This window comes from Mirounga leonina, unplaced genomic scaffold (genome assembly GCF_011800145.1).
Source record: "Mirounga leonina isolate KUSES-001 unplaced genomic scaffold, KU_Mleo_1.0 Mir_151, whole genome shotgun sequence".
Classification (NCBI taxonomy): Eukaryota; Metazoa; Chordata; class Mammalia; order Carnivora; family Phocidae; genus Mirounga; species Mirounga leonina.
The window spans coordinates 73,099,966-73,172,054 of NW_023270377.1; the positions used below are offsets into that span (position 1 = coordinate 73,099,966).

The 72,089-nt window shown below is 39.9% G+C and overlaps 1 protein-coding gene across 8 annotated transcripts; it reads left to right on the forward strand.

Moving 5' to 3' along the window:
• Positions 1 to 16,758: 16,758 nt before the first annotated feature.
• NR4A2 (nuclear receptor subfamily 4 group A member 2) lies at positions 16,759 to 25,295 on the forward strand. 8 transcript variants are annotated; one of them, XM_035008005.1, is made up of 9 exons: positions 16,759 to 17,185; positions 18,922 to 19,045; positions 19,529 to 20,394; positions 21,201 to 21,330; positions 21,741 to 21,904; positions 22,787 to 22,989; positions 23,382 to 23,398; positions 23,503 to 23,560; positions 23,707 to 24,071. In XM_035008005.1, the coding sequence occupies exons 3-9, from the start codon at positions 19,531 to 19,533 to the stop codon at positions 23,792 to 23,794; spliced, it is 1,524 nt and encodes a 507-aa protein (XP_034863896.1). In that variant the 5' UTR covers positions 16,759 to 17,185; positions 18,922 to 19,045; positions 19,529 to 19,530; the 3' UTR covers positions 23,795 to 24,071. The 8 variants fall into 8 exon arrangements, 7 of the variants coding, with proteins under 7 accessions (XP_034863896.1, XP_034863891.1, XP_034863890.1 ...); XR_004679705.1 differs by lacking the exon at positions 23,382 to 23,398 and having other exon boundaries at positions 23,707 to 23,740; XM_035008000.1 differs by having other exon boundaries at positions 16,759 to 17,193; positions 23,382 to 23,560; positions 23,707 to 25,295.
• Positions 25,296 to 72,089: the final 46,794 nt, after the last annotated feature.

Genomic DNA, 72,089 nt, shown 5'->3' on the forward strand with positions numbered 1-72,089 from the left:
ATCCCTCTTTCCCAACCAGTGCAACCCACAGGATATTATTTGCAGCAATACTTTTCCCAAAGGCTGAGTCAAGTAACACAGGTCTCTAATAGCATTGCCTCTGGAGCGTTTGCATTTCAATTTCTGCCTATCTGTAGCAGTGAAGATTTGCCACCTCATTCTTCTTGATCATCTATTGGATTCTACACAAACATATCCCCCAAGGGCAAATAATAATTATCAAAGACAATTCACATTAAAAAAAGAAACATTTCCCCAAATATAATGTGTACTGAGTCTACCCTAAATGGAGATAACTGGCTATATTTTTATGCAGAGTTATGTCAATTCCCACTTCGTTCATCCTCCTGCTTCTAACCATGCCCAGATTCCTATAGGTCTATAAGAAACAGGATGCATTACTGTAACCTTTTCAAGTGACAGCAACTCCCTTCCTACACAAAGATGTTGAAATCATGATATTATTAAAGAGTATGGATATGAATGTGTGTGCATGTGTGTGTGTGTGTGCGTGTATTTGTATAAAGTGGGTGGAGGGTCTTTTTCCAACCATAATTAGCTTGGCTCTGTTAAGTATCTGATTTCATGTGCTATTTGAACTGATGTTTTCATTCTTGGCTATAATAAAATATTATCTAATCACAAATATTGTGTAGGTCTGAGGAGCAAACAGATATGCATAGGAAGTAAAACACTTAAAGAGAATGGAAAAATCTTAAATTTAAAAGAGAGAAGAAAGGTAGCCAAATTTAAAGAACAAGAATTCTCAAACTTTGCAATATATTGCTATATTTATGCAAAAATAAAATAAAGAATGCTATCATATAATGAGTCCAAATGAAATTTAACATTCCATCCTCTTAGAATTTATAACTTTGCAATTCCCATTATTGTGACAAATATTTTGATCACAAGGATTAAGTGAACTCTAAGGTCCCAGCTATAAAAATGTACAACTCTTTCTACATTCATTCATTTCATGTAGTCAATTATTTCCACTATTCACAAAAGAACTGTTGATAGTTTAATGATCAGGTCCCTAAAAATTCCAAGAAGAATTAGAGAGAATGCCTGCCCTCATGGAACTCAATCCAGTAGGGGAGAGAGAGAAATAAGCAACTGCGTACAAGTCACAATAGAAGGATGTACAGAATGTGACACAGTAAGTGATCAATTTCAGAGTGTGGGGGCAGAAAGTGTGAGGAGCAGGGCAGTGTTGGTATCAAGTAAAATTTCACAGAGGCTAGGGCATACAAGCTGAATCTTGAAGGGTAGATAGTATGAGAAGTCCCTTCCAGCCTGAGGAAAGAATTTGTGCAAAGTTACTAATACATGAAGGAGCATGGACAATTTGGGGAACTATTTTTAGTTGGCTAGGACTAGATGCTAGAGGTAGGGTATAGCAATAAAGAGATGGGAGATATACAGGGACCAAAGGCTGTTATGTTTCATGTCTCCTGCTTTGACCATTGAATTCTATGTTGTGCTGATGGAAAGGTTTAACATCTCTGGGGCAAGAAGAGTTTCATCCTCCCTGGAAGTTTAATCAACAATGGGCACTCTCACTTGATTTTGACATGCCACTTCCTATGTGATAATACTAAGTTCCCCCTTGTTCTGCCCAGTAGCAGTAGCAGAATAAATTGGTATCATATGGTATGCATCTACTCTTAGTCATCGGGTAAGTTCTGTACTTATTATGTCCCAGCACTAAGGCCTTAAAAAGGTATTAGGGACAAGTGTATCAGTTAGGACTCTTTCCAATGCAATTGACAGAAAATTCAATCCTAACTGACTTTGGCTAAAAGAGAACTGATTTACTCACATAACTTGAGAATCTGATGATAGGTTTAGCTCCAAGAATAGCTTGATCCAGGCTCAAATGTCTTCAGCACCCAATTTTTCCTTCTTCATCTCTTGGATCCACTTTGTCTGTGTTGGCTCTATCCTCCAGCAGACTCTTGATGTGTGGTGGCAGTTTACATCTCTCCATGTTGAAGTGCGGAGAACAAAAAAAAAAGAGAGAGATGCTTCCTGGTGGCTCCCACACAAGTCCTGACCATTCACTGTGGCTACCTGGGTGTTAATGGTCAATGGAAAGAAGAACTAGTATAATTCCTGGTACAGATGAGTGAGTCTAGTGGCATTTGTGCAATGATTCCTCTTCCATGATGCACCTGGATGCTAGAAGCATGACCTTATAGACTTCTCTGCCAACTCCTGGTTCTCTTCTTGGGCGACTCCTCCAGTATCAGCTCCCAGTTCCGTGTTTCTCCTCAGGAAATGCTGATCATTCTCTGTTTCTCTCTCCCCTTGTATGTGCCCAGGAAAATCCTTCTTCCAGTTTCAAGGAAATCCTTTCCCTTTTGAAGCTTTTTCAAGATACTTAGGCAGTGTCCTGGAATTTTTTCCCCTTGAAATTTCAGGATTTTATAAAACAAAGCCAAAAATACTTATAGATCACTTTTGTTTGCCCTTCCTTTGGCCTCTTCCTAGCTATGAACAATGAACAGCCAGAAGGAGACCTGCTTACAGGGGTGGGGAGGGAGAAGAGCAGCAGTAGTGGAAAATACAGGGAGGAAAAAAAATGTAGAGTTAATTTAGATCTTGAAATATTATCTCTCCAAGGATCCACATATATGATATTTCAAATTAATAATACAGAAAGCTTTTTTCTTTCTTTCTTTCTTCTCTCTCTTTCATATTCTCTCTCTCTCTCTCTAAAATACAAGGGGACGGAGATACCACTGAAAAGCTGGTGAATGAGTGGGCCTTATAGAAGATATGTGACGTAAATTAAACCTTAATAGGTATTATACGCTACCCTTCTTCTTAGCATGGAATTTATGTATCAGGCTCAGCTAAGTATTAGCCCTGTTCTGACTAATGAACAGTAAAAAATTTTAAAACAAAATTTTAAGAAATTTTAAAAAATTTTTCTGAGGACTGAATCCTTTATTAGCACTTCTAAATAACACAATAAAAAAATAATTCCTAGGGGTGCCTGGGTGGCTCAGTTGGTTAAGCGTTTGCCTTCAGCTCAGGTCATGATCTCAGGACCCTGGGATCCAGCCCCACATTAGACTCCCTGATCAGTGAGGAGTCCAATTCTCCCTCTCCCTCTGCCCCTCCCCACTCCCATTTGTGCTCTCTCTCAAAAAAAAAAAAAAAAAAAAAACAAAACAAAAACATTTAAAAAATAATAATTTCTAGCAAAATAAAATCAAGGAATAATAGATTTTCCATGTATGTCAGCCAATAGTGCCTTTCAAGAGGATGTATGTAGTCAGGCTCCAACCTGGAAAACAGAAACTGCTCTGAGTACTCAACACAGGGAGAATTTAATTGAAGTAATTTGTAAAACAGGTGACAGAAGGGCTGAGAAAAAGAGGAGAGTGATTTTTCAACAGGATAAAGCCACTACAACCCAAATGCTGGGGGAATAAAAGGAAAAGGAAAAGGAAAAGGCAGTATTACTGGAGCCTAGGGTCAGAGGTCCTGGGGCACTTGGCAGGAATTAGAGCTTGGGGGGCAGGGTGGGACATCCTCCTGCTCTGGCTTTCCACTGGTCACACCCAGCTGGCAGGCAGCTCCTAAGAAAGGGAGGGAAACCACAGCTGGCTGGATCAGCCCCCCTGTGCTAAAGACCAGAGAAAGGTTTGAAAAAACCAGGAATGGATCCAAGGGCAATAAAGCCTAGGACCCTGAACCCTCACAAGGAATTTGTTAAAACTCACTGTTCACAAATCCTGGTTTGATGTTGTAATTTATACTGAAAGAAAAAAGTTGTTTGCAATGGATCCCCATCAGCGAGTTACCAAAGTCTGTGCACTTGGGGGTGAACCATTAAAATCAGGACAACCTGGGGTGCCTGGGTGGCTCAGTCGGTTAAGCCTCTGACTCTTGATTTTTGTCTCAGGTTGTGATCTCAGGGTTGTGAGATAGAGCCCTGCATCAGGCTCCGCACTCCCTCTCTCTGCCCCTTCCCCCCTGCTCAGTCTAAAAAATAAAAGATAAAATCAGGACAACCTTGTCAGAAGGGCTGGCTATGTATGTGTGTGCATATTTTAAATTATGTTGGGATTCCTATTGATTTTGCTCAAGTTTTTTAAAAAAAGTTTTTTATAAGAACACAGCCTGCCTTATTTTTTGGTCTTTTAAATGCAGAAAACTCCTAGGTCTATAACCTTCGTTGTTCCTTTCCTTTCATTTGGAATGCTGAGAATCCCTCATCACTTTTCTTGCTAACCTTCTATTTATCCATTTGAAAGTTGCTGAGATTTGCTTATACTATAACTTCAATGATATTTTCTGAAATGAATTCTATCACCAAAACTATACTGCATAGGATATGGCAAATATTTGTGCTCATTCTTTTGAAGCCTCAACCTGGCTGGCACCGCTCTCTAAATAGAGAGCAGGATTAACTGAGTAATAGGCAAGAGTCACAGAAGTTTCTTTAATAAATTCTTCAATACTGTTACTGTGAGGAGTCTTTTAAAAGGATTTAACCTCAGGTAGAGAGAAACGTCAGAAATATTGAGAAATGTCCATATTCTAAAATATCCGCTATGTTTAAAAAATTGTAACAAGCTTTATGCTATCAAGGAGATCCAGTGAAAGATATTCCATATTTCCAGTCTCCTATTTCACAAATTTCAATGTGGTTGTTTTGGGGTTTTTGTTTTTGTTTTTGTTTTTGTTTTTCCTTTTGTTTTACGGAAACTGGTTGTTTCACTGTATTTCTCCTGGGTTCCAGAGCTAAGCTCCTGCACCTCTCCACCTCATACAATTTGGACATGTTTCAGTTTTAGCCTAATTCTCATCCTGTTAAATTTTTAAGGGTAAGGATAATGGAGAATGGAACTTATCACATTAAAAAAGGATAAGAAAGAAGCAAAAGAGCTTTAATTTAAAACTATGTGAGAAGCTGGAAGTTTTAGGAAAGTCGTAGTGAAAGAAAAATACCTCTTTGTAAGCTGCAGGAGAAAGAATTTCAAGACAAAATTAAATTAGAGATATGAAACATTTTACGGGAAGGAGAGACAGATGTGCTTTTGGAACCGGGAAAATACTGGTTAACTTTTAGTTGTGATCACACTTTGATGGTGTCTACGTGAAGCAAATGTTTTGGCTCTAAACTTGTTTCTGCCTTTTTTATGTTTCCTGTCTTCACCAACATGGAGACAGAAGATTAAGGCAGATTCTGACAATGATGAGGGTCAATCAGGAGTCCTTGCCTGTCTCATAAACACCATCCACTGATAATTCCATGTCTTTCAACTGAAAACCTCCTCCTGAAAACTATATAAGCTAGATTTGGGGGCAAAGTTGGAGAAAAGTGATCCTAGTACATTTTGCTACTCATAATTCATTCACTCGGGTGAGAGATCATGGTGTTGGAAAGGCCCTAAGACATCATCAGACTGTAATTATGTCTGCTGTCATGTAAATGAAGCATATAGTGACAACTATTTTTTCCTTTTAAGATAGTTTAAATGATATAGTTGAATTCATTCTTTTTCTGAAGTGGCCCTAATATGTTTTCTTTTTGAAAAATGTACAAAGTAAAAAATTGTCAGAAGACCAAATTATTGTATATTTGGTTATTCTTTTCCCATGAGACACAGGTACTCATATTACTGACTTTATGTACCTGAACACAATTATGCCCTTTAGCATCCTAGAATGTTAGTGTTGAAACGATCTTAGAAGCCATAATTTCTCCATTTGGAAGATAAGGAAACTGAGGCAGGGGGCGAGGCTGTAATTTCCGCAAGGTGGCACAAACAGGACCTAATTAAAACCCAAATGTCCTAGTCTTCCAACTCCCAGCAGAGTGAACCCCTTCACTACCTCATTTTGTCTTGATTGTGAATCAACAACCATTTCCTTAGCCCTTTTAATGCTCTACCCATGCCAGGGCACTTAAAAACTTTATTTCCGTCTGTAAATTATGTATCAGCATCCCAGAAAATTTGTTCATTTTTCTGAGACATTTTGCTAAGGAAGAGATACTGTCTTACTAGTTCATTAACTGATAGTTACAAGAAAACAGACTACCTTCTGTTGTATAGGAACACCTTAATGGGTAGGAGGAGTGTTGGGGTGTGGGAAAGCCTGGCCTAAGTATGAAAGCTTGAACAGGAAGTCCCTACAAAAAATTGTACCTATCAAGAAAGCCCCTTTTAAGTGTAAGCCTTGCTGAAACTCCAAAACGTTGAACTATGGTAGAGTTTTGGAAAATTCAAATGTGCCACGTTCAAGACCTGTGCGGGGTTCAAGGCCAAAAAGGTATGCAAAATGCTCTGAGACTGAGAGCATGAGTCCTGAAAGCCAGGGCCACTGCTGTTTCTTACTGGGCACCCTTTATACAACTTCCCAAATTCAAACAGTAATACAGCCCTGGCTCCACAAAAAACCTAAACAAATAATCCTGGTGGAGTCTGAAGAAAGGAAGGACATGATGATCCATATATGGAGAAGGATGTAGGCGGAACTCTAGGAGATGCGAACACACGCGTATACTTTAAAATATGCTACATCAGAACACTTAAGATGGAAGGTTTTTGTTTGGTCTTGAACCGAGGATTTGCCACCACAAACATCCCACCTGTACTCGAACGGGTGTGGGAGAGCGGAGAAAGCCTCCAGAGGTAGAAACCGGGCCGGGAGTAAGTAACACAGCGACCCCTTCACTAAACTCGGGGGCCGGGCTCGCCTCGGCCCTTCCCACCCGCGAGCGGCGCTCGGAACAGGGCGGGCCGGGGCGGGGAAAGCCGAGCGCGGCGGGAAGGGCCCGCGGCGGCCGGGGGAGGGCGGAGGGAGGCCGGGGGGGCGGGCGGGCGGCTTTATTGTTTCCGCGCGCCCTCCTCCTCCCGCGCCCTGCCCGGCGTCACTGGAAAGCCGCCCGAGCCGCCCGGCGGCGGCGGGTTATTTATAGAGCTGGCTGCGCGCGCGTCACGGAGCCCGGCCCGGCTGACGGGGCCGCTGACGCGCTTGGCCGCGGGGCCGAGTCCGCGGGGCTGCGCGCCGGGCGCCGGCGACAATGGGCTTCTGTGTGTGCAGCTGCCGCCGCCGCTGGGGGTCGGGGGAGGGGGGCAGGCGGCCGCTCCCTGACCCCCTCCCTCCGGCCCTCGACCCTCCGAAAGGTAACCGGCCTCTTCTGCCCTTGGCCGGGACAGCACCCCCCCTCCCAAACCAGCAGCTTCTACCTTTTTTTTTTTTTTAATTTTACCAGTAAGTTTCGCTGGGCCCAGCCTCCCCGCTTCCACTGCCCCCGTTCCCCCCTCTCCCCCCAACATGACGAGAGAGGGGGATTTAGCCGGCCCGGGGCGGCCACTGTGTGCGTCCCGGGGAGCGGGACCCGCACAAGGCGCGCCAGCGGGGGATGCGGTCACCGAGGGGCCGGGAGCGCCGGGCAGGTAACGTATCCTGGACCTGGAGCGGGGCTTTGTGTGGGTGGGGGGAGGGGAGCAGGGGTGGGTGCGAGCGCCGGGCGGCCCCGCCGGGACTGTGGTCTCCCGGCTCCTCCGCCCCGCTGGCCGAGCGCACGAAGCCGATCTGGGGTGTAACGCCAAGAGCGAAAAGAGAAACTTCGGCGTGACTGACTAGCTGAGGCTCCTCCCGAGAGAACAAGATGAGAGAGGACTCCCCCCGCCCCTCCCTGCGGGTTCTGGCCTGGTACGCCCCACCCTGCGGAAGGAGGGGCTGGCGGGGCTTTTAGGGACTTCCTGGGATGCGGAGACCGGCTCTGAACCAGCCCCTCTCAGCTGCCCGGAGCTGGGAAAGCTTGCTCTGGAGCCTCTCGCACGTGGCAGGCAGGCAGAAAACTTGCTGTGCCTTCTAGGAAATTGCAATCGATTTGTAATGCAGTTTCGCTAATTGGGAGTTCAAAATTAAACTTTAATAAAGCATTTGTGTCGTCTCGTGTAATTGTGAAAGCTTCCATCCGTCCTGGTAGATAGACTCTAAGTCTCAAGTTAATGGCGCTAAGCTAGATTCCCCCCGCCCCAGTACAATTCCGTCAGCCCTCGTCGGCGCAGCTGGATTTCCGTAAGGTACAGATGTTGCTAATGGCAGCTTAAGCACGGATGGGCAGATAGCATACGGAATGCAACATGTTGCCATATGGTTCCTTTAGCCTTTCACCTTCAGGGATATCAATCACATATATTCTGGGAGGAACTTAATGACTCTCCGAACGGCAAAATGAATTACCTGGTACAATTTATATCCCTTGACCTGATACGTTATAACAACAGGGAGATAGCATCTCAGTTTCTGTGGTATAAATTGAGCTACAGAGCTACATTTCAAATTCTGTAACATCTATTTGTGGTTTGAGGGGCCCTGTCAAATCATTCTGGCTGTAAAATCTGGTTTCTGTATTGCTTTCCTCCTCCCCCCCCCCCTTCTGAACGATACAAAGTTTTTAAAGTTTAGCAAAACTGTTGTCTTAGAAATTGCCAGTCAGCCAACCAAATACTAATTAATGAAACTATGGAGAAATGGAAAATATGATTTCCAATGCTAGTTACTTAAGAATTAGTAATATTTAGGAACACCATACTTTGGGATCCAGAAAATTAAAGTACTCCTATAAGAAATATGTGTTCTGTGAGTTGTTTCTATATAACTCCTAAGCCCATTAACTATTTGAAATTCTTTTTTTAAAATAAACTTTATTCTTAAATGTAAGAAAGTAACTTATAGGAAACAGTCCTCAGAAATATGAAATATAAGAAATATAAGGAGCCAAACAATTCTATACACAACACTCCCCCCCCACACACACACACACCATGTGTGTACTTGGATCATCCATGTGGTGGTACTGGTCATTTGTTTTTCTCCCCCCAATATGTTAATGACAGCATACTGAAGTCACTGTTTAGATCCCAGTGGAATGTTTCTGTAATATTTCACAGGTCTTACTTTAAATATCGGTGACTAATAAAATGGTTGATTGCCTCTAATTTCAGGTTATACACATGGTTGTCCCTTAGTGTATCCCTCCTTTTTCTTCCACTAATGCGGAGAGGCAACACTGGTAAACAAAAAATAAGGGTAAAAAAAAAGTAAATAACTTATGAAAAAAAATTTTTTATTGTTACCTATTAAGTGATATCTGAAAGCTATGGATGTACTATCGTTTAAAAGATTTTGCTTCCAACAATGTGTAAACCACATTAATTCATGTGAACTGATAGGACTAACAAAATATACAAAACAGACCTAAACAATCTAAACAAGTACATATTTTCAGTCATGTCAAGTTTCAGAAAGTTAACATTCTGGAAGTTTGTCTATAGATCATGTCCTTTCAGAATTATTTTGAAATCACAGGATAATATTTCTCTTTTTTTTCCCCCCTCCTCTTGAAATGGGTGATGATGTGTTACCTAGTGCTTGGGTTAGTGTGATCATGTTGGTAATTATTATCAAATAATATAAGACCTTTTGTGTATTTATATAGCAGAAAATCTTATACAGAACACATTAAGCTATATATCTGAGTTACGGCAACCGTTGCTGGGGGCTGTTTTTGGTAATCTTTTAACGGCTAAGGTTTTCTCTCTCACCAGTACTCAATGTGTTTTAACCCTGATCAGAAGTGAGCTTGTCAATAATGACTCCATCTCCATGACTTTTGAATAGGCAGTGAGTGTGTCCTTTAATCAGCCACACAGAACTCGCCTTATAAAGCTGTTATTGTCATGAGCAGATATTGCAGCCTTTTGTTAGGCCCCATGATTATTAACGTGTTCCTCCTTCAAAAGCCAGGCTGAAAGTCCTGCTGTGCTTCATTTCAGAATTCAAGTCCATTAGTAAATAAAATCCTAAGCAGCACTATTTGCTTTTTCTCAAGTTATAACATTACATATAGTTCATGAATAATTTCGGGCCCTTTTGTAGACATAAACTATGTATATTTTTGGTGTACATATACAGTAATAAAAACGATATGTATCTTGCATCATGACTTTTATTTTAAACGAAGATTTGATGAATGTCCATTGTTACTCTAAATGAAGTGGCTGGCTGCCAAGTCGATCCCTATAGCTGGAAAGTACTAGCATTGTTATTGTCTACCAGGGAATCACTTTCTATTTTTTGAGCTCTCAACTTCACCTCCCTCTTTCAATATTGCCCTTCCATATTGCTAATCTGAGATTTAGTTTGGAAATGAAAACTTTTGAAAATGTATTTGTATTGCCAAGAAGATTTTCACCACTGTTTCTGGTTGCCTGCTGGTTTACAGCCTTTATCTTGAGCTGGCATGTTTATTTTAACTGAAAATGAAGAAATACTCTTAGGACAGGGTATATTCCCCATGCTCTATGTAATTTTAATTGTGATGTAATCCTAGCTGCTTTCTTATTTTTTACTCATGAATGCATTTTAGAATATGTAAGATAGGGAAGATTGATGTGTTTCTCATGGTAACATGGGACAAGTTATGGATAGGCATTAGGCCTCTAATAGAACTCTGCATTCAAGTGACTGGGGATGGGGAGGAGAGCCATCAGGAAAGAGTATATAGTCCCACTGCACTGGCCCTGTTTGGTTTTCAAATTTAGAATCTACATTGCTGCATTGGAAACTTGTTTCCCTCTTTTATAGCATTTCATTTTTAAAGAATTCTTTAAAAACTGTCAATCTGTAAATATTTAACCAGCCAAACAGGAAACAGTCTTTTATTCTCAGCTATATGCAGCTTTGTTTTTATCTGGGTGAGTGTGAGTGCCATGTAAATACCACATAAAAATTTGACTTGGTTTTCCTTACTTTGACTGAAGATTGACAGGGGCTTCTTTAATTAATCTTGTTCTCTTTCATGTTCTGTATTCAGATATTGAAATACAGTATTTTTATACATTTATAAGATTGTGTTTGCATTTATTTAATTTATGTTTCTTTTTTTAAAGCATGTAGCCTTGAATGTTTGTTCTACTTTTTTTTTTTTTTTCCTTCACATCATTACTCTGGTACTGCTTGATGTAACTTGATTAGCTCCCTCCCCAGTCATGATTGGTAATTAAAATAGGCATTAAAATTAGTCACTTAGCAATTTTGCTGTTCAATTGGCAATTAAATTACTTAATTGCAATTAAAGTCCTAATTTTAATTGGCAAAATGATAGATGTAGATTTAAGATAATATGTATAAATACTTTAATAAGTGTCTATATAAGGATTACTTAATTACTCAACTTCAAGTTTATGCTGTTAACTTTAGAACTTTTAAGTGAGCAATGAAATTTATATTACATCTATTCAAAGGATATGGTAATTAGATTTATTACTTATCACTATAAGGGTCCTTGCTATAAGTTACTTTTGTAGTGTTAAAATTGTAGACTTGATAATTGCAGAATTATGATGAGGAAAAGGGCATATATGTCTTTGTCATAATATATCAGTGCAGGATCTTCATTTTTTATTAAATCGAGAGGTTCCTATCCACCAGTTAGTCTGAGGAAAAAATCAAAAAGTGGTTATTTTATCATTAAAAGTAGAACAAAAACTAGCCAGCTATGATATAAATACAAAAACTATTGCCAAGTGTATGTATTTTATCTACTTAAAATGCTATATAATACTGTGATAGTTACTAAGGTTATTAGCTACTTTTAGAATTCCAAGTGTCCTTGATATTTTCTTTGCATATAGCAACTTATTTTCAGAATCTTTAAAAGGTCTCTAGGACTTTGTACAATTTAATGACCAACATGTTTACTGAAATTAGCAACGAAATCTAAAACCAAAGTCCCTTACTCGCTTGATCAAAAAGAATTCTTACATAGAAAATATTGGTGGTTGCTAGAGGCTGGGAGAAGGGGAGAATGGACAGTTATTGTTTAATGGGTATAGAGTTTCAGTTTTATAAGATGAAGAGTTATGGAGATGGATAGTGGTGGTGGGTACACAACAATGTTAATGTATTTACTATCACTGAACAGTATACTTAAAAATGGTTAAGATGGTAAATTTTATGTTATGTGTATTTTACCACACACACAAGAAGAAAATAATTAAGTGGTTAGTTTAAAAGCTAATGTTTAGGAGATGGTTACTGAGAGTCAAGCATTAGAGAGAAGATGAAGGATTTTTATTATGCAAAATACTTTTTGAGTGGCATGAGGCTTTACCATATGTTCGGTTTTATAATTTTAATTTGCAAGTAGATGCTTCTAGAAAAAAAAGAGTGCTGTTTTCTGCACATCTTTACACATTTCTAGAACTGAGTTCTGAATTGAAGTAAGAAATAATTTTGCATTTAGTGTTTTTTGGTTAAAAAAATGGGCTGAATAAAACTGCGTAAAAGCCACAGCTACCCAAAATGTGAATATCAGGTAAGCAATGGACTTGTTTTGTAAGCATCTTATAGTAAAGGAACAAATGGTTGGTCAATTAATATTCTATTAATGCAAATGAAATGGCAAAAGGAAAAAAAACCCAAAACCTTCAACATTAAGAGCTGATTTTGTAGTTCCATAACTGAGTTTTTTTTTTTCAAAGTGAAAATTTCTCTCTATCACTAATGTAAAATTTCCTGCTGGTGGCAACAAATGCCATGAATGTAAATTTATCCAAATATAACTTAAATATGTATCTCATTTTAATGTTTAAGATAGTTTCCATTAAGTAAAATTTTGTTAGGAAGTATCTTAAAGTTACCTCAACTCTTGCAGTAAAACAGTTATGTCTATTCACTATATCTGAATTGGTGGGCTACTCTGAGTTCATTTTGGGAGAATCGTGAAAGAAATCCCTAAAGACCCCTTTCCCATGCATTAAGATAGAAAATCCTATGGGATTACGTCCATGTTTGCTTTCTAAATTATACCAAAAGCTCAATTTTATTAAGTATAATCTGTCTAGCCATGCATAAAATAAAATACTTCGGTTTAGAGGTGAGCGTATTATTTATATTGATTTTTTATAAAAATGTTTTACATATGTGTCAATGCATTCTGCTTAATATTGGTTAACATCATAAAAGACAATGTAGTAACACGACTTTTCTAAATGCTTTTCTGAGGTCATCTAATAGCATATATTGATAGAATTAATAATTTTGTCACTTAATTTAGTTGGTTTCAAAAGAAGGAGCTCTTTATGCATAAGACCAATTTTTACTCCTATTTATTTTAACTTCTTAAGAAAAGAGAACTTCATTGGGAATAACTTTACACATTTATACATGGCAATAATTTAAAGTTGTATCCAGAATCTGGACCCTGAAAAAAACTAGTGTTGTCATTCTAATTGAGTTACAAAGTAGTTTGTATTCTAGAACCTATGTTTAAAAAAGAATCTTGAAGGGTTGTAGTCATATAAATGCAAAATTTCAGTTTCTTTTAGCCTAAAGCATCCTTTTAACATTTTCTAAAAGGTTGTTCAGTTCTACATTTTGATTCCATTATATGTGTAATTAAACCTCTGTGCACAAAAGCATTCTCTTATGTACTAGCAAATACACCCACAGGAATCCTCTTCTAAACTATAATTTATTTAAACATGTAATCATAGGATTTTAAAACATGCTTTCATTTTTCCAAACTATATGCCAATTTGAGCTACTTGGTGACAAAATGAGAGATTTTATTACTATTTTGATTTTTTTCCCCCTGTGACCTAACAGTGAGTTAAACATGGGCAGGAGGAAAAAAAGAAAATCTATTGTGAACCTAATTCCAAGTGTTAGACTGTTTCCCCTTTTAAGAAAAATAGAAAAGAATAAAAGACTTGTAGTTATTTATGAATTCCAGCACAGTATGAATATTTGGGCCTGCAGCTTGCTCTCCTAGGGTTTGGCCTAAGTAGTGAATAGCTAGCTGGTGAGTGAGGGGTGTGTGTGTGTGTGTGTGTGTGTGTGTGTGTGTGTGTGTGTGATCGTCCTGAACGTTGTGGAGTCAGGCCCCCTACTGACAGCATCAGTCAATTACAGACATCGGCGGTTCTACTGAGACTTCGTTCCATCACAATCTGGTGGGGGCGGGGGGACACAGGAGTCTGGAGTTCTGAGCAGGGTCCTTTTTTTACACTTTATGATGCCTGCGTTGTATGCTTCCCACCCCGAGCACATCTGAGCCCTACCAAAAATGCTAACCCTGGAAGTAACTTATCCAGTAATTGGTTTAAATGAGTTTGTCAGTCTTGCGTCCAGTGTGTCTTCCTAAGAAGTAACACTTCCCAGGAACTAGAATAGGAATTTGAAGAAGAGAGAGAACTCATACAAGTTGTAGGATGCAAGGGGAAAAGTCCACCTTTTCCCTCTTTTTAATGTTCTATCTAACCCCTCCATTTCCAGTTACTACTAATAATTATAATAGCTGCTGTGAAAACTGCCTCTCAGTCTTGGGTGCATTAAGACTTGGGCAAGGGCTCTATCAAGCCCGACTCTACAGGTTGCTGTTGTAGAATGACGCACCACGCTACAATGTTTGTCTTCTTCAGAGCTCACTGTAAGAACTCCAGAACACTTTCCACTCTCTGAGAGAGAGAATTCTCAGGTTGTCCGCAGACTCAACCCAGGCTAAAGCCAAGTGTTTTTAAGGGCCATAAAGGAGGAGGAACTTGTGCAGGGAATGTATCTACGTAGATGGGCGTTATTTGTGTGTGGAGGGTGATAGTTACAACCTTAAAGTTCTCCTGGCCCCCGCTTTCCGAGGAGTGTATTAAAAAATAATAACCGCCACCCCAGCGTGGCTGCGCTTGAGTTTCCGTCTGCCTGAAAATAGCTGCCGGGAGCCTGGCCCACCGCTGGGATCAAGGAAAGCTCCTCCTGGCAGCGCCCTGCTCCCTCGCGGAAGAGGAAGGGAACCCGGGAGGGCGCCACCGAGCTAGAGCCGCTGCTATTTTGGGCCCAGCCCCGCGGGTGCGTCAATGCCTGCGCCCCTGCGTCACCGCCACCCCCACCCCTTTCCTTCTCCCCTGCTCTCCAAACTCTCACTTTTTCCCTTTCGTTCGCATGGAATCGCTCCTGCCCACGGGGCGCTGACGCTACCGAGCTCATGCTAATAGGCTATTCTTCGCCCTCCTCCCCTCTTCCCCCTACTCACACATCCTCACTCGCCACAACAGCCCCCCCTACACACACACACACACACACACACACACACACACACCCTCTCTCTCTCACACACACACACACACACACTTCCTGGTTTTATTTGTACTCCGGCCCGCTGGGGCACCGCTGAGCCGCGGAGGCGGCGGCGGCAGCAGCGGCAGTCGCAACATCTGGGGGAAACTTAAGGTGGTCACGCAGGTTTTCCAGAGGCTGCGGCGCAGAAGAGCCCCCGGCTTCCCCAGGCAGTCGCAGGACACCTGATGGCTACGCCTCTCCAGCCGCTGGGGAGCGAGCAAAGGCTGGGGTGCAGATTAGAGCTGAGCAGCTCCAGAACGCGGATAGTTCCCCGGCGCTTCTGGCCCATCCAGGGAACACCAGGATTGGGGGCGGGGGGAGTCGCCAAGGGGCTCCCGCAGCCTGGAAGCGAGCCACGCCGAGGGAGGTGGGGCGGCTGGAACTCTTCGCGGCCAGAGAGGGGGACGCTTCGGAACCCTCTCTCCCCTCGTCCCAGCCTCTTCCAGCGTCCCCGGGAGAAGCCCTGAGAGGCCCGCCCTGCTCCGGCCCGAGGAAAGCGAAGGGGGCTCGCTCTCGGGAGAAGCGGCGTCTCCTTTGCTAGAAAGCGCCTCGCGCCCTCAGCCTGGTGGGTGGACTGGCTTGCAAAGTGGAGTCGGCGGTGACTGGGGCGGCCGCGGGGGTGCGGCGAGCTACCACAGTGCACCGGGTCCCTCTCCTGGAAGGGCTGGGCGCACAACTTTACGCTAGCGGAGATACCCCACCCCGCCCTCTCCCCATGTTTTGTCTTTCCCTCTTGGCTCTGAGACGAGGCTTCGAGAGCCCTTGTGCTTCAGAGGAGGGTTGATTTATTTCTCTACAACTTGTGTTAGGGTACGAGTTGGTGGGCATTGAGGAGTGTCGAAAGTATCAGTGTTGGCCAAAGGTGAGGTTCGAGCACCTTTCTGCTGAAGGCGCACCTGTTGCCCGCTGCTCGGCTGTATTGTCTGCGAAAGGGAAGTGGGCGATGCCTCACTCTGACTTTCGGGATCCCTAAAGGGCTGGGTCACTGTCTCCCTGTTGCCCTCTCTTCCCCTTTCCACGCACCACGTCCTCGCTTGCACGTGGGCACTGCAAGGGAAGAAGGGAACATAGAGAACAGGCCCTACCCAGTCCCTTCCACCTTGGACTGTGTGTGTCTGTGTGAGGGAGGGGGGCGGGGAGACAGAGAGAGAGAGAGAGAATGCTAACGCCAAAGGAGAAGGCCTTGGACAGGAAAAGGGAGAATAGGGATATGCATCGGGCTAGGGAAATCCCACCTTAATTGCCTGAACCCTTTGAGCTTCTCGGGTCATGGGACATCTGTCCGCGCTTCAGCTAAGGGGGGTGACAATTGTAAGTGCATGAGGTTAGGGCACTGCCAGGCACACCCCATCCCTCACCAGTCCAGGTGCTGGCTACCTGGCCCACGCCAGCGTTCCCTTCCGCCAGGGGCTTTTGTTGCACCCTCCCCCATATGTGAGCCGCCGGGCGGCAGCGGTGGCCCGGGGTTTAGGGGAAGGCGAGGTGAGATGTCGCGGTGCTGCGGGCTGCGCGGACCTGAGTGGAGAGGTCACACCTCTTTCGGAAAAAAAAAAAAGAAAGAAAGAAAGAAAAAGAAAGAAAGAAAAAAAAACCAAGCTGGCGACCAAGGTGAACCCAGAACGGTTCCCACCTTAAAATCGGCCCTGCTCGTGACGTCAGGTCGGAAATATACCAAAGCGAGAGCCGGCCAGGAGTCCGGGGAGCGCGGCGGCGCGGCGATTGGGCGGCGGGCCGCTGACGCGCGCTGACGCGCGGAGACTTTAGGTGCATGTTGGCAGCGGCAGCGCGAGCCACATAAACAAAGGCACATTGGCGGCCAGGGCCAGTCCGCCCGGCGGCTCGCGCTAGGCTCCGCGGTCCTGCTCTCTTGCCCAGCCGGCCGCCTTCTCCTGCTCCCTCCCGGCTCCTGGCGACTAGGTTACCTTCGCCCCTCTCGCCCACCCCTCCCAGACCCTGCTACCAGGACTCCCGGAGGGAGCTACACTTCGGCGGAGTTGAATGAATGAAGAGAGACGCGGAGAACTCCTAAGTGAGTAGGTACAGCCCGTGCAGCTCGAGTTCCTTTATCCTTCTTTCTTCTTTTGCACGTCTCTTCTTTCCACATGGGTGGTACGGGTTTTCTCGAAGTGGGCGCCAGAGGGTCGGAGCGCGAGTGGGGCCGGAGGATGGGGAATAAGTGCGCGCGGCTACGGCGGTCATTTGTCCGAACTCCAGCTTTGGCACTAGGGGGGAGTTGGCTCCCAGGAGGCTTCTAGGCTCCTCATTGGTGGACGTGGATGGGAGACTTGCATAGTTTGGGGAGCTGTGGACTTGCCCGGGGATATGTGCCCAAAGTTTGCTCTTAGAGTGGAATTGATTGTGACCATCGGACAAGGAGACTCCCAAGTCCTGTATATACGAGGGGCCTGGACGCTACCCACAAAGTGACAGGGAGAAAGTTCTCCAGTTTATGTGTTGCTTGGGAACTGTGTCACCGCGGCTGGCTGGCGTGCCAGTGTTTCCTGAGTATTATTGAACGAGGGGTGGTGTTGGTGTTCGTAGAGTGTCCTATTACTAAGTTGCCTGAAATTTCTGCTTTTGACACATGCCGTGCTTGTGTATGTGAATACGTCAGAGAGAGAGAGACAGACAGCGGAGAAACAGAGAAGAAAGAGTACAGTTATGAAGCTGCGAAGTTACCAGGAGGTTAATATCCAGCACAGGCATATAGCTCTCAAAGGCTGTGTGTGTCATGGGTCTCCTTTCTTTTTACTTTTTCTGATTAACCTTCCTCCCCAGGAAGCAAGGTAATGGGGGAGGGGGGAGGAGAATAGAAGGAGAGGATGTTTGGCTTTTTTCATTAGTAATAAGATTGTCTATGCTCTAGAATGTCTTCCAAGTGGCAACATCTGAAAATTACTAGGATACAAGATTGCCTTGTTCCACCGGCAGGTAGGCAGATTGTGGAAGGCTGTATAGGCAAGGTGTTCGGCTTCCTATGTTGGGAAGCGCTTCTAACCTTGGTGCCAATACCAGATAAGCAGTGTTTCCCTCCCTCTGCAATTGACCTAAGATGCTCCTGGAAAAAATAGGGTCTCCCCTTCCCACCCCTTGGCCATTAAAGATGTTGAAAAACAAGTTTCCTGGAGAAGTGAATGGCAATTCACCTGTATCCTCAGTCCCAGTGTTCTGTCAAAAACACTTAGGAAATCCAGATGCTTCCATGCAGATTGCCTTCAGGGCTGCCCAGGCCTTGAGGGCATTCTGTAATGCATAGGGATGGAGGGAGAGATTATTTTCTCATATTATATTTATGACTTCTACTTCCTTTACCCCCTCCCAAAAGAAAAGCTAGTTTCACCACAGAAAAATTTAGGAGAAATCCAATGCTGTATTTTATTAAGCTCTAGTTTCTTCTTATTTGGGTCTGAATGAAACTAAAATGGAAATGACACTACCCTCCCATCCCCACTTCCACTCCCACCTCCACCCCACCCCCACATTTTAGGGTCCAATTTATTACATCACAAGTATTAAGTAAGTACATGAAGTACCTTTTCTCCTTCAGAACCCTCTCTCTGCAAGGATTTACACAGTGCAATGGGTGGCATTTTGTGTTGTTTACAATCATCTCTTCTACACATTCATTTTAACTGCTAAGTTTGGTAAAGGCAACACAATGAAACAATCAAGGAGGGCATAGAAGGGCTTGCCTGGTGACCCTACAGATGGCCAGCTGAATCTGTCGGGAAAGTCACCCTGAAGCTTCCTGTGTCTGTATTTCAGGGAGGAGATCCGACAGGCTGGACTCCCCATTGCTTTTCTAAAAATCTTGGAAACTTTGTCCTTCGTTGAATTACGACACTGTCCACCTTTAATTTCCTCGAAAACGCCTGTAATTCGGCTGAAGGTTAGTGCAACTTCATTTCTTTCTTTCCTTCCTCCGAGTTCCCTGAACATCAAGAAACAGGGCAATACGATCTTCCTCAGCAAACTCTGTAACTTAATATTTTCCCGGCCCATCATCATCAGGAACAACATTCTCATTGTGCAATTCAACCTCATTTCTAGAATAAGCTTGCTGAACCCTAGCTTCAGAGAAAAGGCTCATATTAGCGGGACTGTTTTTGTGAGGGGGTGAAGAGGGAGGCGTTTGAAATATACGGGAATAGAGACCCTCAAAAGCTTTCTAGCTCTGGGTCTTCCTTGGACCAGCCTTTCCATGCCCTGCACTGTTTTGCCCCACAGCATTCGCGCTCTCCGCCCTTCCTCTCGCGTCCCTACATGCTCTCTGACCGCCGCGGGCTGCCGGTGTAGCTCCAGGTGTACCCGAGCCTGGGAGAAAGTGTTCAGTTGACCAGGCTGAGTGTATATTACCCTGTTTCATTTCCAGCCATGCCTTGTGTTCAGGCGCAGTATGGGTCCTCGCCTCAAGGAGCCAGCCCCGCTTCTCAGAGCTACAGTTACCACTCTTCGGGAGAATACAGCTCCGATTTCTTAACTCCAGAGTTTGTCAAGTTTAGCATGGACCTCACCAACACTGAAATCACTGCCACCACTTCTCTCCCCAGCTTCAGTACCTTTATGGACAACTACAGCACAGGCTACGACGTCAAGCCACCTTGCTTGTACCAAATGCCCCTCTCCGGACAGCAGTCCTCCATTAAGGTAGAAGACATTCAGATGCACAACTACCAGCAACACAGCCACCTGCCCCCCCAGTCCGAGGAGATGATGCCGCACTCCGGGTCGGTTTACTACAAGCCCTCCTCGCCCCCGACGCCCACCACCCCGGGCTTCCAAGTGCAGCACAGCCCCATGTGGGACGACCCAGGCTCTCTCCACAACTTCCATCAGAACTACGTGGCCACCACGCACATGATCGAGCAGAGGAAAACGCCCGTCTCCCGCCTCTCCCTCTTCTCATTTAAGCAATCGCCTCCCGGCACCCCTGTGTCTAGCTGCCAGATGCGCTTCGACGGGCCCCTGCACGTCCCCATGAACCCGGAGCAGGCGGGCAGCCACCACGTGGTGGACGGGCAGACCTTCGCTGTGCCCAACCCCATCCGAAAGCCCGCGTCCATGGGCTTCCCAGGCCTGCAGATCGGCCACGCGTCGCAGCTGCTGGACACGCAGGTGCCCTCGCCGCCGTCGCGGGGCTCCCCCTCCAACGAGGGGCTGTGCGCCGTGTGCGGCGACAACGCGGCCTGCCAACACTATGGCGTGCGCACCTGTGAGGGCTGCAAAGGTTTCTTTAAGGTGAGCGAGGACGGGGGCGGAGAAGACAGGTAGGGGCCCCCTAGTGCCGGGAGCCTCGGAGTGCGCGCTCGGCGGTGGTGCAGACAGCCCAGTCCTAGTTCGTGCAACTCCCGGGGTCCGCGGAGGCTGCCCTGCAGCCGCCCACGGCCTATGGCCGAGGCCTCTGGGTGCTTGAGAAAGGGAAGTAGCTAGACCGGGAGACCTGGGGTCGCATCCCACCCCCCCCCCCCCCCCCCCGCACGCAGCTGACCCCGGCAGGCCCCAGCCCGAAGTTGCAGAAGCCTGAGTTGGAAGAGGGTCATTTGCATGTGCTAGGAGCTGTCTTCTCTGTTCAGATTGAAATTGGTTAGGACAGAGAACCGTGTCTGAGCTAACCAAGTGGAACAGAATTCCCTGTGGTCAAATTAAGTGATCTCTTTATTTCGCCATCCTGATTGAATAATCTTATCATTTTAAATAGAGAAGGTCTCCAAGGAATGTAAATAATATGAATGCCCACGGATTTGTATTTACTGAGCGTCTCCTTCTCCTTCTCTTGGCATATAAAACACAGCAAGGAGCGGCAAGGTTAGCTCAAATGTTAACGCTATCAATTTTCTCCTGTTAAATGCCCTGGGGGAGGAAAACGAAAAGAAAGAGAAAGAAAAGGAAAAGGAAAAAAAATTAAAAGGAGTTGTGTGTATGTGTTTGTTTGTGGGGAGGAGTGTAGATCCCAGCCATTCAGAAATTGTTCCTGGATTCCCTCGGTCGCTGGATTTTCAAAAGAAAAAAAAAAGAAAATCGGTCTATATTGTCTTCTTTTGCAGCGCACGGTACAAAAAAACGCAAAATACGTGTGTTTAGCAAATAAAAACTGCCCAGTGGACAAGCGGCGCCGGAATCGCTGTCAGTACTGCCGATTTCAGAAGTGCCTGGCTGTTGGGATGGTCAAAGAAGGTAGGTCGGGACAAGCAGCCCACTCCCCCGTCTGCGCCCGCGGGAAACTGCCGCTCCTATTCCAGTCCTATTTTCCACTTCCCAGCGCTGGGGGGTTGTTGGGGGGGTGTCTCCGGGTTCCCCCTCATCCGCGTCGGGCCTCGCTGACCCCGCAGCTGCCTGCTTGCCCATCCTGCCCTGGAGAAAGCAGCCAGGCCCTTCTCGCCCATTTGGAAGAAGACATAAAACAACCCCACATTTTTTTTTTTTTTTTTTTTTTAATGCTTCACGTCAGTGAAGGCTTTACAAGCGGTGGGACCCTGCGCAGCCCTGCTGGGCGCCCCGTGGCTGTGGCCTTCCCCCGGGAGGGGCCGAGGCGGCAGCTGGGTCCCGCTAGGGGGAGCGACGCTAACCCATTTATTCCTTTGCAGTGGTTCGCACGGACAGTTTAAAAGGCCGGAGAGGTCGTTTGCCCTCGAAACCGAAGAGCCCACAGGAGCCCTCTCCCCCCTCGCCCCCGGTGAGTCTGATCAGTGCCCTCGTCAGGGCCCATGTCGACTCCAACCCGGCTATGACCAGCCTGGACTATTCCAGGGTAAGAAGCTGGCGGGGGTAGCATGTGGACAAACCGACAGATGGGCAGGACCCCTTCCCACACCCATCACTAAGCCCCAGACTCAAGCAAGGCTGTGGCTTTGCAGCCCTAAGCAGAGCCACAGGAGACAGGCGACAGACAAACCATGTTGCTGGGAGTGTAGACACGAAGACAGACAGAGAAGAGAGGACAGACCACAGTGATCACATCTCTGGGAGCCCTCCTTTTCACTGCCATCGTACACACATATACTCACACACTAATGCCTCTAATGCCCAAACCAGAGGATGTGCAAAATGCCCCCCACTTGGATTTTATCCCCAATCTTCCATAGAGATGCTTTAATCCTCATCCTCTGTGGCACCCTCCGGGTAGGGGATGCCTGCTTGGGGGTTGGGGAAGGGAAGGAGAAAGGTATAAGGAGTGGCAATGGGGTGGGGAATCAAGTGGTCAGATTCCTTTTTTACCCCAGCCGTGAGAAATGTGTGGGCTTTAATTGGAGGAAGTATGTCGGGCAAACCTAGAAGCCACTGCAATTTTATTAAGATTTGCAAAGGGCGTCTCTGCTCGAGACCCACTCTGGGACTGGCATGAATACTAACGTGTCAATTGTTTTGTGGAGATAAGAGTGAACATTTCCCAGGGCTGGATGGCACTGTATTTAGTCCGTATGGAAATGGTAATTTACATATTTAAAGCAGCGACCTCATAGCACCATCCCTAATTGAATTAATTGCCCCGGAACATCTAATTTCCTTACTGGTCAGAGAGAGGTTTAATTGTTATAAAAACCTGGCTCCCCTACTAGAAGCGGGGTTAGCAATTTCACGGGTTATATATTTTAGAGAACCTCATTAAGTGCTTTTTAAAATGAAATTCCAGTTCCAGGCGAACCCTGACTATCAGATGGGTGGAGATGACACTCAGCATATCCAGCAGTTCTATGATCTCCTGACTGGCTCCATGGAGATCATCAGGGGCTGGGCTGAGAAGATCCCGGGCTTCGCTGACCTGCCCAAAGCCGACCAAGACCTGCTTTTTGAATCAGCTTTCTTAGAACTGTTCGTGCTTCGATTAGCGTACAGGTAATGGAGGAGGCAACCCAGGGAGGCTGGGAAAGGAGGAGGAGAGGAATAAAGAAGAGAAAGAAAGAGGAAAAGGGGAATCAAAGGGGGAAAGAGAAAAGGACAGAAGAGGAAAATGAAAGAGGGGTAGAAGAAGGAAAAGATAGTAGACAAAAGGAAGAGAAGGGAAGGAGTGAGACCAGAAGCCTTGGATGAATGGAATGGAAGTGGGATAGGGGGCGTTCTTGATTGTTATGAAATTAAACCCTTTCAAGGTCTACTGGTCTACATTTTATTAACTCTTCCGTAATTAGGTACCTCTAAATCCCTCATTTATTGCTCTTCAAGTAATTAGTTGTTTAGCTTTTCTCTCTCTCTTTTTCTCCCCTCTCTCTCTTTGGTATTAATTGCAGGTCCAACCCAGTGGAGGGTAAACTCATCTTTTGCAATGGGGTGGTCTTGCACAGGTTGCAATGCGTTCGTGGCTTTGGGGAATGGATTGACTCCATTGTTGAATTCTCCTCCAACTTGCAGAATATGAACATCGACATTTCTGCCTTCTCCTGCATTGCTGCCCTGGCTATGGTCACAGGTCAGTACTTCAAGTGCAGGGCACGTCTCCAAAACTGCCCACCAGGATTTGTCCCGGTTTTCCCTTGCCACTGATCCTCCCTGCTTCTGCCAGCTAGCTAACTGCTTTGTGTGTTCCTCTTTTGTTTCTGATTGTGTTTTCTGCAGAGAGACACGGGCTCAAGGAACCCAAGAGAGTGGAAGAACTGCAAAACAAGATTGTAAATTGTCTCAAAGACCATGTGACTTTCAATAATGGGGGGTTGAACCGCCCCAACTATTTGTCCAAACTGTTGGGGAAGCTCCCAGAACTCCGTACTCTTTGCACACAGGGGCTCCAGCGCATTTTCTACCTGAAACTAGAAGACTTGGTACCACCGCCAGCAATAATTGACAAACTTTTCCTGGACACTTTACCTTTCTAAGACCTCCTCCCATGCACTTCAAAGGAACTGGAAAGAAACCTAAAACTATCCAGAGGGGGCAAGTCACAAGGCAGAGATATCCCCATGAGCTGCCTCAGCTCTAGCTGGCCCCCACCCCCTCCATAAAATCCCAGTCCCTTGATCCTTAAAGAAAAAAACAAAAACAAAACAAAACAACAAAAACTGTTGCTATTTCCTAACCTGCAGGCAGAACCTGAAAGGGCATTTTGGCTCCGGGGCATCCTGGATTTAGAACACGGACTACACACAGTACAGTGGTATAAACTTTTTATTATCAGTTTAAAAATCAGTTTATTGTTCAGAAGAAAGATTCCTAATGTATGATGGGAGATGTTTGACCATGTTTGGTTGTTGCAGTTAAGACAAATGTAATACACACACACACACAACACAGAGTCACTCACACATTGTAAGGGGACCCACAAGTATTGCCCTTTAAAAGACTTCAAAGTTTTCTGCTGTAAAGAAAGCTGTAATATATAGTAAAACTAAATGTTGCGTGGGTGGCATGAGTTGAAGAAGGGAAAGGCTTGTAAATTTACCCAATGCAGTTTGGCTTTTTAAATTATTTTGTGCCTATTTATGAATACATATTACAAATTCTAAAAGATAAGTGTGTTTGCAAAAAAAAGAAAAAAAGAAAAAAAGAACTACACAAAAAAGGGACAAGCATGTTGATTCTAGGTTGAAAATGCTATAGGCACTTGCTATTTCAGTAATGTCTATATTATATAAATAGTATTTCAGACACTATGTAGTCTGTTAGATTTTATAAAGATTGGTAGTTATCTGAGCTTAAACATTTTCTCAATTGTAAAATAGGTGGGCACAAGTATTACACATCAGAAAATCCTGACAAAAGGGACACATAGTGTTTGTAACACCGTCCAACATTCCTTGTTTGTAAGTGTTGTATGTACCGTTGATGTTGATAAAAGAAAGTTTATATCTTGATTATTTTGTTGTCTAAAGCTAAACAAAACTTGCATGCAGCAGCTTTTGACTGTTTCCAGAGTGCTTATAATATACATAACTCCCTGGAAATTACTGAGCACTTTGAATTTTTTTTGTTTTTTTTTTAAATGTCTAAAATTGTCAGTTAATATATTATTTTATGTTTGAGTAAGAATTTTAATATTGCCATATTCTGTAGTATTTTTCTTTGTATATTTCCAGTATGGCACATGATATGAGTCACTGCCTTTTTTTCTATGGTGTATGACAGTTAGAGACGCTGATTTTTTTTTCTGATAAATTCTTTCTTTGAGAAAGACAATTTTAATGTTTACAACAATAAACTATGTAAATGAACAGAATTTTGTCTTCTTTCTGGGTCAGGAAGAAATGATGACTAAACAGCAATATATAATAATAGAATTGGAGATTGATTTAGGATAGGTCACTTATTCAACATTTGAGTTTCAAACTGACAGCCTAGATCTATTCTAGCAAAAAAACCTGGGGAATTGAACTAATTATCCAGAAAATTCAGTACAATATTTTTCCTCAACCAGAATTTTTGAGTGTGTCAACCTGCATTTATCAGAATCAACTGAGGATATCTTAACTCTTTTGTTAATTTTGCTAGTAAGTGCAGCTTTCAGAAGAGAAGTTTAGGAGACCAGGTAGCTTTTGAAGTTCTGCAAGGTCTGAAGTCCTCTCAAGTTTTTGTCTTGCAGAATGTTGAGGGAGTATCTTTTTAAGACTCAGGAAGTTAATATGGATTTGAAGTGTGTTGTACATTATCTCTGATTTTTCCAATTCCTCTACTGATTACCATTGTAAAGGGTCTTGGAAGAAGGGCCAAGCAAGGGCCTTGGGTCAGTGGTCTTAGCATACAGCAGAACTCAGGAGAGGTGTTTCTTACAACTTTTTGTTGTCCTCCTTCAGTGGATAGCGATGATGTACACTTTGCACTTTTAGCATAATATCTCCTTCTTTAAAGTTTTCCAGATAAATTATAAAATAGCCATTTGTCAGAAGCTGAGTCTGGTGCAAGTAATCTATACCACAGCCTCCAGGATTCCACCCAGCACCAACTTTTAGCAAAGAAAGCCACTAACGCTGTAGACACCCTCTTAAGGTCTGAGCTTCCTTCTGCTCAACATCCTGGTCCTTGGGCAGTGGAGGTTCTGCCTGATTTGCTTCAGGCTCACGGTGAATTCTTATCACAAGATGGGGACCATCTTCTTCGCTGACCCTAATGAATTACAGATGGCTTCTGGGGCACTGAAATTCAGAGAGTGTTACTGTTTTTAAAACGCAGTTAGAAATTGCCAGTAAATTGCCGCAAGAGTTCTTAGGTGGTTTTACTTTGCTTCCCTCCCCCGCTCCCTTTTTTAAAGACAGGTTTTGTGTGTGGGAGAAAGAGAAGGCAGGTTTGGTGATAATTTAAGGTTATTTTAACCAGATACGTTTCTCTGCAGGTAGCTCTGAGGGGCAAAAGTAGGTGGTCACAAAAAGGATTAAATAATAAGCGAAATATCCAATTTCCTGACTTTTTTGAAAAGATGGGGCTTGCCATTTCCTTTTATTTTCACAACTTCTGTCCAACCAAAGCCTCACACTAATAAGCAGAGAGAAAGAGAAATCTCTTTAGAAATGCTGGGAGTCTGCAGAGCCGTCAGGGCTCGTCTCCCAGGTGCCTCCAGCCCTGAGACAATTACATTCCGAGTCGGAATCCCCGAGAGTTGAACCCAGAAACGAACTCTTTTGAGGGTTCTCCCTTAAGGAAGCGGCTGCGCACCACCCGAGGCCAATGAGGTGTTAGGCAGTGTGCCTCCGGAGAATTGGGGTGAAAGGAGGGAGGGAGGACTCTTCCAAGTCCGCCTGTAGATTGCACCGGCTCCTCGTACATTCAGCTGTAATTTCTAAATTGCAAAGTGGCCAGTGCTTTTACTGCTTCACAGTTATCGAGTCAATTTCCAACTGCCGGCTGCGCACCGGGTTGTACGAGGAAAGAACCTTGCAAGCATCTCTCCTGCATCTTCCGAGATCCGCGCAGTTGAGGACTTAGCCTGCCCTAGTCTTTCTATGAGTAAAGCCCACGAAAAGCAACAGACAACTCCGCATTGCAAAATCCAGACGTTGTATGGGACTTCCTCAGAAAGAGATTAAAACTTTATAATGAAGGCTTCAGATCACTCTCATCTTCCCACGTCCTCTTAAGTTATCGTGTATCGTTCCAGCTATGGAAAATACATAATCATTGTTCTGAGGATATGACCATCCACTTCTCAGGTCTGAAAGGTCTAATTTTAAGTCTAGACTCACTTTGAGTGGATGCTTAGAACGCCCTGACTTTATGGAGAGATGCCCTTAATTCAAAGCACCGGTGAGCAGAGTTACTGCCTGCTACTTGGTGGGTTAGGCTTCTCCGCCGTCCAGAGGACCTCCGCGGTCTCTCTAGGTGCTCAGGGGACCCTTGCTTTGATCTTTCGCTGGGAAGTGGGGTGGGGGGGGGGGAAGAGAGACAGAGAGAGAGGGAGAGAGACACAGAGACAGAGTGAAGTGAGAGGAGAGGGAAGTTTGCATTTCTGGTTCTAACAAGAGAGACGCCTGACCCAGGACGGGGATAGCACACTGCAGCAATAGCAGCACCCAATGACCTCATCATGTGTATTTCCTTTTGGTGCATGACTCCGTCCCTAGAGAGTTTGGGTGCCCCCTCCACTAAAAATATCAATCACAGGTCTTAAGGGACACTAGTTCTCAGCGTGCAAGGGGCCCGACGAGGAGAAACATATTCTTGCCAACTTAAGAATGTCACTTGAAGGTTCAATTTCACTTTGCCTTGAGACTCTCTTGGCTTTGTCGATGTCAGTGCGCCTACACGAATATCCAATTATCTAATTATATTTTAAGCCTAGGCGTCGGCAGTGAAGACTTCCAAGATATGAACAGGTCTGTGAGGAAAAAGTTGTATTTGATGGTAATATTTTGATACAGAGTTTTCCAGGACAGGATACATTTCCATCCCGACAGGCCGCACACAGGGTAGCAACACCAGAGCACTTCTGGGCGTCGCGCGTGTTGCGCATCTTCGCGCCGCAAGCTCCGCGCCGACTCCGCACACACGTCCGTTTCCTTTTTTATCCGCGGCGCGGCAGCCCGGAGGTGGCAGCGGAGAGTGAGGGCTGGGGGTCTTCCCGGCCGGCCTCGCCTCTCTCGGGGAGACAGGCGCCCGTCTGGAGGCCGTGTGTGCCTGCAGCCACCTCAGAAATGGAGACGGGTCCTATCAGCGCGCGAGGGGGAAAAGAGGGTGTCTAGCACCGCGGATTTAAAAACTTTCTTCAGTATTATTTTGCTGTTTGAACAGAGGTCTAGGACGGAGTATCTATCTCTAAGATATCTTCTTAGCACCCCCCCCTTCCACCTGTCACCGCTATTCAGGAACAGGAACTGTCGCTTCGAGGGCGCGCCCTGGAATTTCTCAGCAATCCAATTCCTGTGCACCCCGTGAGTCAGGACCTGACTCAATTTTGGAGTCCCACAGAGGAGAGATGGGGTTGAGGGGGCGTCCCAGCCAACTCCCAGCCAACCGTTCCTTCCCAGAGGTCTCAGCAACTACTAAAAAGGGCGCGCCCGGTGCAACAGTCTTTGGCAGAGGTTCTGCTTAGATCCGTGCATGTGACAGAACTCGAACCGGAGCGATCACGATTCGTATAGCTGTATTGGGGCGGGGGGCGTTCAGTCGATATTGGCTGACTTTACTGGGAAAGAGAGATATGAATTCCAAACAAGGTCATCATTTTTTAGTAATTCGATTTTAATAATAAACACAGAAATCCGCCTTTCATTTTTACTTTTAGATTTTACTAGAAATCCCTACTTGGATATCACACGTAACCATTTAGGACGGTGAGGTTATTATTTAACGTCATTTTCCCTTAGTGTATTTCCTGAGCACGACTGGAAACGACCGCTTGGGCCCGCAAGGACTTTTCTCCCACTTTAATCTTGCGTTTCCTTAAGGGCAAGTCCCTCTTCTGTCGGAGGGCGCCTCCTGGAGCGGTGGGTGAGCAGGAGCGCTGGGGCGCAGGGCCCCACCCCACCCCGGGGAAGTAAGGAGGAGAGCCGCACCCCTGTTCCCAGCCGCGACATGCGCTCCCGGCCCAACCGACGGCGGCGGGAGGACTCCGGAGAGCGAGGCCCCAGCAGCTCACTCCCCTCCCCTCGCTTTCTCACTAGGCCCCCGTGCAGCGTGGTCTGATTTCGAGGCCCCAGGATTACTGAAGAGGACGTGCCTGCGCGCGGTCCGGCCGAGGGTGAATGTGGAGACGCAAGCGCTCCCTCTGCCCACTGCGTTTTGGAGACTTAAGAGTTTGACTCCGCAGGTTGCGTCAAAGACTTTGCCGAGGGAGCCTGGGAACAATTAGGACACACTCGCCTAGGTTAACTCTCTGTTTCCTCCTTTTCCTGCTCTGCCCTCCCCAGCTGCTTCTTGCTTTTTTTCCCCAGCTGTTCCCTGTCGGGTCCCCCAGAGCCGGAGGCCGCAACAGGTTCCCGACGCCGCTTGGACAGGTTCGGTGCGTCAGGGCGCGAGCACGTGCGGCCGAGCGCGCCCCCGACTCCTCTGGCACCCACCCATCAGTGGTCAGCCTTGGGTCTCCGGGGCATTCTTCCACATTACGTGGGGGGGAACCATTTTTTTTCCAGTTGTGGGGGAGCACAAAAGGGTGGGGCAGAGGCGCCAGGGCGCATCCACACCGCGGGAAGAGCCGAGAGAGGGGCCCACGCATCTGTGCCACACGCGTGCCCCGCACGTGTGCTCTCAACTCCCAAGCTCCGAGGAGAGAAGGCGCGCATCCTGGCCGCGCTTTCCGATCTCGCACCGCGAGTTCTGAGCCCTAGGCCCGGGAGCCGGAGGAAGCGACTCGTCAGGTGGCCACAAGAGTGCTGCGCGCTCTCGGAAGGGCAGTGGGGCAGCCAGTGCGCCTCTCTGCCTGCCGCCGGGAGCGCTCCTTCCTCCCTTGAAGACACCGACTGCCGGTGGCTGGCTGCCCTCTTAGCTTAGCCGAGTTCTGTTTGGCGTGCTCAGCGGGACTGGACAGAGCTCCGGCTGGGGACCGGGATCCTTGGAGAGACTCCCTTCTATGCTTTCCTCCGCGTTTCTTCTTCCCCTAGTTAATCCTCTCACTCCTATTTCTTTATATTTCTATCGAAACTTGTGTTTAGAGAAACTAGGATTTCCAGGACACGTGCCACCTGTCTTAACAGATACAGCGCCCACGTACCTGTTAGAGACTTACCCGGGCAGTAGAGGGTGGGGGAGGGCTGCTGCTCATGTGAGGACTTCAGAGGGCCGGAACTTGCTAAGATTTTCTGCCTCTGGAAGCTTGCAGGAAAGGATTGTGTTGACTATCTCAAATAGAATTGGACTTTTACAAAGGGTACGGAGGTAGAAAGAGAGAGAGGTCTCTTGATCAGTAGGTTGCAAGTAGGTCAGTGTTTTTCAAACTGAGGGTCCCAATCCACTCATGGTTTGTAAAATCAATACAATGGGTGGTGATCAAAATTTTCTTTCAAAGAAATAAAAGAGTAACAGAATAGAAATCATGAGTGCTTTGCACAGAGTAGCCAAATATGAAAGGTGTAAGTATTGTTTGCTGAAACTTTTCTTGGGCTGTAGTGTAAAATATATTTATGAGTGTGGGTCTTAGTCAAAAAGTTTGAGAGCCACTGCTGATGGACCAGATTGTGCTGGAAGCGAAGGGCAGGGGATATCTATAATGAGAGATGCTGAGAAGGGCATTTCAGCAATGCAGTGATCAGTCCCCTCTCTTCTTTTCTCTTCTTTTCTTTTTTTTTTGTCCCCCATCTCCTCACTGCCCCTCTCCTACTCCAGTGGGGTTCCACATCTCTTTATACCCTGGCCTGTTATGTGCTTGGAACCCTGCTGGGGATCATGAGTAAGGGCCAAAGGACAAGCACATAAAGCCACCCCCTTTTCCTTTCCCTCAGCAAACTAGTGCCTGAGAAGAGGATAAACAGTGAAGAAGGTCATTGGGGAAGCTCCATAGAAGGTAGGGGAGTCCATGTCACATTGCCTACTGACTACATGCCGGGGTTGTCCCATTGGTATGCTATTGCCCAACACAAGGAAAAGAGCAGAAGCTTTTGAGGGAGGTAGAGATAGGGGTGGATAAAGATAATGAACCATACTGTGAATGCTCAGCTAAGTGGGGACTGAGGAGATGGAAGAGGAGGGGGAAACTTGAGGAGTTATTTAATCAAAGTGCCAGAGTTGAAGGCAAACAGAGATGGGAAGGGGAGGACGAAGGTGCCTGAGAAATATAGGATTCTGGGCACCAATGGTAATGTGGATGAGCTTAAAGAAATATGAAGAGATAAAGGATAGCAAATAAAGAGGGTGCATAAAGGATGCTGCGGGGGTGGGTGGGTTGGTGGGGGGCAGGTCTGAGATGAAAGTTGAATGTGGAGGGCACAGTACAAGGGTTATAAGGAGAGGGTGGCTTTAGGTGTGGGAAGCCTTGGACTGTTGAGGACCACACAGAAGTTTCAAGTTTTGTCATCAGGGAATTAAAAGGAGCAAAACCATTGGCAAGGAAAGGTGCCTCTCCTGTCATTCCATTCTAGCTGAGGGGATTGGAAAGCAGGCTTGTTTCCTTAGAAGGGCTGCGATCTTCAAGCTGGGAGATATGGACTTCCTTCCAAGATTCAGGCCAATAGGAAAGGCAGAGCCAGATGTCAGATGAGGCCCCCTTCCATGGTTTCCAAGGTTCCTCCATCACAACTTTTCTACCTACCATATGCGGCAAGGCTGGAACTCATCTCATGTAATCCTCTCAGCTCCACACTGTGACGTTACCATTATTACATCCATTTTTACAAATGAGGAGATGAGGTTCAAAAGTATTGTTAAATATCCTGGCCTGTCAGTACATGGGATAGCTGGAATTTAAACTCAGAACCAGGACACGCAATTCCAACTGATTTGGTTTTGCGATAGCTGACCCAGAAGGATTGGACCTTTCTCCACAATGGCTACTGAAACTGGCTATGGGTTTCTGCTGAGGGTTGAAGAGGTTATTTTGGGTGTGTTCAGACTTCTGGAGGGGAGCACTGACATGAAATCATAATGGGGTGGTGATGATAGTATATTGCTCTTCTCTCTTACGAGAATAACCTCTTCTCTTCGCTGGGGTTATTTTGACTGCTTTTCATCGTTAGGACATGAAGGAGTTTTGAGTTGCTTGCTTTGCTGCCCAAGAAAAGAGAAGATTGGGAATTATTGCTGCATGTGTTTATGTCACTGAGAAAGTCATATTAAAGGTAGTAAAGAGAAAAAGATGTTTTTCCTCCCCAAGCTGTTTGAATTTCCTTACATTAATCATTTGATCTTTAGCCAGCTTCTAGATTTCCTATCAGGAAAGCCAAACTGCACATCAGTAAGTTCACTTTAGTCACAGCCCCGAGCAGACCACTTTGTGAAGACTGGTTGTGCATGAGCTATTTACTCTTTCTTCTCCTTCTCTATTTGTGACCTATGCGGTGTTTAACTGTTATTAACATTTTCTTAAAGCTACTCTTGTAGTCTACCAAATGATATAAGTAGATTTTACTTAGAGTGTCAAGCAGAGAGTAATATTTCTTCAGAAGACTATCTGCACCTAGCTTGGTGTGGTCAAAGGGTGGCAAAGATCATCTTATTATATTACAAAATTTATTGGAATATACACAGTTGACAAACAAAATATGGTGGATTTAGGTCAGCTCTTTGCTTATACGATAGATTTTGTTCATCTTTGATATTTAATTTAAGCCTCGCTTATCTGAGGGCCGGGAATAGGATAAGTATGTTCTGCATGTGTTATGCTTCTTGTTTTATAAAGCTTTGTTGTCTGCAGCTATCCGGAAATAATTCACAATCAGTGACTTAGGGACAAGGGAGCCTTGTGACATGTTCTGAAAGCGCCTTTCTGAAATGAAGTTCTGAAAAGTTGAATTATGGAGACCCTAACAGGGGTTTTTATTTTGGAGGAATGAAGATAGCTACATTTGTTTTCTTGATCTTTTGCTTAATTATCCTCCCTGCATACTGAATTGATACAGCTAAAACCAAGCTTCCAGAAATCCATAATGAATCCATTTGATGCTAAGAATCTGTGTTGTGTGTAATTGCCCTGCTCTCAGCAGTGCTGGTCCGAATGTGCCTGGGCCACATGGATGGAAACAACATCAAAAACATTTGACACATTAGTGACTTATTTTTAATATATCTGAGAAAAAAGTCTGCTGTTGTAAAATCTGCACTTGCAGATGTGTTAGCCCTAAATAACCTTTAAAATTGGTCGTGGTGTGGTGGGAGATGTTGGTATTCATGAGTGTTTTGACATGTTTGACATTTTATGTATGGCGTACTGCTCTGTCTGTCTTGCATTTTTCCCCCAACAGTGCATGTTTTGTTGCTAAAATGGAGCTTTTGGTGTTTACATTTGGGCTCTGTATATCTGCTTATTGGAGAAATGATTTGTTGTTATTTATGTAAATAATGTTTTAATGAATTAGGCTATTACTGCTTTCCATGCTATGGCATAAAAAGAAGGTTGTGTATAGAAGAGATAATTTGATTTTTACTTTTTAGAGAAAACATTTACTCGGTACATATGAGACACCTTACATTTGCTATAGTTCTGGATTAACAAATAAGGAAAAGCAATTCTGTGGAATGGTTATGCCCTCAGAAGCCAAGGAATTTGTGTACCAGAATCTGATGTAATGAATAGAGGTTTTGAAATCAGTCTGAGTAATATTTGGAATTGTCCTCTATTCATTTATTTTTGGAAGGGTCCCTAGTAGGGAATGGCCAATTGAGCTGAGAAATCTAGGTGGCCTCGAGAAAACACATACTTAAATACATAGGGAATCAGAGATTCAACAGCCTTCTCTGACTAAAATACAGATTTGATAGTGTGGTCATCTTCCCTCTGTACCCTCCTCTATGTTAGTTCTCCAGGTAGAACTCAGTGAGTTCAAAGTTTTAGCTAATCTTTGTTGAGGCATTTTTCAAATTTATGAGTACCATACTCCTAAAAGAACTACCCTTTGTTGTTTGAGTATTGGAAAAAGACAACCACCTTCGCGGCCCCTGTACCTTGTGTGACAGACGTGAGTGCTACACAAAGTCTGTCCTGAGGTCTGTTCAGACTTATAAGGATAGATTTGGCTGAAAGCTTTGTAATTCGGAACAAATAAGTTGCTAACTATCTTTTCCTTCTTTAAAACTGGTGTTGCTAATCATGTGGCTTCTATTTAAATGTTATTTTCTTTAAGACTGCAACTGACTCTGAGGCTTTGACATTTTTTTGTCCCAGATATTTCTCCTGTTTTTAATCTCCACCTGTTGTCACAGGCCAGGACAGCACTGTACCTGCAGGTAGAAGGACAAAGGGGCGACTTCCTCTGTCTGGGGTGTCAGAGCTGCTTTTCCTCTGGAGTGGAAGTTTTATGTGCACTTTCCTTTGTACCCTTTCCCTGGGGACTGACACATCACCTCCATGACATGCACAGCAATTGTGGCCTGGGGTTTGTAAGAATAGCCTAAGTTTACTTTCAGCTAGCAGATATATTTAATGTTGCATCTTGCAATTCAAACGGTGTCATGAGACCAACTTGCATGCACTCTTGACTTGTAGCTTCCCAGTTTCTCTTCTTGATTAACAAAGCCTAAGGACTTTTACATCCTTTGAGGATCTTCCTGAGGAAAATTTCATTCATAAAACACAAAACAACAGAAAAGTTTAACATCAAAGGTGCAGTGCTGTTATTTTTTTAAATATATGATTTTAATTTGTAGAGCAATGTGAATGATGATAGTCTGACACTAACAAGATTGTGAATCTCATTTCCTAGGTTATGAGTTAGGAAAAAATTGCAAGGCTTTTCTTGAATGTGCAGTGGTTTGTATGCTGAACATTGCTTTCATCAAAATATGAACTGTTGATTCATTCATTCCATTTCTTGTATGTACTTAACTGAAAAGCAGGAAAAAGAAAATCAAGTGCTTGTCTTTTCTTGAGTTAATTTCCCTTAACATGTATTCAAAATAAGCATTCCTATGTAGAATAATATAAAATAGTTATGGAATTTGATGATTATAGGAAAGTTGGTGTGGGTGAGAAATGCATCATTCATTAGGTTGCAAGTAGCAGTGGATGATAGAGAAAAGGCAAGGTACCATAAACAAGAAGCTGTAAATAAGCATTTTTCCTTTCTGTAACTAGAATACAAATACTTGCATTATGTAGACATATTCATAAATTTTGATGATAACTTAGTGAAACTGGACCATAAATATGAAAACTAGGCATATTATTAAATGTATATGATTTTGCAATGAACGCTTATTATTTTTAAAAGTCTATGTTCCTATGGCTTTCACTTAGGGAAATCAATCTCCCAGTACTGTGAATAGCCTAGTCATTTTTTTTTCCTCCAGCTAATAACAGTAACTTCCAAAATTGAAGACTGAACCATAGCAGTCAAACTTAACAACGCTTTGATCAAATTACAAACCTGGTGACTAAAAGGAACATGAAACCTGTGATCCAGTTTCACAAAATCTTATTTGAAATCTTATTCAGATTAACACGAGCGCTGTCACATGTGCTGAAAATGGAAAGACCGTAAATACAACGAACTGTTATCTGACAATAAGCTGACTCGTGTGGTGTGGTTTGATGGGGGTGCTGTTATAAGGTTTTCATTTAACCTTTTACTAACAAGCCTTATAATGGACAAACATTGTATTAATCACTCTCACCAAGAGTAGTGAACGGAGAACTTGGTGAGACTGGAGACATGCAGTGGCACAAAGAGAGGTCAGGCATGCACGGGGAAAATAAAGCACTTATAAGCTGAAAAAGATGAAAGCAAATATGTCCAATACATGTCTCAGCATTGCAAATTTGGAATATGGAATTTGAGTGCAAGAGAAATATTTGTAAAATGTTAATGCTTGGAGTGAAGGCTAGATAAAAAATTAGGTCACAGTATTCCATGTAAAATGAGAGCAGAAAAGCTGATATGCTTTTTAAGCTGCATGCCCAGGGACTTCTCACCATCAGAACAAGAGAGATGCTAATCCTTTTCTGCAGAGAGCATTGACAAGGCAGTGCCGGAATCCTGCATGCAGTCCTGAACTTCCCAGCACCAGAGGGATGTTGACAAATTGGACAGATTTCAGAGGACCACAACAAAAATGATTAAGGGGCTGGAGCAATTGACTTATGAGGAAAGATTAAAAGAACCAATTATGTATTGCTTACCCACACAAGACAAGCAGTAGAGGGGAGGAGAGACAAGAAAACCATGTATGATTATTTGAAGAGTGTAAATACCAAGGTAGAAGATGAATTGTTTAGATTGGTCCAAGATGGCAATAACTTTGAGGTAAGGGGAAGAAAAGAAGTAAAGAGGAATTTGGTAGATTGTCAGGAAAATCATTTGCAGTGCTGTTATTTGTAAAAGAATGGAAGCAGTTTTGAGGAATTAGTGAACTGTATTGCTCGTATTAATGCAAAAGAAAAAAGGCTGCTTTTTCGCTACAGGAAAACTTCTAGATGAGGAGGAGGAAAAGGAAGAAAAATCAGTAGTTTACTTCAATTTAGAACATGAAGAACTTTATATGCAGTTTAAATTAAATATGACACATTCAAATAAAGGTCAGAGCAAATCTTAAATGAAGCCAGCCTAAAAATAGGACCACTCCTATTTCATAGGTCCTTCTTAGCATTAGAGCTACTCTTGACCATATATCCTATAGTAGGGTAATCTTACCTTGGTCAATGTAATAAGAGGATCTTAATGTTTTCTTTTAATAAAATATTCCTCTTCATGGAATTGTTCTCATAATGGAAGTGATATTTTTGGAACTCAGTCCAGTATCAAATTGATAAAAGAACTAAGAAGTGTTCTCATTTGTATTTTATTAGTGTTTTTTTCTGGCATGCCCCTCTGAAACTTGGCTCAGCTTGGAAGGGAAAAGAACGAATGGAATGAAGTGGCCACTTGAAATTATAATAAGCATGGAAGTGAGGGAAAGGATTTTACAAAGCATCCTCCTCTAGAAGCCAAGCAAAGGAGAAAGATTTCTTCCAGTGTCAACGAGACATAGAAATGGATCTAAAAACATAAATGGCAAAGAGAAAAAAAAAAAGAAGGAAGTGAACGCAAGGCCTCTAAGAATCTCCTGCTTTCTCTGTCTTAGTGAGAGAGTGCTTTTCCTGTGCTCGAGGATGCAGCATGTGAGGTGGAGAGATGCAGAAGGAGAATCTCATTAACGTGAGCTCTCCACTCCCCATGCACTCTGAAACTGCCTGCTGTCAGGCTACGGAGAAGCCCACATATGCAGAAGGCTGCGCGTAATGATTTCTGGAGAGGATCCTATGAATGATTCCATGATAACACTGACTTATAGGTTCTCTTTATTTGAACTGCTATTTACTATACGTATAATTTAAGCTTCTAACAGTGAGGTCTCATATTGGAGGAGCACACAGGTATTTTCCCTGAAGCTATGTAGTCAGTTGATATCTGAACTCTGGAGGATTTACTGTGCTAATTGGAAGGAGGGGGGAGGAAAAAAACCCAACATTTGTTTTACTTTTTGGGGGGATGCTGTTGTTTATATCTAATACGTGATGGCTTGTGTCCGTTATAGCCAATTCGTTCTATTGGAAGTATCTTTATTTATTATTATTATTGGTTTTTTTTTTTTTTAAAGATTTTATTTATTTATTTGACACAGAGAGAGAGAGAGAGACAGAACAAGCAGGGGGAGCGGCAGGCAGATGGAGAAGCGGACTCCTTGCAGGGAGCCCGATGTGGGGTTCCATCCCAGGACCCTGAGATCATGACCTGAGCCGAAGGTAGATGCTTACCGACTGAGCAACCCAGGCGCCCCTGGAAGTAGCTTTAAATTTGTAATAGATGTGTTTTAGACCAAAAGTTGCCACATAATTTTAGTTTCAAGATGACATATAAAATATCTGTATGGTACCTTCTTATGTCGCTGTAGGAGATTCCAAGTGTTTTTCCTTATTATTTATTCAAAATAATGTTGTAATGAAACTAATATGCATTGCATGTCAACTCTATCTCAGTGAAAAAAAAAGGAGAAAAAATGATGTTTTAAAAAATGCATTGCCCTAATAAAAGTCAATGAGCTATATTTACCAGACAGTTTTACTAAGTGAAGAGGGTGCCGTTAAGATTTAAGTTGATTTTTTTTTCATTTTGTAAATGGTTATAATTTCTGTTTTTATTTTAGCAAACTCTTCATCCCAGAGATTTAATTAAATCTTTTGCCTTAAAAAGCAAGGAGAAGGGATTACACAGGTAGACAGATTATGCTGTGAGCAAATATTTCTAATCGCTAAACTGCTTTACTTTTGTTACTGTGTTAATGATTTAGTGGGAAAATGACCTAATTTTTGCACAAAAGAAATAATTAGAGTAAACAAAGCTGTTATCATTGACTTTTTCTGCTAAACCTAACAATAAACTTTTCTAACAAGAGCACCTCTGATGTGACTGTACATTTAAAAATAACAATATGGATAAAGAAGGGAGATGGGTTTTGTTTCCAGTTTTATGATTAGCTTATTTCAAACATTTTTAATTCTTTTGATCATTTAAAGAAATGTTGAATTTTAGATTATTTTGTTTACAGTGCTTATATCTTGGTTCTAAAACTGTTAAAGACAAGGCATTTTTATTATACTAATTTATTCAATAATCAAGAATTTGTTGTGATACTGAGCTTTTTTTTTTTTTAATCAATCGCTTCCTTTTGTTTGTTTGTTTGTTTGTTTTGGTTTTAAGCTTGTCATGGCTTCAGTGTGGAAACTTAGTCCTAACGCTTCAATTTGCATGTTAAACATTTTATTTAGTTCTTTTTTTCATTTTATTCACTCTAATCCTTACATTATTTTGAGCTCTGGTTTTTGACCACAAAACTTCTGAAGTGATTATGCAATTTTGTTTTTCTTTTTGTCCTGTTTGTGGTTCTTCTCTATCTTTTGAAAGCATAGGACAAGTCCAACCAGGCTGGAGGGACCATGTCAATGAAGCTCAGAGTTATGCAATTAGACTGTGTCAATGAGTTCTTTAGATTCTTTCAAATTCACTACATCATTGCACACCATGTGAATTTTCCTTGGGTACAAGAACATTGTTATTAGCTATGACATAATTTGTGCGGTGTTTATAATGTCTATTTTGTGAATTAGAGTGATTTTTGAGGCAGTTAACATTTGTTATCTTCTTAGGAAGATAAGCACTGTCTGTTTATAGAATTGTAGAATGACAAAGCTTAAAGTAGTCTCACAAACTTGACTAAAGCCATCTTCCTTTCTCTTGGCCAGTCTTGTTTTGCTTCCCTTGCATGTCAAAGACAATATCCCAGTTTATTTCTAACTGCACAAAGGGTAACATGTCATGGAATGACGATTTGAAAAAAATTTTTATGAGCACTGTAATATTTAGATGCTAACTACTTTGAATATGTCATTAAAAGGAATGAAAGATTTATCTTTAGATAAATTTCTGGGGCCTAGTGAAAATCCTTAGGCACTCAAGTGTTTTACCCCATAGTGCATTAACACATTTATATTCCAGATAAACGTTTCAGAAATGAGTGTTTTTAGGCCCACTTTAGGAAGGGCATATTTTGCATATAAAATATTATGATACAGTGACAGAATATTATAGCATTTAGTGAATGATTTCGTGACTACTCTCCCAAGTGTTTTTAGGATGCCAAGTGTATCTAAATTACATTATGTACATTTGGCTTACTTATACAAAATGTATTTATTTATAGAAAAAGTATTTTTTTTTGAGATGATTCTTTAACATATGTGAATAACTTCCATTGATTTTTTTTCCAAGGAATAGGATGTCTTTGAGTTGGTATGAACATGAGAGTTTTTGACAATGGTTAGCTTTGTTGCTTAACACTTTCTTTGTGGGTTTATAAATAATGACTTATGTTCTTAAGATATACAATGTAGAGGAAACTCTTGAGGCAGTAGACATAGTATTACATATACAGACATAAAATTGCTATGACACTAATTAGGGCATAAATAATGGCATACCTAACCAAAGGCAAGTAAAACATTTGTTTAGTAATTAAAATGAAACTTACTCATTTGCAGGTTCAAAGTTTGTCTGTTTAAAACAGACTAGGTTAGATAGATAAAACATAAGCAAGTAGATAGATACACAGTGTCCAGTTTTGCATCATTCTGAGTACCTTGAACTTCCAATGAGTTTCTAGGATCTGTAGGCATGTGGAAATAGAAATTTTGACATGCTCAGTAGGATGAACCCTTGTCTTAGAGCTGTTTATTTCCTGTAGGTGTATATAAGACTCTGTGTACATATCCTGCTCCCTGTTCTTTTCTATTTGGAGTTTTTAGAGAAGAATTAGCCTAGTTTGTGCTGATATCAGGAACCCTTCAGGAATTAGATTAGTTGCCTGGTTTAAAGCTATATGTTTTCAAAAAAGAAAGGGAAGAAGCAGGCTCCAGGGGAATGGTAGCTTTTGACTCTTTCAGGAGTGTGTTGGGGAATAGTTCTGAATATTTGGATATAAATGTGGAAGTTGACTAAATGCAAAATAATACTTATTCCATAGCTCAAGAATCCGGTGCATTTTATCATGTACAAGATTGAGTGAGATTCCTGGCACTTCCTATGAGCATTGAAATAAAATTAGCAATCATTGGTAACCCACTTACATTTATTGAGCATTGCCAACTACAAGCTCTGTCACCTTGAGCAATTTGCCTATACTGTCTATGCCTCAGTTTCCTCATCTGTCAATGAGATAAAAACAGCCTGGGACATAATTAATCCCCAGTAAGGTAGTTCTATTTTCATCATTTCTCTTACCACTATTTCATTAGGCTCTGAGAATACAAGTTCTTTTATTTCAATTCCATCTTCCACTCATTACTTTGTATTATCAGGTGGTTTATAATGCTGTTCATCATGAAGGGCCTTGTTTGAGTTCTTTTATTTGACAAATATTGACTGCAAATTCTCTATGTGCTAGTGTAGAAAAATGGGACATACAAAGAAGAAAATCCGTAGTCATTGCTCTCAAGTCTCTTAGAGTCTAGTAAAGTAGACAGTTGTGAAAATAAACACCTTCAGCACAGTATGTTAATAACCCTAAACAGGGACCCATAAGCCATATGTTGGGATAGAGTGTCCAAGAATGCCTGGGAGCATCCTCTCTTTCGTAGAGGAAGGAGTTTACTTTTAAGACAATAAAGGGAGGGCGCCTGGGTGGCTCAGTTGGTTAAGCGACTGCTTTCGGCTCAGGTCATGATCCTGGAGTCCCTGGATCGAGTCCCTGGATCGAGTCCCTGGATCGAGTCCCTGGATCGAGTCCCTGGATCGAGTCCCTGGATCGAGTCCCGCATCGGGCTCCCTGCTCGGCAGGGAGCCTGCTTCTCCCTCTGACCCTCCCCCCTCTCATGTGCTTTCTCTCTCTCATTCTCTCTGTCTCAAATAAATAAATAAAATCTTAAAAAAAAAAAGACAATAAAGGGAATGTATATAGAGAGAAATATAAAAGGCCTAGGGTTTTTTGGGGGAAATGATGGCATATAAAATCCAAGGAGGGGACATTGGCAGGGGTTAGATTGGTAATCAGAATCTGGATTCTGCAAAGGCATACAAAGGAATTTATATTTTATACTTTCACCAGTAAACAGTAGGGAGCAATTAATAAAACAATGAAACTTCAACTGGGAAATAAAACTATCTGATTAAATTTTTATAAAGATCACTCTGGCTATGCCATTCTGATTACTGGTTTTGTAGTTGGTGGTTGTGGTTGGTTGATTGGTTTTGTATAATGGCCTCTTTAGGATCTTCTTTTTAACTTTAGTATTACAAAATTTTTCTGGGCTATGTTATGGGTCTTTCTCAATTTATTATGCTGGGTTGTGTGTTCAGTGGGCCACCTCAATCGAGAATGCCATTCAGTTTTGGGAAAATATCCTCAATTACTTCTTTCAAATGTTTCCCTTTTTTTTGGATAATTTTTTTCTCTCTTTTGGGAATTCCTGAGGAAAAACTAAGGGTTTTGGACTTTCTGAATTAATCTTTCAATGTAACAGTTTTCCTTTTTTGCTCTTATTTCTAACAAGCAATAATCGGAGACCATTTTTTTTAAACTGTAAGCTAGTAAACTATTAAGTGCATAGACAATATCCTTTGTCGGTGAGGATGAGGGGAAATGATCCATTTCCTAAAATTGTTGATGTGTGTGTAAATTGGGATAACATTTTTGAAAGACGATTTGGCAATACCTATTTAAATAGGCTCCAAATTAAGTATCCTTCCTAGAGAAATTCTTCAAAAGGGAAAGGATATATGCTCAGAGATGCTTAGTGTAGCATTGTTTATAGGAGTGAAGCTTGAAAACAACTAAATAGCTTTTTAGGAGAATTATTAAATAAATTTTGATCTATTTAAACTATAGAATATAGCATAATTCTATATGGGTAAAAAATATGGATAAGTTAGATAAATCTGGCTATGGTAAATCTCTAAGAAATACTGTTAAGAATAATATGTATATAGTTATATAGCATGTTCTTATGGTCTGGTGCCAATTACAATGTGTGTGGAGGTTCCCCACACCAACAAGCAATTCTTGTACACCAGTTGGGTGTCTTATAATTCAACTCAGTTCTGATATTATCTACCTGGAGATAACATCGAATCCCACAGGGTAAGGGCTTAGCTGCACAAGACTACACCCCCAACTTCCTTGAGACACCAACCATAAGCACAAGTTATTATCTGTGCTTCTGACCAACTGGTCAGAATGGAGCTTCCAACAACCGCCTCCAACTGAAGATGCCAATCAATTGCAAGCCTGGGTTGTTACCTATACTTCTGACTGACTGGCTGTAAATCAGAGGTTCCCAAGAACCCCTCCTCGGGTTCTATTCATTTGCTAGAGGGCCTCGCAAAGCTCAGAAACATTTTACTTACTAGATCACCAGTTTATTATAAAAGGATATAACTCAGGAATAGCCAAATGGAAGAGATGCATATGGTAGGATATGAAGAAAGGGTGCAGAGCTTCCATGCCCTCTCCAAGAGCATCATTCTCCATGTGTTCACCAATCTGGAAACTCTCTGAACCCTGCCCTTTGGTGTTTTTTCTTGAAGTTCTATTATATAAACCCAATTGATTTAATCATTGGCCATTGGCTATTGAACTCAGTCTCAAGCCCCTTTCCCCTGGCAGAGGTGGGGAAGGATGGGACTGAAAGTTCTAAAGTTCTAACTACATGGTTGGCTCTCCAGGCAACAAGGCAAGATCCTTAAGTGCTCCAAAAGTCACCTCATTCATATAACAAAAGACCTTAATCACTCTCATCAAATAAGAAATTCCAAGGGTTGGGGCGCCTGGGTGGCTCAGTCGTTAAGCCTCTGCCTTCAGCTGGGGTCATGATCCCAGGGTCCTGGGATCGAGCCCCACATAGAGCCCCACATCGAGCCACACATCGAGCCCCACATCGAGCCCCACATCGGGCTCCTTGCTCCGTGGGAGGTCTCTCTCTCTGTCAAATAGATAAATCAAATCTTAAAAAAAAAAAATCCAAGGGTTTTAGCAAAGACTAAATACATATTTCCTATTATAAATTACAATATCAGACACATATAATTTGATGTATATACAAACACAATATATGTATTTATAAATAAGATCACTATATAGATGTTACATGTAATACTTAACACATGAATCTAAATGCACAACCTCCAGGCGCCTGGGTGGCTCAGATGGTTAAATGCACAACCTTCTGAAATGTTGCATATCACTTATTTTTTTATTAGTTTTTTTTCCAGCTTTATTGAGAAATAATTGACATACATCACTGTATAAGTTTAAGGCATACAGCATAATGGTTTGATTTATATATATTGTGAAATGATTACCATTATAGGTTCAGCTAACATCCATCTTCTCATATAGATAAAATATAGATAAAATAAAGATGAAAGAAGAGAAGAAAAAAGGAAAAAAAAACTACTTTACCTATAATGAGAACTTTTAGGACTTACTCTCTTAACAACCTTCCTATGTATCGTACATCAGTGTTAGTCATAGACATCATGTTGTACATTACATCCTTAGTGCTTATTTATCTTACAACTGGAAGTTTGTATCTTTTGATCACCTTCCCCCACGCCCTGCTTTTGGTAATCACAAATCTGATCTCTTTTTCTATGAGTCTGGATTCTTTTTTTCTTTTTCTTTTTTTAGATTCCACATGTAAGTGAGATCATACTTCATTTGTCTTTTTTTGTCTGACTTATTTCACTTTACTTAATGCCTTCCAGATCCATCCATGTTGTCACAAAAGGTAGGCTTTCCTTGTCTTTTTTTTTAATGGCTGAATAATATTCATATTTCTTTATCCATGTATTCACCACAGGACACAGGTTTTTTCCATGTCTTGCTTATTGTAAATAATGCTGCTATGAACATGGGGGTACAGATACCTTTTTGTTTGTATGTTCATTACCTTTGCATATAGTCCCAGAAGTAGAATTGCTTGGTCATATGATAGTTCTATTTTTAATTTTTTGAGGATCCTCCAAACTGTTTTCCATAATGGTTGTACCAATTTACAATCCTACCAACAGGGCACAAGGCTTCCCTTTTCTTTACATCCATGACAACATTTGTTATCTCTTGTCTTTTTGATGATAATCATCTAACAGGCATAAGGTGATATCGCATTGTGGTTTTAATTTGCATTTCCTTAATGACTAGTTATGATGAGCATTTTTTCCTGTACCTGTTGGCCATCTGTATAGCTTCTTTGGAGAAATGTCTATTCACGTCCTTTGTCCATTTTTAATTGGGTTATTTGCTTTTTTGGTATTGAGTTGTATGGGTTTTTTATATGCTTTGGATATTAACCCATTATCAGATATATGGTTTGTAATTTTATCCCCATTCCATAGGTTGTTTTTTTACTTTGTTGATGATTTCTTTTGTTGTGTAGAAGCTTTTCAGTTTCATGTAGTCCCACTTGTTTATTTTTTATTCTGTTGTTTATGCTTTACATATCATACCCAAAAAAACACTACCAAGACCCATCTCAAGGAAGATTTTTTTTTTTTTAAAAGACTTATTTATTATTTTAGAGAGAGAATACAAGCAGAGGGAGAGAGAGAGAGAGAAACAAACTCCCTGCTCAGTGCAGAGCCTGACAAGGGGCTCAATCTCATGACCCTGAGATCATGACCTGAGCTGAAATCAAGAGTTGGCCACTTAATAGACTGAGCCACCCAGGCGCCCCATCAAAGAGTTTTGTTGTTATGTTTTCTTCCAGGAGTTTCCTGGTTTCAGGTCTCACATTTAAGTCTTTAATATATTTTGAGTTAATTTTTGTGAGTGGTGTAATGGAATCCAGTTTCATTCTTTTACATGTGAATAAGACTATTGGAAGATTTTACAACAGAAAATTTTCAGACCAAGAGATAATGAAATAATGTGTTCAAAATATTAAAAGAAAATAAATGTCAACTAAGAATTCTCTAACTAGTAAAGCTGTCCTTCAGAAACAAAGATGGGATAACGACTTTCCTGAACAAATAAAATCTGAGAGTTCATTACCACCAGGCTTGCCTTACAAGAAATACTAAAGGGAGTTCTTTGAGTGGAAGTAAAAGAAAATTAATTAAGATAAAAAAATACAAAAGGTCCCATAAATCTCACTGGTAATGGTAAATATATTGTCATAGTTAAATCCTGCAATATGGCAACAGTTGCAAATAATTCACAACTCTAATTTAAAAGCTTTTAAAAGGTAACAAATAACCATAAACACAAAAATCTGTTACTAGTTGCATAATATAAAAATCATGTAAATTGTAACAGCAATAACCTAAATGAGAGTGGGAGAAGAAGTAAAAGTGTAAAGTATATGAATTCCATTGAAGTTACCAGTTTAAAATAGAGTTTTATAAGTTTAAGATATTTTATGTAGGCCTCTTGGTAACTACAAGGGAAAATGTAATAATTAGACAACAAAAAACACAATAAAAAAGTCAAAGCATATTTTGATATCAAAATAAATGAAAGCATAAGAAAAAAAGCAGGATAAGAAATAAGAAATAATGGATTTAGAAAACAACCAGGAAACAATTAATAAAGTGGCAATAAAAAATTCTTACCTATCAATAATTACTTTAAACATAAATAGGGGCACCTGGGTGGCTCAGTTGATTGAGTGTCCTACTCTTGATCTCAGCTCAGGTCTTGATCTCAGTGAGTTCAAGCCCCACATTGGGCTCCACACTGTGTGTGTGGCACTTACTTAAAAAACAACAACAATGACAGCAACCTTAAACATAAATGGATTAAATACTCCAAACAAAAGACATAGAATGGCTGAATGGATTAGAAAAACAGACCCAACCATATGCTACCTACGAGAGATTCACTTTAACCTTAAAGACACACATAGACCAAGAATGAAGGGATTGAAAAAGACATTTCAAGCAAATGATAATCAAAAACATCAGGGGTAGCTATACTATATCAGACAAAATAGACTTTAAAAATAATAAAAGGAGGGCGCGCCTGGGTGGCTCAGCTGCTAAGCGTCTGCCTTCGGCTCAGGTCATGATCCCAGGGTCCTGGGATGGAGCCCCAAATCGGGCTCCCTGCTCCGCGGGAAGCCTGCTTCTCCCTCTCCCACTCCCCCCGCTTGTGTTCCCTCTCTCGCTGTCTCTCTCTCTGTCAAATAAATAAATAAAATCTTAAAAAAAAAAAAGGAACAAGTAAGGGTGGTCACTCTGACCACTTTAAAAAAAATAAAAATAATAAAAGGAGACAAAGTAGGTAATTATATAATAATAAAGGGGTCAATACATCAAGAAGATGTAACAATTGTAAATATTTATGCATCCAACATCAGAACACCTAAGTATGTAGAGCAAAAACTACCAGAGCTAAAAGGAGAAATAAACAGCAATACAATAATAGCTGGGGTCTTTAATACCCCACTCTCAGCAGTGGATAGATCATCTGCACAGAGAATCAATAAAGATATAGAGAATTTGAGCAACGTTATAGACCAAATGGACCTAACAAACATATACAAACATTCTATCCAACAGCAACGGGATACACATCCTTCTCAAGTGCACATGGAATATTTTCTAGGATAGACCATATGATAGACCACATAAAAAGTCAGCAAATTAAAGAAGACTGAAATCATACCAAGTATCTTCCCTTACTACAATGGTATGAAACTAGAAATAAACAAGAGGAAAACTAGAACATCCACAAACACATGGAAATTAAATAAAACTCTCCTGAAAAACCAATGGATCAAAGAAGAACTTAAATGGCAAATAACAAAGTTTCTTTAGACAAACGAAAATGTAAACACAATATACCAGAACTCCTGGTTGCAGCAAAAGCAGCTCTAAGAGGCAGTTCATAGCAATAAATGCCTACATTAAGAAGTAAAAGAGATCCCAAATAAACATCTTAACCCTGAGCCTTGAACCCAGAGTTAATAAGGAAAGAAAATAATGAAGATTAAGGCAGAATTAAATGAAATAGAGAAGAGAAAAACAATAGGAAAGATGAACGAAATTAAGAGTTGGTTCTTTGAAAAGATGAACAAAATTGACAAACCCTTAGACTAACCAAGTGAAAAGAGAATCAATCCAAATAAAAGTATGTGTGGAAAAAGGAGACATGACAACTAATACCACGAAAATTCAAAAATTCAAAATCATAAGGGGCCACTAAGAACAACTCTATGCCAAAAAACTGGGCTGCCTGGAAGAAGTGAAAATTTTAGAAACATACAATTTACCAAGACTAAATTAGGAAGAAATAGAAAATCTGAATTGGACCAACTACTAGTAAGGGATTAAATGAGTAATCAAAAATTTCTCAATGAAGAAAAGCCCATGACTACATGGCTTCACTGGTAAATTTTATCAAACATTTATGATTAACACCAATCCTTCTCAAACTTCTTCAAAAAATGAAAGAGGAGGGAATATTTCTAAACTTATTTTATAAGACCAGTATTATCCTGATATCAGACCCAGAAGGGCCAGAAGCTACTGGAAAACAAAACAAAACAATGGGCCAATAACCCTGATGAATGTAAATGCGAAATTTTCTTTTCTGTAAGATTTTATTTTTAAGTAATTTTTACACCCAATGTGGGGCTTGAATTTACGACCCCAGGATTAAGAGTCCCATCATCTACCAACTGAGCCAGCCAGGTGTCCCACAAATGCAAAAAATTTCAATACAATATTAGCAAAATGCATTCAGCAGCATTTCAAAAGGATCATTCACCATGATTAATTGAGATTTAACCCGGGATTGGAGAATGGAAATGAACTAAAGAATGACTTATGTTGTCAGCGTGGTGGTGTCATTCTCCTCACTCATTTGACTGTGGTTACTTATGGCGAGGGGTATAGGAATGGGAGAGGGTGAAGAAATCTTTTCCATTTTATTATATAGACTTTTGCATTGGTAATTTTTTCTAGGGACTATGTACTCATGTATGAGTTTGGTAAATAAAAGAAAAAGACTTTTTTTTTTCCTCACCAACAAATAAAATTAACCAAAAACACCCACTCCTCATTTTAATCCTGTTGGTTTAGAATATTTTCTACCACTGTAATCCATACAATTGGATTGCAAATATCCTAGCTTGAGAAGTAGTTTTATAATAAAGCAACAGCTATATGTTATTTCTGATTTTTTTTTACACTTTATTAATTGAAAACATATTTGCCACTTACTATTTCCTAACATTTTCTGCCTTTCTTGAAGAATGCATGGAGTACAATGTACAAAGAAAATCATCTATCAAGATTGGTTCAACAGCCTTTGGCTGTGAGAGTCTCAAGGAATGACTGATAATTAGTTTTCATTAGTGAGAAGAAAGAAGCAAAGAAGAATAAATCAGCTACCACACATGTGAGTCAACCTAGTATCAAAAGTTTCATTTTCCCCCCACGTGCATGATTTAGTTTTCTTTGATTTTTATGTTCCTGTAGAAAAATAAATAGTATCTGGATACTTCAAATTTGTAACATCCCTGAAAACTTTATAAAAAGGAGAAAATTTTCTCATTTACACAGGAGCCATATTTAAACTAAAATATAAATACTGCTGCAAAGAATGCAAGTTTATTGCATAATATCATGGAGTATCTGTTCTTCATAACTTATATGTTTCCAGAAGACAAAGATTTTAATGGATCTTGGGGTTCTTGTTGTTGTTGCTTTTCTAAACATTATGTTTATTTCAGGTACACAATGATTTGATATATGTATATATTGCAAAGTGAATACATATTGATATTCTTACCTCTTATCACTAATTGCTTGTTGATAACCATTGGTTCTTTGAAAATGTTGCCTCGTTTCTTTAAGAAGACACTCATTCCGGGGTTGTCGGTATTACCTCTCAGCTTCAAACTCCAAGTTCAGATTCAGGTTTGTCATGTATCTTGCTGCTGACAAATCTTATGCAAAGGGTAATCCCAGAACCACAAAGTGATGATGTGTTCTGTTTTTAAAGGCAGCTTCTGGGTGTCCAGGTCACATTTCAAAATATCAAATTGCATGGTCTGCTTGAAGGCTATGAATTTTTCTATAGACAGATGTGTGTGGAATATGACCTCTTTTTTTATATTTTGCATGTCGTGATTGTCCCTTTGAGGTTTCTATAAAGGTAAGCAAAATATCAGGGGTGTTGGCTATTGGAGGAGAAAAGTCTTTGTTATTCCAAAGCTATTTAATTTATCCATCAAGAAATGTCCATTTTATACCTTTCTTTTTCAAGTGGGGTAATGTAAATGCTCAATTTCTTTGAAAGAAAAGAAAAACACACACACTCAGAAAAAAATTCACATATCTAAATTATAACTTTTTATGTAAGGGGAAGAGTGTAAATGTTGATACATATGAAAATATAGCTCATATTAAAAATAAACATTTGTTTTTCAAAGAATCAACACAATGGATTTAGCAAAAGTCATCCTTTAAAACAATAGGTCTGCACAAACCACTATTTTATGGAGGTGTGTGAAGTACCCATATATGGTTAGAAAGATGCAAATATGTCTATGGAAATCATATACTTTTGTATTTTATTTATATTTTATTGAAAATTTATGGCAAAACCAAATGTAATGCCTATTGTTAAAAAATCATGTGTTTGCAGCTGCCCATGTATCTATTTCAAGGTTATAAATATTTACTAAAGAAAGAATCAATCTCTAATCAAAATAAATTATAATTCAGGGACAAGAAAATATCATGTTTAGAGCTCTACAATCAAAAATCAGAGAAAAGAGCCATCTGAAGCCCTGTAGAGTAACCTGTATTCTTTCTTACTGAACCCAAACAGACAAAGAATTTCTCTCTAAAATTATTTTTTTTGAATAATAAGTTAACTAGAGTCTTAAGTTTTTCTTTTTAATACTCATGGAGAATTCCTGGTTAGCCAATTCATACAATGCAGCTCACTTGCAGCTCCAAGGACGTTGTAATGTAGGGAATGTCAGGAGAAGGGTCTGGAGACAAGCAGGAGCTAGATCACATAGGACCTTATAAGCACTGTTAATGACATTAGCTGAGGGCAATGGGTAGCTGCTGACACAAAATACCAAAAGATACTATCATTCTTACTGGAAGATGATGGCTTAGATAAAGGTGACTTTTCTCTGGGGACAACTATTCTTAAAGAAAAAATTCACATAGAAAATACAGTATTTTTTTTAAAAAGATTTTATTTATTTATTTGAGAGAGAGAGAGAGAGAGGGAGAGAACCTGAGCGTTGAGCAGGGGGAGGAGCAGAGGGAGAGGGAGAAGCAGACTCCCTGCTGGGTAGGGAACCTGACGGGCTAGATCCCTGGACCCCGAGATCATGACTTGGGCCGAAGGCAGATGCTTAACCGACTGAGCCACCGAGGTGCCCCCCAAATAAGGTATTGATTAATTAATTAAACAGTTATTGGGTTTCTATTATGTACATGCTGAGTCTAATGGGACACACAAAAGTCAACAGATTCCTTACCAAGGGAGCAGTGCTAGAAATAGTATGCACATTGTGTTATGGGAACACAGGAAGAGGCATGTTTATTTCACATTAGAAAATAAAAAAAAGTCTGGGTGTATGATTTTTTCTAGACAAGTGAAGCTTATGAAAGTTGTTTAAAAATACTTCAAGTGTTTGTGTGTGTGTATGAAATCTTCAAAGGTGTACAAGACTTTTCTTACTTAGAAACAATATTGCATACATGAGTTTGACATGGGTTTGGCATTTTACCAGGTGGGAGGCTTGAGTTGACCTAAAACATCTCAGATTTTAATATAATTTAATGTATAGAATAACTGTATGACAACTCCCCCATTAGAAGAAATTACTGATGGGCGCCTAGGTGGCTCAGTTGTTAAGCTTCTGCCTTCAGCTCAGGTCGTGATCCCAGGGTTCTGAGATCGAGTCCCGCATCAGGCTCCCTGCTTGGTGGGGAGCCTGCTTCTCCCTCTCCCACTCCCCCTGCTTGTGTTCCCTCTCTCACTGTGTCTCTCTCTGTCAAATAAATAATATTAATAAATCTTTTTTAAAAAAGAAATTACTGAGACAAATATAAATTTACTGTTTTGCACAATCTGCTCTGCTACTCAAGACTCTCGCTGTTAATTTATTTAAAAATGTATTGAGCATCTAATATGTGTCAAGCAATATGCTAGAGCTGGAAATTTAAATGAAAAAGAAAGATATAACCTTGGCTACTACAGAAAATACAATCTAGTGGGAAATACAGATAACTAAACAGACAATTCCACCTTGTTGTGTTTTTCTAGTTGGTGAATTTTTTTTCCTTTTTCCTCACTGGTAGCTGTCACTTCTTAGTATTGAGTCATTTCAAAATCTAATTTGAGATGATAGTAATTAGTAGTTATGGATGAGTAACACTGTATTTCTTGTTCAGGAGTGACTTGCTTTGTTTATTATTTCTAAAAAGATAGCATCATAAAAATGGAATTGGTTTACATATATAATGTCTTATTTATTCAGTTGGCTTGTTCAAACCTTTTGGGAACAAGCCAGTTACAGATGAATGAATATTTACAACTGTCATTGATGGAGTGCTTACTATGTAGTTTTTACATGCATTAGCTCATTTAATCATCAAAGCAACCCTTAGAAGAGGGTGTTATTATATTCTACATTTTATAGATGAGGACACTGAAGCACTGAGACGTTAAGTAACTTGTCCAAAGTCACACAGCCAACAGATTGGAGCCAGGATTTAAACTCTGGTAGCCAGGCTCAGAGCAATTGTTCTTAATCAGTAAACTATACTGACTTCAGAATGAATTAATACATAAATATTCAATTATATATATGAAAGCATTTTAATGCCATAGTCCTAAATTATAAAGCTTAGATTGTCACTGATCATGATAAAAACTGAGAGTCACAAATACACCAATTCTTCAACAGACCTGCTGTAGAACCTGGCAATTCTACCAGAAGAATTATTCCTTTGATATGAGATGGGTATTCTAGAGGGTCCCTCTAAAGCAAATGGTTATTTTGCTATGAAACAGTAAACTTGTGGAATGCACTATTGCATTAGCATGAACTACATTGCTAAATTATCTAACTGTCTCTTAAACAAGTTTGAGAACCTAAGGGGATAGCACAGTCCCTTAAAATTTTGGGGGGTTTCCTATTTTTAAATTTAAATTCAATTAATTAACATATAGTGTATTAGTTTCAGAGGTAGAGTTCAGTGATTCATCAGTTGCATAGAACACCCGATGCTCATTCCATCACGTGCCCTCCTTCATGCCCATCACCCAGTTACCCCATCTTCCCTCCCATCTCCCCTCCAGCAACCCTCAGTTTCTTTCCTATGCTTAAGAGTCTCTTATGGTTTGTCTCCCTCTCTGATTTCATCTTGTTTTATTCTTCCCAGGTTTTTTTTTTCTAACCAGAATCATGCTGTATGTATTGTTCTTTGATGTGCTTGTTGGAGATGTTCTCAGCCTAGCACATTCCTTTTATCCATTATATATTGCACAGAAATAGGGTCACTCTTTGGGTTGCTTCATTCTGCTTTTATAATTATGCCCACCTTTGTGCACAAACTTGAGCACAGGGACAGCCCCTTAAATTTTTGAGATAAGGATGAAAGCCTTGGAACCTTACATACTTCCTATGGAGGATAACACCAGTGTTGAACTGCACTGGACAGCCTGTTAGGGCTCAGCACAAGAGTGGTTGAGTGTCTTGAGGGGGAGAATGGAACCAGTGACATCCTCAGCCCTCCGGGAAATTTGCAGCAGTTTATTCCAGGAAAAATAGTTTTTCCTATACTCTTATTTATAAACTTGACTCAACTCAGCATTTTATCTTGGAAATGAAATAAATTTTGCTCTTACTCATCCAGCTTAGATTATGTTTAAGGACTTGAAGAACCACTGAAACCCTTCTGATGACTGATTTTTTTTTGTAATAAAAATAAAAAATAAAAAATGTTAATTTATTTAAATTATGGATTTAATGGATATGGAAAAAATGGATAACTCCATTCTGGTAGTTCTCAGCAGGGGTATCCTGAACCTGCCATAAGAGTGTTATGATATTAGAATAATTACAGTCCTATTTGTCAGAGCTGTGTGTGTGTGATATTAGAATAATTACAGTCCTATTTGTCAGAGCTGTGTGTGTGTGTTTTTAAGATTTTATTTTCTTAGAGCAGTTTAAGTTCACAGCAAAATTAAGAGGAAGGTGCAAAGATTTCCCATAATCCCCCTACCCTTACAATGCATAGCTCCTCCCATTACCTACATCCCTACCGAAGTGGTACATTTGTTATAATTGATGAATCTACATTGATATATCATCATCACCCAAAGTCCATAGTTTACATTAGGGTCCACTCTTGTCTTGCACATTCTATGGGTTTGGACAAATGTATAATATCATGTATCCATCATTATGGTACCATACAGAGTATTTTCGCTGCCCTAAAAATCCTGTTTTTTTTGCCTGTTTATCCCTCTCTCTTCACCCAACCCTTGTCAACCATTAATCTTTTTACTGACTGTAGGTTTTCCTTTTCCAGAATGTCATATATTTGGAATCATATAGTATGTTGCCTACTCAGGTTGCCCTCTTTACTTAGTAATACGCATTTAAGCTTCCTTTGTGTCTTTTCAAGGCTTGATAGTGCATTTTTTTTTTAGCACTGAATAATATTCCATTGTCTGGATATACCAGTTTATTAATCCAATCACCTACTGAAGGATATCTTGGTTGCTTACAAGTTTTAACAATTATAAATAAAATTGCTATGAACATCCATCCATGTGCAGATTTGTGTGTGGACATACATTTTTAACTTTTGAGGGGAAAATACCAAGGTGTGCAATTGCTATATCATATAGTAAGAATATGTTTAGTTTCATAAGAAGTCAGCAAACTGTCTTCCAGTGTTGCTGTACCATTTTGTATTTTGACCAGTAATGAATGAGAGTCCTGATCGTTTCACATCCTCACCAGCATTTGATGTTCTTAGTGTTCTAGATTTTGGCCTAATAGGTATGTACTGGTATTCATTATTATTTTAATTTGCATTTCTCCAATGACATATGATGTAAGCATCTTTTTCATATGCTTATTTGTCATCTGCCTATCTTCTTTGGTGAGGTGTCTGTTCAGGTCTTTGGCTCATTTTTTACTTGGGTTGTTTTCTTATTCAGTTCTTAGAGTTCTCTGTATCAGAGCTGGTTTTAAGATTCAGTGCAAATTAGGGCTTAATATGATATTAATAAGAAGTAAGAAGCTTAGGGATGCCTGAGTGGCTCACTCGGTTCAGTGTCTGCCTTTGGCTCAGGTCATGATCCTGGAGTCCCGGGATTGAGCTCCGAGCTGGGCTCCCTGCTCAGCGGGGAGTCTGCTTCTCCCTCTGCCCCCCACCCTGCTTGTGCTCTCTCTCTCTCACTCTCTCTCAAATAAATAAATAAAATCTCTTTTTTAAGTAAGAGGCATAATATAATGTAAAACATGGACTAAAGAAAGGTTTGTGTTTATAGGAACATCATAAGTATAGAAGAGACCAGTTATTGATACTCAAACATGTTTGAAGTCAACTACGGATAACCAAGTTGTGAGGAAGCCCAAGCTAGTCATGCAGAAAGGATGTATGGAGAAAGAGAGATGTAGACTAGCTTCCAGTTGTTTCAGTGATCCCAACGCAGGTGGCAGACACGTGAATAAAAGGACTATCTTGTACATTCCAACTCCAGAAGATGCCAAGTTAAGAATATCTGAGGCCCCAGACATATGGCCCTTATTGAGCTGTACATTTATTTACAGGTCCTTGAGCAACCTGGGCTGAGGTCCCAGACATAGTAGAGCAATGACAAGCCATCCCTGCTGAGCCTTGCTCAGTCTTCCTGATGCTCAGTATCATAAGTATAATAAAATAATTAAGTAGTGTGCTACTGAGCAATAGATAGCCAGGACAAACCCCTTATATCTCCTCTATAGGCTGGATTAGGCTTAAAGCATGGGTTGGGCATGAGCTTTCACATAAGCTAGAACAGTCTAATTTGCTGTGTCAAGAACACAATTCTTTTTTGTTTGTAATTTGTCTTCAGGAGTTTCCTTTGACAGTGCCAATCATTCATGGTTAATTAAGCTTTAATAACAAACACTCTTGTTGGTATCTTCTGACTGAGTAGGACCCTATAAGAATGGGATATAGAAAATACTTTTTCATGTATACCCTTGGCCTAGTTCTGGTTTAGTACTCTTTCTGGTTTCATAAGTTCAGTGTTTTTAGTCTCTCTCTCTCTCTCTCTGACTGGGATAACATGAGAAAAATAGGAAAAGGAACAGTTATGTTGTAGGCATAGTGTATCATGATTAAGAACAAACCTTGTGAATTGCATGGAACTTATGATGGCTTTGACCTTTGCAGGCATTGGAAGATTCATGTTTTAAGGGTAGATGATGAACCATAACACCAGGTCTAGTTGCTATATGTATTGAAGAGTGGAAGGAGCAAGGAAAGAAAGGCATTTTGTACCTAAATGAATAAAAAAAACAAATGGTAAAGAATACACTGTTCAAACTTGCTGTGCCTTGAGTGAGGCATTCTGTTTTGAGTTCCATAAATTAAAAGGGTTGGATTACAGTGCCTTTAAATGCACTCTATTTCTAAAATGTTTGACCCTAAGTATAAAATAACAAAGGTAAAGTCAGTGATTTTGGCATGTAGTAGGTGCCCAATAAATATTTGTTGAATGATTAACATGAGCATGTATCGGATTTAACTGGTAGGGCCTAGGACAGTGAAACTTTCACACTGTTCAAGAATGTTAGGATTTTCTCACTTTAACACTTACATTTAAAGCTAGAAGTAGGCAAAAATAATATAGCAGATATGTTTCTTTGTATCTTCATAAGTTTTTTTTCTCTTCATCCAGGAATTCTAGCCATGGTCCAGGAATATCCTACTCCTATCCCTAAAGGATTTTGCTCTCTAAACTGGACATCAGGGTATTTGGAAATCACCCTAAAGCCAATAGAACTCTATCCTTCCATGCCACTAACTTTTAAAAAAAAACCTAAACTTATTTGGTGGTTAATTGTAGATTCACATGCAGCTGTGAATTAGTGTCAAGATACCCCATGTATCCTTCACTCAATTTCCCCCAATGATAGCATCTTGTATAACTATAGTATAATATCATGCCTGGGAAATTGACATTGATATGATCCACTGACCTTATCCAGATTTCATCAGTTTTACATGAACTCATTTGTGTGTGTCTCTTTGTGTGTATTTAGTTCTATGCTATGCTACCACATGTATAGATTTGTGGAACTACAGTCAAGATACAGAACAGTTATGTCACCACAAGCATTATTCCTTGTGCTACCTTTTAATAGAAACCTGTCCCCCACCCATCCCTAACTTTTGGCAACCACTAATCTCTTCATCTCTGTAATTTTATTATTTCAAAAATATTACATAAATGGAATCACACAGTATATAACCTTTTGAGATTAGCTTTTTTCACTCAGTGTAATTCTAAGCCACTGACTTTTAAGACTCAGAAAGATGAAGGTATAATAATGGACTATGATACAAAGGAATTGATATTTTTGAATAAAAATGTCTATGTGTTTTCTGTTTCTTTGATCCCCTTAGCCAAATTACCTCCTTCCTCCACTATCTATGCCAACATACACCATGTCAGAAACCTTTTAACTTCCGAAGAAAGCTTTTACCTAGGAAAGTGGAATCAGGAAAAGTGAATTAAACTTAATCTATCTACCAAATATGTCATTTCTGAAAATGAGCTCAAATGAAGGGGTTACATTTAATGACCTCACGGGTCTTTTCACCTTGGAAATTTTATGACCAGAATTATTAAGATCCCATAAAACAAGTGTTTGGTGGCCACTTTGGCTTCCAGGATTGGAAGGCAGGAAAATGGTCATAATGTAATAACCAGAACAGGAAAGTAATGAGCAAAGGTGTAAAAACTAACAAAATGTTGATATCTTCACCCAAAATAAAAATTGGTATTACCGTCTCTGTTTTACAAATGAGGAGAAAAGCCCAAGAGTTTAAATAACTTGCTTAAAATCACACAGTTGGAGGTAGGATTAGAATCCAAGGAAGCAGGATTAGGAATCCAGTCTGATTTGAAAAAAAATCCCTCTCTCAAAAAAACCCAAAAAACATCCCCCCCCCAAAACAACACCAACCAACCAACCAAACAAACAAACAAAACAAAACAAACCAGTGCTATAGGCAAATACTAAAGATGTAAGCCTCAAGGAAAGGGAGAGTTGTTTGATGCAAGAAGGAAGTCTGAGTAGACTGCGTATTGACTGAAGTGGAGTGGCCATTCTAGCCACTTTGCGGGATTTGAGAATGCATATTTATATGAGAATGAAAAGAGAATGTGTTTACTTAAGGCAGTGATTCTCAAAGTGTGGTCCCCAGACCAGCTTCATTAGCCTCACATAGGAATTTGCTAGAAATTTGAGTTTTCTAGCCTCAGACTTACTGAATCAGACACTTTGGGTGTAGGGCTCAGAAGTCTGTTTTAATAAGCTTTATAAGTGGTTCTGATGGGTACTAAAGTCTGAGAAATACTAGTGCCTAAGTGGAAAACTTATACTGTGTAGTATATGAAAGTGAAAATTTGAGGTCTTTCAATGGACCAAAAGATGATCCCAGGTTAAAGGAATATCTTAGGAATTGCTTAGAAACTATCTCTCTTTCTCTTTCTTTTTGATTCTGATCCACTTGGTGCTCTCCATTGGTTTAACCTCTAAATTTTAGTACCTTTGGCCTTGATTCCTGCCTCTAGAATCTACTGCTCTTTGAATTTGAGCACACTCCATCATGTACTCTGACTTGCTTCTATCCAGATTGCTCATACCAGCTTTGGGATGGATGGGGGAGATAAGAGAATTCTGATCTGGTATGAATTTTGTTAAACTGAAATGTTTTTCAAACTGGGGAACCTAAACTATTATTTTTAGTTACCTGATATACATAAAAGACTTTCAGCAGAGAAATGACATGACGGAATTGTATTTTTGAAATATTAATTTGGAAGCAGTTTATAGAATAGATTAGGTAGAAGGGATTTATGAAACTCATACAATAAACTAGGCATGAAATGGCAAGAGAACTGATATCAGAAAGGAATGGTAGGGGAGGGAATGGAATATGAGGAATATTTAAGGAGAAAAATCCAATGCAACTTAGGGACTAATTTGCAATTGAGAGTGAATAAGAAGGGGGAAAGAAAACTAACAAATTAAGAAAACTGATAAATGTGGAAATAATGCTATTGGCAGAAATATGGGACTCAATTCAGGTATCTTGTTTTGGGGAGTTAATCAGATAATTTTGAATGTATTCATTGTGAGATAATGATGAAATATCCAAGTATTATAGCTCATTAGATAAATGAATAAATGGATGCTTTTTCCATAGATCAATTGATAGAGTTGGATTGTCTTAGGGAAAATTGTGATTTCTGCTTTGAATTTCATCAATCCTAACATGACTAAATAGATATATGTGGCTTTGAATGCAAGTTATTCCAGACAGAGATTCAAGAAACTGCAGTAAGTGAATAAGATAAAAGCAACTCTGGAAAAGTATGGCCCCAGCACAGTGATTTCTTGGTAACAGGGATAGTAATAGTGGTGGTTGTGATGGGACTTTGATAGTAGAAGGGAACTGGGGAGGGTATAGGAAAGGATGGTGGTGGTTTTTAAATGAAGAATGGGTATAAATGGAATATTAGTCTTTACTTAAATAGTCTGCTGCTCTGGGATCTAATCTTGCATGCCTAGAACAATATACAGTGGAAACGGAGATGTGAAAATGGATTGGTGGATGACTGCAATCTTGTAGAACAATCTGTTAGAGATTCCTTTCCTGCTTAGAACTTGATGATAACTGAAAGAAGCTACCTACTTTGAAATGGAAAAAGGTTCCAGGTTCCATTTTCATATCTTGCCAAATTATGATTTGGCAAGTTTGGAAAATAGCATTATGGAATTTCCTTACTTACATGGAAAGTATATGAAAGTGAACACATTTTCTCTTTAGATATGCTATACACTGCTATGCTTTTTACTGGACAAGCCATATTTAACCATATTTAAGTTTTTCTTTTTTTTTTTTTTATTCCTTTGGGTTTATAATAAGCTTTAAAACAATATATAAAATAGTGCCTGGGGACCCCAAAACACTGAAGCCAGGGTTCATAAAGCATTTATAAGGAAATGCTGACACATCTCATGAGGCCATCCCTGTTAACCCACTGTTCCTACAGATGTCTGAGGAGCATATTAATATGCCTATTAGCAATGTAAGTCTATTTCATTTTTGGGTCAAACAGCCAAAAGAATATTTCTTTTTTTCTTTTCTTCTTCTGATTGCCCTACCTGGGCTGTAACTAGCTGAACATTTACAACTCTGAATGATATAATGCAATTAAGACTCTCTATAACATTCTAATTTGCATATCTCATTATATAGAGTGACACCATTAGAAGACATGTGTTGAAGCTTTCAAAATGATTATGAAATGTGAATGTGTAATGGGATGAATATGCTATGCCGAACCAAGATTGTACAGTATTCACAGGCTTACTTAGGGTAGCAGGTGCTTCTTGAAGAAGTGATTTCTATGAGCAAATGCCAATCACGTTCTTTATTCGGCTTTTCTTCTCTATGGACACAAGCACAAAAATCCAAAATGAGCTGTAAATGCTGCAAAATAGAAGTTTTAGGGGACAGTATTTATTTAAACACATTTATCTGAGCTTTTTATTCAGCTGGTCCCTTCAGATCTGCTCTTCCAGTTGCCTTTGGCCAATAGGAGACACCAGCGGTCGACAGAGGTTAAGGTATTTATTTCCTTGGCTCTTCCTTGCTGGGACAAGATTTGGCACTGACTGCATCTGATAGAGGATTTCCATGAAATGAATAAAGCTTACTTTCAGCCACTCACATGTACAGGCTCTTTCCAAGGCCCAGAGAGGAACCCCGACGATGAGCTTCCATGGCCTTATGTTTTTGTCAAAAGGAGAAAAAATTCTGATATTAAGAAGTATATTTAGGAAGACATTTTAGAATATTTCAAGAATACAGGTGAGAAATTTGAGATTCCTGATTAAAAGATGAAGGCTACTTTTTTTTTATCATCTCTAAATATATTTAATGAAAAATCTGAGAGAGAGTATAAACAATTAATGAAATATGAGCCATAAGTGATAGATTGAGTGACTAAATCAGTATGGACTATTCTGATTTTAAAAAATAAAACAAAAAATTTTTAGATTATACTAAAAGCTGTAATTCAGAGATAAATTATGAACAGACAAAATGAATAAGCTCTCAAATTGTTTGATAATCTAATTAACACAGAGAAATGAATCATACAGACACATTGGAGAAAGATATAAATTTGTTGGTACTTTGACATGAATTACTGGCATTGATGAAGATAATATAAAACTCACAATAAGACACTATAATGAGGACAGTTAGGATATACCGGTTAATGACTATTGTCAACTCAAACAGTAGTTAATATTAGTCATTATACAAAAAAACTTGAAATGCTTTGAATGAAATCTAATAGTTTATATGAGACAGAAACTTGATAGAAGTTTTCTCAAATTTGAATACAAAACAAAAATTTACATGACATTAATAATAGGGATTGTGAATTTGTGAATTGTGATAGTTGATTGTAAATTATCAGTGATAAACACATTTCAATCTATCATGTTGGAGAAAATACTGACTTATTTTTTATTTTTTTCTCTATAAAATTTGGTCTTACAAAATTATTTCACAAAAAAGCAATCAGAATATGCAGGGAAAAAATCAGAAAAAAGATGTCCCAAAGCTGTTCTGTTCATTAATTAATAAAATATTTAGCTATTTTTCTAGATTTTATGTTTGTGATTCTTTTACTTTAAAATGTCCACTTTCATGCCTAATTCATATTTGTTGTTTTGCATTATTTTTTAAAGATTTTTAAAGATTTTATTTATTTATTTGACAGAGAGAGAGACAGCGAGAGAGGGAACACAAGCAGGGGGAGTGGGAGAGGGAGAAGCAGGCTTCCCGCTGAGCAGAGAGCTTGATGTGGGGCTCGATCCCAGGACACTGGGATCATGACCTGAGCCGAAGGCAGACGCTTAGCGGCTGAGCCACCCAGGCACCCCTGCATTATTTTTTCTTAGAGAGACTACCCCAAATAATATAAACTTAAACCCTGTGACACACAAATTAGCTCCTATCTCATAGCCCCTCTCCACACTATAGCTCTAACTGGGATCTGATAACAGATCTCTCACCTTGACCCTTTCAGCCTAAGGGTAGTAATGTCTTCCTGCTTTTGTGATTCCCTGAGGGTTTCATCATCTTTTGCTGATTTCTCAACATTTGCACATCAGTGTTTCAGTTGGATAATTCTTTGTTATGGGCGCTGTCCTGTATAGTGTAAGATGCTTAGTACCACCCTTTGCCTTTACCCACTGGATGCCAGTAGCACTTCCCAAGTTGTGACAACTAAAAATGTCTCCAGACATTGTCAAATACCTCCTGGGGGAAAAGGTCATCATCTCCACTTGAAAACCCCTCTCTTAAAACTTTGTAAATGGTCTCTTCATTAAAATGCCTTCAGTTGCCTCTTTTCAGCTTGCCATTTTTTTTCTTTCTTTTTTCTTTTTTAATTTTATTTTATTATGTTATGTTAATCACCACAATTACATCACTAGTTTTTGATGTAGTGTTCTGTGATTCATTGTTTGCGTATAACACCCAGTGCTCCATTCAATACGTGCCCTCTTTAAAGATTTTATTTATTTATTTGAGACAGAGAGAATGAGAGAGAGAGTACATGAGAGGGGGGAGGGTCAGAGGGAGAAGCAGGCTCCCCGCCGAGCAGGGACCCCGATGTGGGACTCGATCCAGGGACTCCAGGATCATGACCTGAGCCGAAGGCAGTCGCTCAACCAACTGAGCCACCCAGGCGCCCAATACGTGCCCTCTTTAATACCCATCACCAGGCTAACCCCTCCCTCCATCCCCCTCCCCTCTAGAACCCTCAGTTGTTTCTCAGAGTCCATCGTCTCTCATGGTTCGTCCCCCCCTCTGATTTACCCCCTTTATTCTTCCCCTCCTGCTATCTTCTTTTTCTTTTTTTTTTTTTTTAACATATAATGTATTACTTGTTTCAGAGGTACAGGTCTGTGATTCAACAGTCTTACACAATTCACAGCACTCACCATAGCACATACCCTCCCCAATGTCTATCACCCAGCCACCCCATCCTTCAAACCCCCCACCACTCCAGCAACCCTCAGTTTGTTTCCTGAGATTAAGAATTCCTCATATCAGTGAGATCATATGATACATGTCTTTCTCTGATTGACTCATTTCGCTCAGCATAATACCCTCCAGTTCCATCCACGTCGTTGCAAAGGGCAAGATTCATTCCTTTTGACGGCTGCATAATATTCCACTGTATACATGTACCACATCTTCTTTATCCATTCATCTGTTGATAGACATCTTGTCTCTTTCCATAGTTTGGCTACTGTGAACATTGCTGCTATAAACACTGGGGTACACGTAGCCCTTTGGATCACTACATTTGTATCTTTGAGGTAAATACCCAGTAGTGCAGTTGCTGGGTTATAGGGTAGTTCTATTTCAACTTTTTGAGGAACCTCCATACTGTTTTCCAGAGTGGCTGCTCCAGCTTGCATTCCCAGTGTATTTTTTCTAAGATAGTTATCCAAAGACTTTTCAAGATGGTGACAAGAACAGATAGGAAATTCTGATAGAGGTTAAAAGTAAGTACTTTATCATTTTCTTCTATAAAAAGTAAAACAACTAGACATTATATTCCTGTATGTGAAGTAATAGTCTGAAGGAAATTTTTTTAAAGATTTTATTTATTTGACAGAGAGAAAGAGCGAGAGAGAGCACAGGCAGGGGGAGCAGGAGAGGGAGAAGCAGGATCCCCGCTGAGTGGGGAGTCCAATGCGGGGCTTCATCCTAGGACCCTGGGATCATGACCTGAGCTGAAGGCAGATGCTTAACTAACTGAGCCTAGTCTGAAGCAAATTATTACCAAATTCTAAGTAGCTCTAAAGGAAGGAGATATACATACAAATATAAAATTGGAAAAAGGAAAATACATTACAAAATGTAGTATCAATAGCTAAAGATGGTGAAGAAAAAAATCCTGAGAATAATTGAACATGCTCAGAATAGTCAAGCAAATAAAATAGGGAACATTATAAAAGAAACAAAGAATGTGTAGGTTTAGGTAGGAGTTACAGTGTGAAGGAGGTTGGCAAATCCTCTCCATCAAAACCAACTGCAATTTTTGCTGTTAGTTGTAGGAATTCCTTGTATATTTTGGAAATTAACCCCTTATCATATATATAGTTTGCAAATATTTTCTGCCATTCTATAGGTTGCCTTTTCACTCTGTTGATTGTTTCCTTTGCTGTGAAGAAGGTTTTTAGATTGATATAGTCCCAATTGCCTTTTTTTTTCTTTCTTTCGTTGTTTGTACTTTTGGTGTCACATCCATGAAATTACTTCCAGGACCAATGTTACGAAGATTTTCCTCTATGTTTTCTTCTAGGAATTTTGTAGTTTCAAGTCTTATGTTTAAGTCTTAAACCCATTTTGAGTTGATTTTTGTGTATGCTGTAAGACAGTGGTCCAGTTTCATTCTTTTGCACATGTATATCCAGCTTTCCCAGAATCATTTGTTGAAAAAACTATTCTTTTACCATTGTGTGTTTTTGATATCATTATGGAAGATCACTTGACCTTATGTGTGGGTGAATTTCTGGATTCTCTATTCTATATTATTGGTTTCTATGTCTGTCTTATGTTAGTACCATACTGTTATAATTACTGTAGTTTTTTAATATATTCTGAGATCAGGAAGTATAATGCCTTCAGCTTTGTTTTTTTTTTTTTTCCCTCATGATTGTTTCGGCTATTTGCAGTCCTTTGTGGTTCCATCTGAATTTGAGAATTGTTTTCTCTATTTCTGTAAAAAATACCACTGAGATTTTGGTAGAGATTGCATTGAAACTATAGGTCACTTGAGGTAGTTTGGATATTTTAAAAATATTAAATCTTCCAATGTGTGAATGTGGATGTCTTCGCACTTAATTGTTTCCACTTTAATTTCTATCATCAATGTTTTGTAGTTTTCATTGTATAAGTCTTTCACTTCCTTAGTTAATTTATTCCTAAGGATTGTATTCTTTTTGATGTTATTGTAAATAGTATTTTTTCCTAATTTCTTTTTCAAATAGTTCATTTCTAGTGCATAGGAACGTAACTGATTTTTGTATGTTGATTTTGTATTCTGCAACTTTACTAAATTTGTTTATTAATTCTAATGTTTTTTTTTCTGGAGTGTTTAGGGTTTTGTATACATAAGGTCGAACCACAATGAGATATTACCTCACACCTGTTAGGATGGCTATTATCTGAAAAACAAAATACAGCAGGTGTTGGCAAGGATGTTGAGAAGTTGTAATCTTTGCACATTATTTGTGGGAATGCAAAATGATGCATTTGCTATGGAAAACAGTATGAAAATTCCTCCAAAAAATAAAAATAGAATTTCTATATGATTTATCAATCCCACTTTTGGGATACTTATCTAGAATAATTGAAGTAGGATCCTGAAGAGATATTAGGACTCGCATGTTCATTGCAGGAGTATTCATAATAGCCAAGGTGTGGAAATAATCTAAAAAGTCCAAATGTCCATTGATGGATTGATGAATAAAGAAAATGTAGTATACACATACAATGGAATGTTATTTAGCCCTAAAAAAGAGGAAATCCAGCCATATGTGACAACTTGGATAAACCTTGAGGACATTATTCTAAGTAAAATGAACCAGTCACAGAAGGACAGATTCTACATGATTCCACTTATATGAGGTGTCTAACATAATAAAATTCATAGAATCAGAGAGTAGAATAGTAGTTGCTAGATGCTAGAGGGGTCGGGGTGAATGAGGAGTTGCTAATCAATGGGTATAATGTTTCAGTTTTGAAAGAGAGTAAGTTCTAGAGATCTGCTGTACAACATTGTGCCTATAGTTAACAATACTGTATTGTATGCTTAAAAATCTAAGAGGATCTATCTTATATTTAATATTCCTTTGACAATTAAAAAAAAGCCCAACTTTAAAATTGGATAAAATTGTCAAAAACAACCTCTAGAAGTCAACTAAAGGTAAAAAATGAATTGGGAAATGTTTATTCATAAAAAACTGTAGAATGTTAAGTAAGAACAGTGGGAATTTATAGTATTCCTGTCTGGGGATGTTTCTTTCTCTGCCTAACTTCCCCACTATTCCTCAGCCTGGTTAGCACAGTAATACAAGCAGGGCAGCGTTAGCTGTAAAAACATGTTTCACTGCCATAGAAGCCTGGCTTAATTTGGAGTGGAGGATAAAAAACCTATGTGGTGTTGCCACTATCAATCAAACTCAGAAGAAAATGAATGGAGAAAACCTATAGTTTTCCTAGGCTAGGGGAATAGTCCTGTTTAGTGCAGAAATAGACAAACTGATAAGCACAGTATTTAATAGGGAGATCCTGGAAAAGTGATAACAACTCAGGGGCTAAATAAGTTCTCTATACCTCATTGCTGACTGGGAGGCTGTGCACATAAGCAGGAAAAACCCTAGAGAGGGGTGTGAAAAGTAAAAGCCAAGGAAGACTTAAAAGGAGCTTTACAATTCACGTATAGATCTAGCAGCAGAAGTGGAAGCTTTATTAGTTGAAGATGTTTGAACACATGTTCTGATCAAGCATTGGTTGGCTGTTATGCAGTCAGGATGACTCCAGGGAAAGTAGGTTTAAAAAAAAATATTGAGCGTAGGCATCAGTTTCCACTCTGCAGGGGAAAGGAAGTTTCCACAGAGTAAGTCCAGGCAAGTCATAAAAAAAAAAAAAAAAAAAAATCAACAACAATCCTCAAGAGGGGATCAGAATCCAGAGTTGTTAGACATTATCTACAATATCTAGTTTTCAACAAAACATTATACAAAACGCATAAAAAAACAAAAGTTTTTTCCTGAGTATTTTTCCTTTACTTAGGAAGAAATTAACAGCCAATATAAATCAACTCTGAATGAGCACAGGTGTTAAACTTAGCAGAAAAGATGTCAAAGTAGTTATTTTAATAGAATTAAAGCAACTATGCAATTATGTTTAAAGAACTCAAGGACAATATGGTGATGGTGACTCAACACATATGAAATATCAATAAAAAATAGAAGCTATAAAATAGAACTAAGTGGAAATTATGTAATTGGAAAGTACAATAGCCAAATGAAAAATTTACTAGGTGGGCTAAACAACAGATTTGAGATGGCAAAAATAAAAAATCAGTGACTTTGAAGATATAGCAAAAGAAATCAACCAATATTAAGAAAAATGAGAATAAATTTGAGTAAAAATGAGCAGAATTTCAGAGACTTATGGTCCAATAGTAAATGTACTAGCACATGTGTAATGGGAGTGTCAGAAGTAGATGATAAAGAAAAAGAAGTAGAAAAACGATTTGAAGAAATAATGGCTGAATAATTTTCAAATTTAATGAATAACATTAATTTATATATCCAAGGATCTCAATGAAGCCCAAGTAGGATAAACACAAATAGATACACTTCTAGACATATCATTGTCAAACTGATGAAAGTGATGAGAGAAAAATCGTCATCATATACAGAAGAACTATAACATGCTAAATAAGTGACTTCTTTTCAGAAACACTGGAGGCCAGAAGGCAATGGAATGACATATTCAAGGTGCAAAAAGACACACAAAAAAAGAAAAAAATCTTGTCAACAAAGAATGTTATGTTTAGCAAAATTATCTTTCATACCTGAAGAAGAAATAAAGATGATTCAAAGTGCAAACTAAAAGAATTTGTTGCTAAACTTGCCTTACAAGAAATACTAAAGGAAATACTTCCTTAGGATGAAAAAAAAAAAATGACACCTGATGGTAATTTGGATATACAGAAATAAATGAAAAACAATGTAATGTAAATATGTTGATAAATATAAAAGACTGTATAAATACATATGTTCTTTGCTTATTATCTTTGAAATATGTAAGATTTTAAAGCAATAATTATAACACTGTATTTTTTTTATTAAATGCATCAGTGAAATATATGAGTAATAACACAAAGAGGGGGTAAATGGAATGACATTGGATCAAAGTTGTTCTATTTTGCTGGATTTAAGACAATATTAAATGAAGCAGATTGTGAATAGTTCAGATGCATAGTGTAATCTGCACAGCAGCTACTAAAAATTAAAATATATAATTAAAAATAAATAAAATTTAAAACAATATATTATATTGATTTAGTGTAAGAGAAAGCAGTAAAAGAAGAATAGATGAATAAAAATGGCATATTCAAAAAATTAACTGCAAAATGGCAGATGTCAATTTAACCATATCAATAACTACATTAAATATAAGGTTGATTTAAGATACAAAAATCATTTAATGTAATATGCCATATAAATAGAATAAAGGACAAAACCATATAATCATCTCAGTAGATGCAGAGAATGCATTTAATAAAATCCTATATCCATTCATGGATTAAAAACTCTAAAGAAATTAGGAATCGAAGGGAATTTCTTTAACTTGATATAGGGCATCTATAAAAAATCTGCAGTTAACATTATACTTAATGGTGAAACTCTGCTTTTCACAAAAGGTCAGGAACATGGCAAAAATGTATGCTAGTAAGATTTCTATTTACCACGGTACTGGAGGTTCTAGCCAGAGCAATAAGGCAAGAGAAATTAAATAAAATCATACAATAGGGAATTTCAAAGAAGTATAACTGTTTTTATTTGCAGCCATCGTGACCTAGAATATGGAAAATCCTAGGGAATACAATGAGACAAAAGCCAAACTAAACCTACTAGAACTTAAAAATGAGTTTAGCATGATCACAAAATATAACATCCAGACAAAATTAATTGTATTTTTATATACTAGAAAAAAATGAAATTAAAAAATTGATTCTAGGGGCATCTGGGTGGCTTAGTTGGTTAAACATCTGACTCTTGATTTTGGCTCAGATCACGATCCACACTGGGCATGAAGCCTGCTGAGGATGCTCTCTCTCTCCTTCTCCCTCTGTCCCTCCCATCCCCTGTGCTCTCTCTCTCTCTCTCTCTAAGAAAAACAATTGAATCCATTCACAGTAGGATAAAAAAAAAAGAATAAATTAAACCAAAGAAATGTAAGATATATTAAAAAAAGCTATAAAATATTGCTAATAGAAACCAAAGAATGTCTAAATAAATAGCAAGATCACATCATAAATTGGAAAATTCAATATTGTTAAGATGGCAGTCATCCCTGAAGTGATTTATATATATAACACAATTCCTATCAATACCCCAGAAAGCTTTTTTTTCCTGGTAAAAATTCATAAACTGATCTTAAAAATTTATATAGAAATGCAAAGGACCTATAATAGCCTAAACAATTTTGGAGGAAAAAAAATGTATTTGAGGACGTAGAGTACCTAATTTTAATACTTTCTGTGGAGCAACAGTGATCAAGTGTGGTATCACTGTAAGGATAGACATATACATCAATGGAACAGTGTTGAGAGTTTAGGAATGAACCCTTACATTTAAGGTCATTTGATTTTTAGTAAGGGTTCCAAGGCAATTCAATGGGGAAAAGATAGTCTTAGCAGCAAATTGTACTGGGACAATGGAATATTCATATGCAAAAACAAATGTAGAACCTTGTCTCACACCATACACAAAAGTTAAATAAAAATAGATCATTAGACCTAAATGTACAAGCTAACATGATAAACCAAAAAGAAAACAAAAAAGATAATCTTTCTGACTTTGGGCTAGGCAAATACTTCTTAGACTTGATACCAAAAACAGGATCCGTAGAAGAAAACAAAAATGGATAAATTGGAGTTTGTAAAACTTTTAGATCTTCAAAGACACAATTAATAAATGAAAAGACAAGACAAAGACCAGGAGAAAATATTTGCAAATCCTATATCTGATAAACCATTTGGATGAAGAATATATAAAGAACTCCTACAACTTAAAAATAAGAGGATAGACAATCTAATTAAGAAATAGGCAGAATACTTGAATAGACATTTTACCAAAGAAGATATCCAAAAGTTAATAAATACATGAATAGATGCTGAACATCATTACTTATTAGGGAAATAAGAACTATGACCACAATGAGATACTGCTATATACCTGCAAGAATGACTGTAATTAAAGAAGATTGACAATGTTAAGTGTTGGTGAGGATGTGGCAAAACTTGAACTCTCATATACTGCTGGTGGGAATGGAGTAGTACAGGCACTTTGGAAAACAATCTAGTAGTTTCTTAAGAAGTTACACATGAAATTACCATACGTACTAGCAATCCTACTCTTAGTCTCTACTCAAGAGAAATGCAAACGTACATCCATGTAAGACTTGTACACAAATGCTCATAGCAATGTTATTCACAAGAACTCCCCAAAAAACAATCCGAATGTTCATCAATTGATGGCTGTTGTATCAAAATGTGGTGGTATCCATACAATGGTATACTCTTCAGCTGTAAAAGGGAGCAGACTACTGACACATACTATTATATGGAAGTAATTAAAAAACATTATGCTCAGTGAGAGAAGTCTGACACAAAGAACAGCTTGTTTGATTCTATTTAAATACACTTCAGAAAAGGCAAATCTATAGAAATAGAAAGCAGATCAATGGTCACCTGGGGTTGAGTGTGGGAGCAGCATTTGGCAGTAAGTTGGCATGAGGGATTTTCTTAGGGTAATAGAAATGTCCTACAACAGGATTGTGGCAATATTGCATAATTCTATACATTTGCTAAAAGTAACTGAAATATATAAAGGGTGTATTTTATGGCCAATAAATTAAACCTTCATAACGTTATTTAAGAGGGCAGGTCATCATGTTGGCAGACAATTGATGCTTTCTTATACAAACAAAATGAGGACGGTATTTCAATTTAGCCATAGAACTCCAGCTGTTTCATGAAGTCATCAACACATTTTAATTCATTGTTTTTGTTTGAATCTTTCTGTTAATATTTGCAAATTATGCTGTATAGGCAAAAGGGTTTGTAGTAAGTAGTTTTCCTTCAAAGTTCTGAGCAAGCATAACTGTGGAAGTACTAGAATTGCTCTTTAGTTGAAAAGGATGCAGACATGCTTCTTGTCCGTTCACCATTTATGGTTAGGTTTGCCCAATTTTATTTTGTCAATTTTTTACTTCTGATTTTCCCAGTTCACTCACCTGGCTTAACTCTCCTTTGGTTCATTCCTCCCTTACAACTGCACCTGGTGATAATTGTTAAACCAACGTTTGTTGACTTATATATAGCAAAGTATTTTTCTTTTTTGTTAACAGTATATATATATCACATTGGCTTGCATGTATTACATTAGGTTCTGGGTATCTGGTCTAGTTAACATTAATGTGACTTAAACACTAGTTTGACTTAGTTTGGTCTGGTTTGGATTTGCCCAAGTATGTTCTGTGTCCATATATCAACTGTCTAAAACTCATTTGCAGGTGTCAGCCATGCCCCTTTCAATCAGGTTAGATAATGTGACTTAGGAAGCAGATTGCTTATTAGCATACTGTCTGATCAATCTAATAGACTTTAATTCAGTTCGGTTTAGCTTATTCCTCCCCAGGGTGCAGTGTGACTTTCTCCAACTTGTTGAGGTAAAGCTCTGATCCATGGCACTCAGTGTGTCTCAGATGAAGGTACTCCCAAGTTCTCCTACAGTCACAGGTTACACTGGGGGCTGCCAAAATGCAGCCTTTTGGTTAGCCTCCTACCTTGCCTAATGATTCATTTGCTGAATCATTAGGTGCACTTTCTAGAAATTGTAACCATGCTGTTAGAGCATAAGCTGTTGAAATCAATTACAACACTGAGATGAATACTCAAAGTCATTTGAAAATTCTAATGGGGAGAACATCAGAATTTGCCAGTGAAGATTTTCTCTGTTTGGTATGATCATTAATGGGTGTGAACTCAGTAAACTGTAATTGATTATGTTGTAATTAGAATGGTATATCTCAATAAAAATTTTTTAAAATAAAGTTAAAACCAATGAAGTTTGGACATGAGTTTTCATTATTGTGTTTCTGAAACACTTTCTTAGACTCATGTCAGCTTTGAAAACAGAAATGTTTATGTTCCTTTTTGGTGAAACTGTCTTCTACTATCCCTATTCTCCTATTCCACCTGGACATTAGGGCTTGTCAGTAAGGTTTTTTTTTCTATTTTGTAAGTTTGAGGGGACATGGTACAGTAAAGGGAAGTGGATTGTTGAGTCAAATAGT

Coding starts and splice junctions, on each gene's coding strand:
- NR4A2 (XM_035008000.1), top strand. CDS start 19,531: ATGCCTTGTGTTCAGGCGCAGTATGGGTCCTCGCCTCAAGGAGCCAGC. Junction 21,331..21,740: donor TGTTGGGATGGTCAAAGAAG/GTAGGTCGGGAC, acceptor ATTCCTTTGCAG/TGGTTCGCACGGACAGTTTA. Junction 21,905..22,786: donor CCAGCCTGGACTATTCCAGG/GTAAGAAGCTGG, acceptor ATGAAATTCCAG/TTCCAGGCGAACCCTGACTA.